The sequence below is a fragment of the Zeugodacus cucurbitae genome, chromosome 6 (genome assembly GCF_028554725.1).
Source record: "Zeugodacus cucurbitae isolate PBARC_wt_2022May chromosome 6, idZeuCucr1.2, whole genome shotgun sequence".
NCBI lineage: Eukaryota > Metazoa > Arthropoda > Insecta > Diptera > Tephritidae > Zeugodacus > Zeugodacus cucurbitae.
The window spans coordinates 56677375-56738322 of record NC_071671.1 but is presented as its reverse complement, the minus strand read 5'-3'; the positions used below and the strand labels follow the sequence as shown (position 1 = coordinate 56738322).

The window sequence follows — 60948 nt, the reverse complement described above, 5'->3', positions numbered from 1 at the left end:
AATTTTTAGCGCGAAAAAGTTTTAGTAATAGTCATTAATGCCAAAATAATTATACTAACTCATTATATTTGGTTTTTTTTTTTCAGTGTATATTAAGGAATTTTAGTACCAAAAGCGTTACGAAAGATTTGTGCACAAAATTTAGTTGCTTATTTAGTTAATTAAATGCTTTAATTATGTAATTCATATTGAAATAAAATTAAATTTGAGGTTAAGTTTGAAAAAAATTAGCATGGCGGCTTGAAAAATATTTTTTTTTTAATATTTGAAAAAAGAAAATATTAAACAGATTTTTTATTTTTCAGCATCTGCTTGTTGCAATTTTTGTAATGTATTCGATATTTTAGTGTATGTTCGAATTTTTTCGTGTAATTCGGTTAGAAATCAATTAAGTTTTTTACAGATATGTCTGCCATTTTGTTATAGCAAAGTAGCGGTTGTTGCTTTTTTCATATAATAAAGCTTATATAAAGCTGCAGAGGTCAAGAACTTGTGATAACTTGCTTGTTTCTTTTATTGATTTTGGTGGTATTACAAAAAAAATGGCCGAAATGTGTCAAAAAACGATTAAATTGATGTTTATATATTTTATATTAAGGGGTTAGGTGGATTTCAGAGGCTAAAAACAAGGGTATTTTCACAAGTTTTCATCTATCATGACGTGTCCAAAAAAAGGTCTTGCGGTGGACATCATAACTCACGATTGGTTCAACTTAAAAAAATAAACCAAAAATATTTCAATAAAAAATGAATAAATCTAGTTAATGAACGAAGGAAAAAAGAAAATCTTGAAATTTTAATTTTTTTTACCAAATTATAGCCAAAAAACTCACTTTTTTGGTCCAATTTTTCGGCAAATATTGGATCGAAAAAAAAATGAACGACATTAATTAGATAATGTCAGTGCAAAAAATCGTATCCACCGATTTGAAAAATTCAGTTTTGAGATAAATGCTTTTAAAGTTTTGCATTCGGACTGACGTGGCGTGATGGGCGGAACTTCCAAAGGTTGTATCTCTAAGAATATTACTCGGATTAATTCGATATTTTTGGAGAATATTTTAAACATATTGCACTATTTACTAAGATAAATTTTTTCTTTCAAATTTTGAAACCCACCTACCCCTTAATAAAAAGGAAATTTTAGTATATCTTTAATCTCGTCACGACGTTCTGTGATAAAATAGATTATGTGCGGGAACCTGATTAATTTTAATGTCATTGTTTCGAGTTTAGAAAACAAAAGTTTATGATGATTACATTCATATGGACCTAATTAAACAGAGTAGACAAACAGTTTTGTGGTCTTCCTTACTATTACAATTTAAGAAGAATCAATAATATATAAATTTGTTGTTGTTTAAAATAGATATAAATCCTTTTTTTTTTTAATTTACGTCCCGTCGTCAGGATCGTAGAAAATATTATAATTTATTATTATTTTTTATTCTAACTAATACAAATACACGACCAAATATTATGTTGAAAGGACCACATTTCTATATCCCTCTGCACTTTATACAAACTCATTTTAGACTATAAAAAAAAAATTCTTGTTCGTCAACCACTTCACACAATTTTGAAAACAAAATAATTTTGCGCATAAGTAATGTTATATTTACATAGGAAATAAAATATACAAACTTATACGAGGAGTTCCTGCATATTTGAATTTAATAAAACCAAAAAAAAAGAGATAACGAAATAATGTTAATAGCATTTACTTGTTCTTTGCAAACGTAAGGAAAAAGCAAGAAATGCCAATTAAGCGGTGTAGAATTTTTCGTGAAAGTGGTTTTTTTGTTTTTGTTTTGTTTTGCTATAGATTTTCGCACACAACAACAAAGCAGTTATCGAGTCAACGAGTGATATTTTTCTTTATATAATAGGTATTATTTACATACATTACGACTGGCAATTCCTGAGTTCTTTTGGTTTTTTTCTTTTTTTTTCATTTTGTTATTTAAAAGTGTCTTTATATAGTATGCAGTTTTGTTGCTTTTGTTTTTAGTTCCTTTAACTTTACTTTTTTGTGTCTTAAGTTTATGTTTCTAAAAATGGCAAAATCTTAATGCGAGTACGAAATGAGTTGAGAAGTAGGAAAGTAGAAACAAAAAATTATCTTTATAAAAGTTTAAATTAAAGAAAAGATTATTATTAAAATTATTACTTTGTTTTTAAGCGCCAAAAAATTGCTCTAAAAAGGATACTAATTAACGGTATGGCGATATTCACTGTAACTGTTGCTATGTATCAGTCTTTAGTCAGAGTCTTTTCTTGTTTGTTATTATTTTTTTTTGTTTGTGTGTAGTTGTTGTTGTTTTTGCTAACTGTGTTCGTTGTCTAACTTTAAAAGTTGTTGCAACTGCCGTAATGAGCATTTACATATATGTATGTTTGTATGTATTATGTAAATATAAATGAGCTTAGTTAAATTGCTTAATTGATGGCAGTTCAGTATGCGCTTCAATTTATTCAATTAGTGGAGATGTTCGAAAGATTTCTTTTTAAAAAAATAGTTAATTAATTTGATTTAATTTGGCAAATAGCAAATTTTTATTATATTATTTTGAAGAAAAAAACTTTTTTTATAATATTATTTGAAAAAAACTTTTAAAATATTATTTTGGAAAAAAATTTTTTTAAATATTATTTGGAAAAAAATTTAAAGTTATTTATTGTATTTAAATTGTAACTGCATTTACGTTAGACAAAAATATTTTTTTATTGAATTTTTCAGTTATTTTTTTAAATATTATTTGAAAAAAAAATTTAAATATTATTTTGAAAAAACAAAAAATAACTTTTTGAAAAATTTGTTTAAAAAAAAATTAAGTTAATTGTTGTATTTAAATTTGAACTGCATTTAAGTTAGAAAAAAATGTATATTGGATTTTTCAGTTATTTTTTCGAAATTCTTACAAATATCAGCAATACTCTCAACTGCGCGCTCTCTCGCTCTCTCCTTACGTTTACACGATAAATTTGCTTAAACAACGCGTCAAAGTCTAACAAATTAGCATCGAAAATTAAAAACAGACAATAAATTGTTACAAATCAGCTAAGACAATAAAAAATTAACAAAAAATGTTGAATAATGCTTAAGCTTTTAAATCTAAAAAATAGCAGCTGCCATAGGAAAATCTCAGGTTTGTGTACATTTCCAAAATATTTACAGCTATTTTTGTTTTTGTTTTTTCTCAACACACATACACACACAAAATTGCCCTCAGACTTCAACTTTTTCTCCTTGCTCTAGCTAAACACTAAATTCTCACACACACATACATACATATACATATAGGCAGCCACACACATTTCAAAACTTATTTCAAAATAATAATAATTTTTAAATATTCAATTAATTCGTGTTATCTCAAGCTGCTGCTGCTGCTACTCTCAATTAGTTACATACATTTGTTGCGCTCTCTCTTTCTCTCTTATGTCTAAATACACACTTTACACATGTTATTACAAATTATAGTTTTAAAATTACAAATACAACTTTTAGTGCTTTAATAGAATGCTCTGCATCAATTATAACAGCTTAATAAATTTCTCTGTTTACCATATTTTCTTTTTTTTTTTTGTTTTTTTCATATTTTCTTAATTTCTTTTTTTTTTGTTAATTAGGTATTTTAAGGTATGCTTCTTCTTCTCTTTAGGTAATTTTTCCAATATACTTTTCCAGCGCATTCAGCGTTTTGCAATGCTTTACAGCAGAAAAGTACACAGAAAGGGAGGTGTAGAGAAGGTGAATTTTGCGCTTGTTGCTGCCACAACAAAAAAATGCATGTGACGCTTTGCGGCAGCCTTCCGCAATTTCAAATAGTACAATTTATATCCGTTAGTTTCATGCCATAAATGGCTGCACACTACTACAACTACAACTACAATCAGTTCTTCACTTTATCCTCGACCGTTATGTTGGCCAGCGTCTTTTTTATGCGCAACGCCGTAAGACGCGCAACAGGATTCGGATACCAGCACTCTTTCATCACTTTCGCCATGCCGTGCAGCACATCGGAGGCATGCCAACGATTCGGTATATTCGGACGCATTTTATCAATGCAAACCACCTGCAAAACGAATTATATTAAATTGTTGCTGTCCTCTACTCAATGTACTCACCTTCTTCATCTCCTCAATACTAGGATCAGGTTGTACAACATCGAAATATGGCAATTGATATTCATCGTATATCATGCCGATGTTGCAACGACGCGCTATCTCCCACAATATCAAACCGAACGCATACACATCGGCACGCTTATACGAATCGAAATGCTGTGCATTCATGCTCTCGTCCAGCACTTCGGGTGCCATATAACGTTTGGTGCCCACACGATGTGTCGATGGTATATCGACGGAATCATTCTTCTCCACATGACGCACCGCCAAACCAAGATCACCTATCGCACAGCTGAGATTGGATTTGACGAGTATATTTTTGGATTTGAGGTCACGATGTGCGATCGCTGGCTTGCCACGTGTACCCACAATATCCATGTGTAAATGTGCCAGACCGATGGCAATGGAGAGCGCCATATTGAGCATAGTTTTCGTATCCACGGTATGCGTGGTGAGGTAATCGAATAATGAACCATTCTCATGGTAGTCAGTGACCAACCAAAGTTGGGTCCAAGTGCCATTATCTGTGGGGCACAGTAATAAGAATTTTTGTATAAAATGTACAGATAAGTACTAGGGTGCCATTTTTAGGGCATTGAAAATGTTTGAAATGGGGATACGCTAAGGTTGTATGGCTGTTCCCCAGAAGGGTATGGGGATGAAACTGAATGGGTCAACTGATAGTATAATACATGAATTTAGAACAATTTCAAAGTAATAAGAATTGCGGTATCAATGTATGCTTAAGTACTAGGGTACCTCATATAAGCCATGAAAATAAGGTTGGAAAATGAATGAACGATGAGCAATTTGGAAATGAGGATGTAAATGAAATGGTTGATTGAGAGCAAGATGGTTGCATTTAGAACTATTTCAAAGTAATCAAAATATCGATACAAATATTAGGGTGCCCCATATAGGACATGGAAATGAGGTTAGGAAATATAAAAATAAAAAATTAAAAGGGGCATGCAAATGAAAGGGGTGACTGACTGACATGATGGATGGATTTAGAAGAAATTTTACCCACAATCCAACAAACGTCTTACCCTTATTATCGGCCGCTATGAAACCTAGTATATTTTCGTGACGCAACATCACAGTCTGATAGATTTCAGCCTCCCTAAACCAAGAGCACTCCTCGCGACTGGAGAAGATCTTTACGGCGACATTTTCGCCACGCCAGCGACCACGCCATACTTCACCGAAGCGTCCTTTGCCAATTACATGACAGAGTTGTATTTGGCGTGCAATTGAACGCTGCACCAACAGTGGCAAACCGGCTGTGCGACGTTGTAAGTAGTTAAAAGAAATTAATACACATTTTCTCTTAGAATAATATTTCATTTACTCACCTGAACCGGAACCCGATGTTGTCATCTCGATAATGTCTTGTATGGTGTTGCCATTGAGTATGGGATCGCACACCGAATCATCTGGCGGGAAGGTACGTCCATTACTATTGCGTTTGCGACGCTGCCAGAAGCACAACGACAACAGTACCGATAAGCAGATGAAGAGCGTGGCGCCGAAAATGATGACGACCAAAACCCAAGCGTTTAGCGGCTCTTCAGGCAAGAATTCTGTATTGTGCGCATATATATTTGTGTAGATATATAGCGTTGGAAGAATAAATTCGTGAATACACAATTTTTTTTTTTAAAGAAAAAACACTTTTCAAAGCACCATTTTAAGTTTTTAGAATTTTGTAAGCACATTATTTCCGAAATTTGTATTAAAGAGCCGTGCAAAGCGATAAATGTAAGATGCGTGCATGAGGAAAACTAACTTTCTTGCGTTTAATTTATTTAAATACATATGTACACAGTTATATACAAGCGGGTTAGATGAGTGAAGGTTAGAACACCAAATAATAAGAATAAAATGCATGCGATTGGGTGCACGTGATTATTTACATATAAAACGGTTACATAATATACAGTATGCGTTTCAACAAAAAGTGCAATCGTGCAGAAATCATTATAAAATACTATGTTTTACCTTTTTTTGTCTAAAATACGTAGCTTCCTTTAATATATGCCAATTTACATACCATTGTTTACCTTGAGGAGCGTCAAAAATTCAACTTTCTATATAGTTTACCGTTATCAATAAAAACCGTGCTGTTAGCATTAATAAGTTTGAGCCAATAAAATTATTATAAAGGCTAGTTTAGAAAATTTTGAGTTATATGTACTATATGTACCTATAGTTATCAGAATATAAGTTTCTTCAGCTAGTTATTTAAGTATTGTCCTTCATTCACCCTCTCTCTCTTTCACACTCTCAGTTCCACTCTGCCATGATCGTGGTTACTTTCAATCGCAAAATGGTTGTATCTCATTGAGGATACTGTAATATAACTAAATACAGAAGCACATGCGTATTTTGGTTGCGACAAAATAATGATCAATGATAAATCTAGAACATTGGAGTCAAGAATTCGATATGTGATGGATAGATTTCATATTCGTCTTTTCGATAGCCTACCAGCTTCCATAAGAAAAATATTCAAGGAGATCGAAGACTATTTAGTTTTTGAGCGATTGAAGTGATTCTATAATCGAAATGAACGATAGTTCTTGAAAACATAAATATATGATCCCAACTACAAATCATATGCCAATTTATTGTTCCACCAAAATTTTAATCTAACACTGATTTATTGAAGGGTGAAAGCATGTGAGAGAAATGGAACCTGTTTTTTTAAGTTCGAAATGTAGGATCTTGTCTTGCCACCTTTTTTTATTGCTTTATATTGTGGAAAGCCTCTAACTTTATAAGCAATGTGGTATCGAAATTCCAGGTTATTATCTTGAAATCATAGATTTTGTAGATCACAAAAAATATAGATACCTTCGATAAGCTCTTTATTTGAACAAATCATTAATCACTTTTCAAATCATAATGACAAAATGTTTTCTTCAAATATAGTAAGTGATTGAAATATATTTTAAACATGGTAAATAATATAGAAAGTTCGTATCCTATTCAAATATCAATATATATTCTAAATAGCGATCTTACCTCTCTTTGAAACATGGAAAAGAACATCTAGCTGACATAATTATTAGGATCTCCTATATGACATAAGAAAGTTAAGGTTGTAGAGAGTTGGCTAGTTGATGAAACAAATATCTCAAGTGATCAATATGCGTGAACCAAAACATTCCAGACCCCTAAGTTCAAAACACAGATATATTGACGTGTAAGTGTCTACAATAAAAACGATCGAATATATTTGAAGAAAATAACTAAAACAATTTCATCATGAAATTATTATAATTTTCGAAATCAAAAAAATTATATCCTTGGTTGCCTAATTCTCTTTTTAAAAGTAGAAAGTCGGGACCAAATTCAACGCTATCTTATGAAATTAAGTTAGGTTGGTCTGATAGGCCTACAGGTCACGCATAGCGATACCAGAATGGAGTGCCTTCACGTATTCCCTGAGTAATCGTCATCGTTTTTTTTTTTCATTTTAATACGAGGCTTCAATAATGATATCTCCTCTAACTTATCGAATAGTAGGGCCACTAAACACCTGAAACGCTGTCTCGCTAACGCAGGGCAAACGTACAAGACAGTGTCTTCATACAGACAGTGTCGACATCACTCTGGGCAATCCCGTTATGGCCTGACATATTCCTGACGACACTCTCCACTGCTGCTCTGCTGTTCAAAACACTTTTGGCCGATATTCGAACTTTAGAGTATTGGGTTTGTGCGTCGAAGGCTAACTCTGCTGCTTTCCCAATAGCAAAGACCTCTGTTTGAAATGTTTCGGCAATTGGAATGGTTTTTTAAATTCCGGGCTGTATATCACTGCACCTACGTCTTATGTAATTAAAAGACTTTCTTTTTGGTCAACAGCTCAATCAGTACAAGTCCCTAGCTTTGATTTCTTTAGTAAAGCCTTTTTTAATCAGGTCCCAAATTCTAATGGCTTAGAATTTTCCATATATTCCAAAATATATGTGCTTTAACTTGACTATTCAGATGCTTAAATAGTCTCTAAGAGATCTTGAATTAAGATTAAAATTGACACAAATTTCTAACAACCTCAAGGTATTCTGTCTTAAAAAATATGATATAATTAAGATATCAAAAATAAGATTACCAAGATCACAAATAATGACTTCTGAAGAAAAATTAGTTTAAGTTATTAATCGAAATTAAAGGCTTTCTAAGCAGATGGTTGTTGAGTGATGAAAAATAAGTTGATCAGAATAGATATTTTCATAGAATGTTGTTTGTGAGGACAATTTAAGAGTTGAATGTATTGTTTTGAGTTGCAGAAATAAGGTTTGCGTTTTACAGGATCGTAGATTAAATAGTAGATTCGATATGAGATTTCCAAAAATGTCAATTTTTTCGTTTAAAAAATAACGATTCCCAAAAAGTATGCTATTTTAGTCTAGACCACAAGCAGTGTATCAGAGAAGTCCTCATAATCATGGTTAAACCAGGAAAGGTAAGAAATAATGAGAACTTCGAAAAAGGAGGTCTCAAAAGCAGTTTTTTGTAACTTTTCATTTAAAAAATGAGATAGAGTGCTAAAAGTTAAACAGTTTTGAAGACATTTAACATAATTGAAGACTTCTTCAGTTCTTTCCAAAACAAGAACAGCAAACTTAGGCACAAAAGTTGAACTTTATACTTAGCTATGTGTGCTATTATTGATAATCCGCATATAAACAGCCTTAACTTAATTATCAGTTGCCAGGAATTTTGTTACCTGCAGTCATTGCCCTTAGTGCGAATGTTGTCGAGTGCAAACCGTTTAACGCAAGTTACTTACGTCAAAGGTTTGAGTGATGGTAGTTAAAATAACAGTAGTCAACAAAATGGCAGAGATGAACATACCACAATCCGGCAGATCAGCACCACAGGCTGTGTATTATGAATCACAGCGAGAGGAATGTGAAAAACAAAAATCGAAAAAAATATGAAATCTGAATAATAGGATGACATTTTGATTGAACGTACAATGACTTTGAACTTGGCCACTTGGTATTTTTTTTTTTTATTTTTTTTTTTTTGCAGCCAAACGGTGTGCGCATTTTGGCCTAAGGAATGCAAAAGTTTAAAAATAATAACAATCATGTGGATATATGTATATATATACAAATCGAGGTAACGGAATGACGCACCAGGGCAACGTAAGTAAAAAACGAAATATGAGACGTTACAAACAGACAGGTACACATGCGGATAAGCATCTTTCGAGGAGTGCCTGCTTGAGGGCAAGTAATTAAGACATACACACACACACACACAGGTGGTATGCAGTTGCGGCGACGAGGGGAGAATGAGTGCGCATGGTGGTTGACACTTTTATTGTTTCCAAAACAGCCAGACGATGGCGACGACGACGACCCCCAGTGGTATGAGCAAATGCAATGGTTGACCCCCTCGGCTTACCACCCACACGAGCTGTCTCATTGACGCTTGCGCTCCAGACAGCCTTGTAGACGGTTCTAAAAAACAAAGAGTAGAAAAAAGATTTGTAAATAAAGGGGTTGCCGACGCCTGCGACAACAACACTTGAGTAGGCCTAGCGCGCCAAAGATGTCTGCTCCACTTGCTGAAGTTGTTCAACAACAACGACAGCAAGACAAAAACAGTAATGGCGACATGACGATTCATGCTTTTAAGCCGACAACATAGACGTTGCATTACAACAACAACATGCATATATTTTTCTTTGCTCTTCATTAAATAAAGCCATGTCTGACTTCTTTATCCGTCAAGCCGTGCTGTCGACGCTTGTGCCTGCCTGCTAAGCGGTGGCGTATAAAAATGCTGACGAACTGTCTGTCTGTCTGCTGAAGGTATGCAGCAAGAGTGTTTGTAGCCAAAGTGTAGAGTGGTTGTTGCTACACACCAGGCACCAAAGAAATGCATAACTCATAGGCGCAAAGCAAAGTTCATTAGAACTTTAAAAAGGCGAGAAATGCAACAACAAACACACACACGCTTAACAAACAACAACAACAAACCAGAGATTGCATACAAATTGAAAAGGCGCCAGTGCGATTTCTAAAGAAACAGAAACAGAAACAGCTGAGCGCAATGCACTAAAGCGACTCATACACACATCCATACACACTGAAACACTTGTTGTGGGCGTTTGGTTGGGTGGCTCACAGTGACGCACAGCTAGTGCAGCATATAGTTGGTTGTGTGTATGTATGCGGTACTACACGACCGACCTATCCGTCGTCGTCGTCGTTATCTGAATGAAACGTTGCATGAATGAATGAATGAAGAAGAAATGAAAAGTCGCAGCGAAGAGTTGGAAGTAAATAAAGGCGCGCACATACTATATAATTAATAGTGGGTGGGTGGGCGCGTCAACATCACACACCCTAGTAATGCAATGAAGTTGCAGCGATGAAGCCAAATAAGTCCAGGTGGAATCAATTAATGCGTGTTTGCTTGTATGGGATTTAGCAAACGAGCAAAAATGTTGAAGAGCTCAAAAATTAAAAAAAAATATATATATATATCTATGTAATACCCTGGAGTATACATGGAGGCAAGAAAACATATTTGAGGTTAGGAACTCAGACTCAGCGGAGAATTTTGTTTCAGAAAATTAATTAATAAAACTAAAAATTAGAATAAATTTAAAATTTTTCTACCTAACCTAAAAATCTAGTCCAGCCAAATAATATTAGCAGTATGTAGTATATATAATCAGTATTATGTCAAAATAGCATAAGTCGACTTAAGTGAAAGTTGACAATTTAGATTTATTGAATAAATTACTTCGAGTCTCGAAGTGGTGTTTCCAATTAGATGCCAACTGGCTTCCAGTAACCATAAAATATAGTTAAATCTTATGAAAAGGAGCATGTCTATTGTAATCTGATAAAGGAGCTTAAGTTTAATTAAATTAATGCTGATAATTTGATATTCTTGAAGAAGTTAGTGCGAGTCTCGAAGTTGTGTTTTATCTATATAATGTCTTCGATGCTTAGAATTTTTAATAACGGTAAAATCTAGTTAAATCATACGATAATATCTCTTCTTAACCTCAAAATAATCATTTTGGCTTAAATCGACTTAAGCTGCTTTAAGAAATTTCCGAAAATAAATGCATTCAAAATATTGACAGTTATTTGTTTACTGTTATTAGCCATAAAAAAGCACAATTTAAAGCTTTGAAAGAAGAAGAAGAGTATCACCAATAGAATATTGAAACAGCTTAAGCAACTTAATTTACAGCTGACAATTAAGGTTTTTTGAATAAATTATTTGAATCTTAAAGCTGTTTCTTAACATAAAGTACAGTTAAAGTGTCTCAATAATTCAAATAACGCTAAAATATAACTGAAACGTATGCTAATATTTCTGCTAAAGCTTAAAAGCTTAAACTCCCTTATGCTGCTTTATCAAATTTCCAAAAATTGCTGATTTTAAAATATTTATAATAATTTTTAACTGTTATTAGCCATAAAAAAGCACAATTTAAAGCTTTGAAAACTAAAAAGAGTATCAGCGGTAAATTATTAAAATAGCTTAAGTCGATATAATCGAGTCTTATCAGTTTCAAGACAAGTAGGTATTTTTGGACAAATTATTCGAGTCTCTAAGCGGCTTTTTTTGACTTTAATACAGTTTTCCATTATTATAAATTCAAATAACAAATAATATATTGTTAAAACTTGTGCGTATATCTTTACTTAAATCAAAAATAAACACGTCAACTTAAATGGAGTTATGTCACTTTAACAAATTACTAAGAATAAAAAAATGTAGATATTTATCATAATATTTATTACTGTTATTAACAATAAAACCGCTTATAAAACACGTAAATTAGAACCCCAGTAATATATGAAAATTAAAAGAAAAGTATATTTGAAGTACTATACTAAAATAACTTAAGTCAATTTAAGTGAAAATTGACAATTGGAGTTTTTTGAATAAATTAGGCGAGTCTCAAAAATTATTTTAACTTAAAAACAAATTTAGGATACCCAGAATCTGAGAAAACGATCAAATATAGTTAAAGGTTATGCGTATATCTTAGCTTAAACTCAAAATAATTACTTTAACTCAAATGGACTTACGCCACTTTAACAAATTACTAAAAATATATCAAATTAGAAAAAAACACAACAATTTTATTATCGTTATTAGCCATAAAATCGCTTATAAAATGCATAATTGAAAGCTTACCAAACTTTAATAAATTAAAAAATAACAAAAAATCTAAATAAATACAATAAAATCGCATAATCATATTTAAACAAAGAAATCCTCTAGTTTTCCACGAAACAACAAAAAAAGAACAAAAACAAACACACACTTACTTATCACAACATTTAAACGCACACAACAGTGCGAATAAATTATAAAACTATTTTATAATGGCCACTCAGATTGCAGAAAAGAAAACTACAAAAAAAACGCAACAACAAATAATATTTAAAGCAAAAATATTATTATGAATTCTTCACAACACGCCCAACAATTGGCACTACTGATAAGCGCCCGATCAGCCTTAGGGGGACTTTCATTGTTATCAACCGCCACTTGGACGTCACAAATAACAAAACTGCAGTGCGTTTACATGTATGTATGTATACTCGAACACTTATCACTTCAAAAATAGTACTATTATAGTAGAGAAGAACAAAAACAAAAACAAAAACAAGAAGACAGTATACTGGAGCTTGTGAGTGTAGTGAATTTGTTGATAGTGGTGTTGGTACAGTCGTCTCAACGAGGCAGATTAAGCAACTAAGAATTTTTACTAAGAGTTTGAGGCGAAGTTATTTCGAAACTCTATATAAATAAATATAAATTGCTGAAAGACAACTATTTTGAGTACGCGTGTGTGTGTGTGAGAGAAATATTTATTTATTTACAAATTGTTATTGATTTAGAATTTTTTTTAAACTAGACAAGTGACACTTTAGTGACGCTAATCACCAGACGATGAGCATTAAACCCGGCCACACAAAACAAACAAACAATATAAATATAGAAATAAAGAGCGCGGAAAACTTTGAATAGCTGCATTAGATTATTATATTAAATGCATTTAGTGGGGGAATAAAAATAATATAAAAATTGAAAAAAAAAAATGAAAAAAAAAATGAAAAAAAAAATAAATTTTTTTTCACACTTATTACACTATCAAGCATTTATTACAATAACCATTCGAAGAAAAACATTACTAAAAACACCTGATAATATTTGTCGACACGTTTTCTTTGTAAGTTCCAATGCAATAACAAAACCTATAATGAATAAACAAATTATTTGTAAACAGTTCCGACAGCTGTGTTTGACTTTTGATTTCATCTCATTTACTAATCTCCACAGATCTTAATCATGAAATCACGAATTTATGTCATTTATTGCGGATTTTAGACGGAGATTAGAAACTTCACCAGCAGACTGTACCTTTTTCGGCATTCTTATCGCATATAAGATTCGCACATGCTTTTACTGTTGCTTAGTTCAGCTGAACTATGCTCGAATTATGCAAATGTGTCTCTGTTAATAGACGCATTGTTGGTTTTAAAATAGATACTTTCCGGAAATAATTTCATTCCAGCACAAAGCTTGGTCTTGAGTTGTCGATCTTGAACTTTTTTGGAACACAAATTTAACATTTTACAAAAATAAAGATTTCTACATATATTGAAATGTCAATTTAGACTTTAAAAGGTTATATTTTCGGAATCTAAACTTCCAATACTGAAATACTATATACAGTAGCGGACAGTGAAATCCCGACAACCATTTTATTTGTATTTAACGGGCGATTGTGACCGAACAGTGTATTTTACTGCCGAAAGGCTTATTCTATCATATAAATACGTGTTCGGTACACGTTTTAAAGCAACTTTTAGTTTATTTTTTAAGAGTTTAATAATTTATTTTGTGCTTGTGCTTCGCTAAAAATTAAATATGCCGAATTTCAAAAAAAAATGTCCGAAATGCAAAAAAGTAATATTTTGATTTTGGATAAATAAAAACTGACAATTCGTGAAATAAGTGATAGAGTTGGCTTCAGTAAGTCCTCCGTCGGAGAATTCCTTAAAAAAAATCGATAGAACCAGGTCTCTTAAGAAAAAAACTGACTCTGGAGCAAGGATGAAGACAAATTCAAAGGAAAATCGAGTGATGGGACGTATTTGTTTGAGGAATCGCTTCAAAACTGCTGAGGATGTTAAAGTGAAGTTATTTCAAGATGTCGGTACAGAAATTTGCGCAAGAACCGATCGTTGAAGGCTTCAAGATGTTGATTTGAACGCTCTTCGGTCCGCCAAAAAACGACTTTGGACCTCAAAAATGCATCAAAACCGTATACGATGGGCAAAAGATCATGAAAATTGGAGTCATTTTCATTGGCGAAATGTTATCTTCTCGGATGAATCAAAATTTAACCCTTCTTGTAGCGACGGCATGTCGTACATAAGGCGGAGAACTTGTGACTGGTTCAAGGACGAATGTCTTCAATGAATCGTTAAGCAGGGAGGCAGCCGAATGGTCTGGGGATGCTTTTTTTAGCATAGCCTTCCACAACTAGTCCTAATAGATGGAACCGTCATCGGGTTTAAGTACCAAGAGATACTTGAGACGAATTTACTGCCCTCAATAGAGGACCATTTTTCATAAGCGGATGTCCTATTATTTTTCAGGATGACTCTGCGCCATGCCAGTGTGCCAAAATTGTAAGTATGAATTTTTTTGTACATCTAGAGGTTATTGCTATTATTTCAATTACAAATTTTATAATTGTCCTTTCATTTTTCTTTCATGTGAAGAATTATTTATCAAAAATCGGGGTTTCGACTTTATAGTGTTCAGGTAATAGTCCGGATTTCAATCAACTTGAGAACTTTTGGTTTATAATGAAAACTCAGATATCACAGAAGAGACCAAAAACGATAGAAAAATTGCATAGAATTCTCTAAGATATGTGGTATAACGGTATCGCAGCAGGAACATTACAAAATCTGATAAATTCAATGGAAGAGCGGATAAAATCCGTTATAAAAATCAAAGGAGGTTCGACAAAATACTAATTATAATGTTTTTGTATCAATTAATGTTCCCTTTAAATAATACTAAAAAAATATTTCTTTAGTGTAAAGAACAAAAAAGATAACACTGTTTATATTGTTAGCTACCAAAATGATAAAATATCTAAAATGAATTAAAATAAATGGAAGAATAAGTGCAATCAACAACACTGACTTTGTTTACACTTAATACTCAATTATTCTACATATATTATTGTTTTAAAGTAAAAAGTTTAAACATTTGACTAAAATAATATGAAATAACTATGATTTTTTAGTTGTCCGGATTTCACTGTCCCCTACTGTATATAGGATTGATTTTTAGACCTATAATCACGAACATTAAAAGACAGAAAGAGCATGTAATAAAAACATCATTATGTTAGAGGAATTACTGGTGACTACAATGAAAGAATATATTTATTCTATCAACAGAAAGTCTGATCCAAGATCTCTTCTTAAAAACCACATATGACAAAGATGTTTTGGAATACAATTTGTACTAAAGAGACGAAACATCTGAGACTTTAGAAACATTCATCCATCAATTAGAAAACCCGGGGTCTAAAGGCCGAGTCAAAAAGCATGAACTCATAATACAATAATCGTGCTTTTAGATGACCTTTACCATTTAAGAAACCATATCAAAATAATTTTCATATAACTTTCTTTTACAACTATTTCGAAGTATATATTACATAAACTAGAGTAATACGACTCCAAAAAGTGCTTAATCATTAAAAATATCATCAGTGAACTAAATCAATAAATGGGAAATATAGTAACACAAATATAAATAACAAATAAGGCAACGATGTAACACCAAATATCAAATAAAAGAAACAAACAACTCAACATGATTTGTATGTATTGAAATAACACAAATTACAAAAATATGGAACTAAACACGAAGAAAAAGGAATAAGGCAATGGAGAAGAAAGGAAACAATGAAAAAGTATGAAGTATTTGAGAAATATTTTTAGGAGAGTTTGAGAATTTAAGGGGAAAACTAAATTTATTTGGTGAAATAGTCATGCAAATGCATGAAAACAAATAAGCTGATAATAAAAGGTAGAATTGGAGAAATGTAGAAAGGAAAGTATGAAGTTTTTGTATGCGTGAGTATACACAATTAAGGTTTCAAATCCTTTGAATATCTGACGCCATGTACCACATCAAACCGTTATACACTTTGTTTTCCCCTTTTTTATGCATAAATTAGACCACAAATATGACGATTTGAGCGTGAGAAACGGCGAATATAATAAACCAACGAAAATTATACAACAATAAACTGGTACGAGAAGGAAATACAAAGGACAAGAATGACGCCTGACAGCAAATAATAGAAAATTATAAATACGAAAAAAAAACAGCTAGACGGAAATCACCCTAAATGATAATTAATATTATGTAAGGAACAAAATGGTGTGGTAGTCAAACGATGACTCAAGTTATACTGCATGACGAGGATGAACAAAAAAGTGGCGTGTTGGCAGTCAAGAACAATGTCGATATTGTGTTGAAAGTGAAATTGACCATACATTTCAAGCAAATTATGGTATGACTTAACGTTTGACCACCTGATGAATGACACATTGTAATGTGTTGATGGCAGACTGGGATTGTAGACAATTATCGCAAGGTAAAGCAAGCAAGCTGATAACCTTTTTTCTTCAATGTTTCGTAATTTAATAAAATCTATTTAGTTTTTCTATAATTTCTTAAGCTTTCAAATAAGTGAAAGCTTTCAAAATTTATACTATACTTTATAATATTATTAAAAAAATGTCCAGATTCCACGGTTCAGCTTTTACGGTTTTTTATAATTCCATAAGCTTTCAACTAAGTGAAAGCACACAAAGTTTCACTTTCATATTTTTGAAAAATATCCTGCTTCCAAATAAATGAAAGCTCACAACCATTAAACTTTAGTTTTATTATAATTCATTGAGCTTTCAACTACTTGAAAGCTCTCCAAGCTGAAATTTAAGCTTCCCATAATTTCCAAAGCTTTGGACTAAATGAAAGCTCACAACACGTTATATTTTTTACTCACTGTTTTGTATACAAATAAAATCCGAAAAAAGCTCTCATTTACGCTTTTGCAAATTTCTAAGCTTTCACATAAAAGTGAAAGCTCGGAGTGAGCTTAAAAATTTAAACGAAATATTACACATCAGTTTTGAAAATATATAATACCATTTACATATCTAGTTGACCAATAAACTACCAAGGATAAACCAATTGGTATGATAGTAACACAAAGATAAAATAAATAAATCTTAAAATATATGTAGTATGAAATAAACGACACAAAAAAATGCAAAAAAAAAATAACAATAACCAAACATCGAAACTTGTAAAAGCACAACTGAAAGCTCATTAGGCACAACTTTCATTACTTAGGCAACGAAACGGTATGTCATGTCTCGCATACACAAACATCAACTGTTTCTTTTCGAAACAACTTTGTTAACTCAGTATATTTAAATGTAGTGTTTAAGCTTCCACCGTAGCTTTCACAATATATCGTTTTTTATTGAAAATTAAAGCTCTTCAGTGACTCTGAACCAAAATAATAAATTTGAAATCCACTTAAATAACCAAAAAAGTAGAAAGACATGTGATTTAAAACACTCAGATAGACAGTATACCAGCTTAGAAGGTATGTTGGAAGTAAATTACGTAAAATTGTGTAATAACAACGCTGACAAATATGAGGCTAGTCAAGAATGGATGATAATGGTATGTTGATATGATGATTCCGAGTAGTACAGGATTACAAAAAACAATTTACGCCGACGAAACACCAAGCGAACACATGGGACGAGGACCACAACGACGCGTTGCACGTATGAAAAACGAAGTATGCAAGATTGTTTTCACATTCACTTTGTTTAAAACTATGCAGTTTTTCGGCCACAAAATGAACTTTTAATTTCATTTGTAGAGGTTTGTATGTGTCATTGGAAGTGATTTGTGATTTGTAGTGTATATGTATGCGACTAAACAAAGGATACAGGGTTGCTGAAATATGGACGTAGTTACATAAATGATGGACAAAGTGTATGTTTGACCTTAACGAATAGTATATTATATGTATGTATGTATTTACTAAAAAAATTTCCAACTAAATTTTCGATGATTTTTATGATTTAATCTAATGCCAATTACTCAAATACGCAAAAACATACATACACATGGATGAGAAATTTGGAACTATATTATGGATATACGCATTTAATGTGGAATGTGTAGCATATATGTAAGTATTGATGAAAATATTTTTCACGTCACAAAATTGCCTGAATTACACTGATGTTTACTGTTGTATGATACGCAAACGTTGCTATATACTCTGTGATATGTTGTTTGCACGCTCACCTGCAGACGGCAGAATAACGGTGAAATTGCGCTCCGTATTGCAAAAATCATGCTGGCAACACTGTGTCGCGTATGTGGGGGCAATCTCATGACACCACGCTGGATCATTAGGCGGTAGATTGTTCTCAGAGCCCATACATCTAAAGCATACAGTGTATATTTGCGGGCAGCAGCGCGTGTTTTTTTTTTTTTTTTTTGGTTAATAGCAGTGATGGTAGTGGTGTTGGTGTTTTACAGGGTGATCAGGGTGGTTGGTGATTGGCGTTGGTAGTTGCAGGCCATTGACGTAAGGCATCCATAGGCGTTGGTAATAGCATTATTAACGTTGCAATGTGGGCGTGGGCGGTGAGGCAAGTGTACATGTGTGCAAAGGTGGCAGTTTCAAAATTAATATAAACGTGCAATTTTTTAAATTATTATTTTTATTTTTTTCAATAATTTTATTTTTATTTTTGAGTAACGCTAAATGTTGCTGTTTGATTATTTTCGTATTTAGTGGGTTAAGCCAGCATAAATGGGTAGGTCGTTGATGGGAAATATGTAGGTACTTTAGGGCGCGTATTATAGCATAAAAAATAATAAAAAATATCTAAACTAAAAATCAAAAAATTTATTACAGCAACAACAACTACTGCAGCAGCAAAAGTAAGCAAGTGGTTGCTTTGGAATGAGTATTGGAGCACCACTAACCACTTTTCTATTAGGACTACAGCTATTCTAACTTGCACTTCTTACACATATGCATGTTCGCACGCCACTGCTATGCATTTCACTTTCCCATTTGCTACATACATACATACAAGCGCTGACGTCAACGTTGATTTCAATTTGCGCACAACAAAATGCCGGTAAATAATATATGTATGTATGACGGTATGTAAATACGAAGAACTATGTTGTAAAAGGCGACAAGAAATAACACCGTCCATACAAAAGTGCAAGCAATCGCACAGCGGAAGGCATTAAAATCAATATATGTAATAGAAATGTATGTATTGCAAGCACAAAGCCTACCCCAATGTTGAAAATGTTACGCATACGCAATGTACACCAGAACGGAGTATGGACGGCGTTGGCGCAGTAGAGACGGAACAAGTAGAGGAAAATGGCTACAACAACGCTTGCAGCCACAATTACTACACAAACACACAGGTAACATAAATAGTATATATATATTTATATAGAGACGAGACCGCCGACAGCCTTGGAGACAGCAAAGGCACAGTGCCAAGACCAGGACTGTCTAGTGGCTGGCTGGCTGACTGGCAAACCGACAAGCGCTAAACGAGAAACGAGGGTGATTTGACCGCAACAGCTTGCAACAACAGCAAAAACAGCACAGAAGACAACAACAAAAAACCGCATCAAAAACAACAACAACAACATAGCTACTACAACAATGTTGAAAGGCATTGCGGGCGCATAGAAAACATAAATATTTGAGAAAAAAGTAACATTTTTTGTTGTTGTTAAAATGTTGTTGTTGTTCTTGCTTACGATGACCATGCTGGTTATTTGCTTTCTCGTACCGTTGTTATTGTTGTTGTTGCTCGCGTACACTTGCGAGCAGCTCAAATACTCATCGCGTTTAGATAGTCTGAAGTGGCTGTCGTTGCTTTGTAACAACGGCATTTACCGATTATCAAGCCTGCACTTTGCATTTTCAGATTGCAGAGATAACGGCACAAGCCGTTCGGGTTTTAGGATTTTCGCATTTTCGCATTTAACGGAACTTATATGGTTTATATGACTTTAGTAAATTAATCCAAGTTCCATGCGAACTGTATTAAGAAAAGCTCATTTAGTTTATTTTAACACTTTTAGTTGAGCACACACATTACACACACGCCAAGCAATAAATTGAAAAATTTTGCAAATAAATCCTCGTAATTTTACATTATTTTTAGCACTGATATCATGGATTAGAGCATGGGGTTCGAAAGATATATTAACTCTTGTAAAAAAAGTGATTGAAAAAGGATTAAAATTTTGAAAATAATTCCGAGTAATTTTCCATTATTTTTAGCACTGATATCATATATTAGAAAAACTTTAATTAAAAATATAAGATAACCGAATAATGAGGTAGTATCTGCTTTTGAGAAATAAGATCAAAAAACTCTGACACCACACTTTCAAAGATTAAATTAATCATTAAAAATGAAAGTGGACCATGAACGCACAAGTGAAAGCTCACTTTTAGTAGTTTTTTATGATGCATATCAGCAGCTTTGAGCTAACACATTCTTCAGATTTGAGGTAATACATTTAAATTAGTAGGTTTGGTGAAAGCTTTGAGAAAAAAGACGAGTTCTTTCTATTGACTCACACTATAAATTAATGTGTTTTACTTGTATTAATCTTTTTTTTAATTCTGAGCAGAATCATTTAAGTGAAAGCTTTAATAAAAGTTTAAGTGAAAGCTCCGAATTTTGTTACAATTATATGTATTTTTTAGACATGCGTATGCTAGCATTTGGCTATCAAACAAGATTTTTTTTCATTCTGAGCAGAAGAAAATAAGTGAAAGCTTAAGTAAAAGCTCTGAACTTTTTTATATATATTCCCTAGACATGTGAAAGCTCATATATGCTTTTGAATATCAATTAACTCTACAACTATAATATAAAAAGTCATTCCGCACTCAATAGTGAAAGCTCGATTGTAAGCACTAAAGCTTTCTGCATTCGTATGTAACGAATAAAATGTATAATTTTCATTTTTAGCACCTCACACTGTTTCTGGATGACAGAAAACCATTTTATAATTTTTTGGAAATAATTATGGAATTCTCATACCATAGAGAAAGCTTCAGTGAAAGCTCGAAAGCTTTTTCTGCATACATATCTTGCGAATAAGAGCATAATTTTCATTTAGAAGCTTAAGCTTTGAGAAAATAAAAATTGTATTTTCTCATTCAAAAGAAACAGAAATATGTATGTATATAAAGAAAATTTGAAAAGAAAATTATCTTTTTTTTTGTCAAATAATGGACTTCACAAAATAGTGAAAGCTCAGGTATAAGCTTAAATGAAAGCTCAATAGCTTTTTTTCCGTGTTTTTCATTAGTTTTCGTTTTTAAGTTTCGTTGTTAACATAAGTAGGAACAAATTTGAAAGAAAAAATGTATGAAAAATTTTACAATATTTTGTAGTTAAATTTTTAGAAGAAAACTCTCTTATGTACTTACTTTGTTTAAATAAAATTAAAATTACTGCAAAAAAATATATCTGTATAACAAATAATTTTTATCTAATTTGCCTACAAATTGTTTTTAAATATATATAACTATAATTCGATATCATTTGTTGTTTGTAACGCATAATTAAAACCACAACCAGTTATAATAAATGAATATATACTACTTAAATAGGTTATATATATGCAAAGAGCAATGCTACACAGAGCTAATCGGTTATAGCCAATGCAACCCATATTAGAGGTAGAGCACAAAGGGATGCAGTAAAAGTTAAAAAAATATTTTCTATTGATGTATTGATCAATATGCAGGCATAACATATTTACATATTGCATAAATGCATTGGTTATATATTGTATTTGTATGTAAGAATATTTGAGATGACGGTACATGCTAGAACTGCATTAGCATTGCCAAACTACAGTGCGAGAATTAATTAGAAGAATTCTTTTAAAAATTGTGTATCGCACAAAAGTGGAGTGTGTGTTTGTGTATTTGTCTTTGAGCAGGTGTTAAAAAAATAATAATAATATAATTAAAAGTGTCTATAATACAAAGAAACCGTTAGCACAAACCCCAAAAAAAATATAAAAAATATTTGAAAAATATTCAAAAAATATTTAAAAATTATTTGAAAAATATTTAAAAAAAATATTTGAAAAATATTTAAAAGAATATTTGAAAAATATTTAAAAGAATATTTGAAAAATATTTAAAATTATTTGAAAAATATTTAAAAAAATATTTGAAAAATATTTAAAAGAATATTTGAAAAATATTTAAAATTATTTGAAAATTATTTAAAATATTTGAATAAATATTTAAAAAATATTTAAAAAATATGTAAAAATTGTTTCAAAAATGTTTAAAAATATTTGAAAAAATATTTTTAAAAAAATATTTAAAAATTATTTGAAAGATAATTAAAAAATATTTGAGTAAATATTTAAAAAATATTTAAAATGTTTGAAAAATATTTGAAAAATACGTAAAAATTATTTTAAAAATATTTCAAAGATATTTAAAAAAAATATTTTAATAAATATTTAAAATGTTTGAAAATATTAAAAAAATATGTTAAAATAATTTTAAAAATATTTAAAAAATATTTGAAAAATATTTAAAATGTTTGAAAAATATTAAAAAATATGTAAAAATTATTTTAAAAATATTTCAAAAATATTTAAAAAATATGTAAAAATTATTTTAAAAAATATGTAAAAATTATTTTAAAAATATTTGAAAAATATTTTCGAAATATTAAAAAAATATTTTAAAAATATTCGAAAAATATTTGAAAAATATTCAAAAAATACTTAGAAAATATATTTTTAAAACATATTTCAAAAATATTAAAAAACATTTAAAATATTTATAAAAAAAATTTAAAAATATTGAATAAATATATTTTAAAAATTATTTGAAAAATATTTAAAGATATTTGAAAAATATTTAAAAAATATTTTAAAATTATCTGAAAAATATTTAAAAAAATATAAAAATAAATGTATCCATAAGTGTGCTTTTGCGTGTGTTTGTGTGTGTGTGTAGTAGTAGTAGTAGTAATAGTGGGTGCAAATAAAAAAGTGGACTAGCCAGTATAAAGTAACTGTAAATGCGAAATAAACCAGATTTTGGATAGATTTCGAATCAATTATATAATTGAGCATTTTCCAAAGTAGAAATTAAATAAAAATAGCGGTAATAAGTGGCAGAAGTGCGTGTGTGTGTACTTGTGTGCACGTATGTGGTGGCTGCGCGTGTGCTTTGTAAATACAGTGCAAAAAATAAACAAAATATTCAAAAATAATTTTAAAATATTAAAAAAAAATATTTAAATATAAAAAAAAAAATACAAAAAACTATAAAATAAGCAATAAAACCACTGTTGCTAAAGTAGAACCCCACAAAATAGATAATATTACTAAATTAAAAAAATTTAAAAAAAATTATAAGTTGCAAGGTAAGTGACAGTGTAGTAAATGAAAGTGTTTAATATATTTTTAATAAAAAAGTGTATAATTTGCATTCCGTTACAAAAAAAAAATACGCATTACTTTAGTTTAAATACTTCGATAAAAACAAACGTTAAGTAGTAGTAAATATATATAGCAGCGCATTAACTAATAAAGTGTAGAGTAAGTAAGTAAGTAATTAAGTACTAGTAATGTGTGGTATAAGTGATTTGGCCTTGTCGTACCTGTGCCAAAACTCAATTTCAATAGTTCATCTTTATTGCAGAAGTCTTCACTACAACATTTAACTACATAGACGTTCTTTTTCTCGCGGCTAGTCAGGCATTCGAGCGGTTCACGCTGCAGATCATACTTCTTTTCTAGGCACCTATGTGCAACAGCGTACAAAATACAAACAACAACACAGTTTTTGTTTTTGTTGTCATTATTAACAGTATTGTTGTTGTATTTTTTTTTGTGAAATGTAAAATATTATACGAAAATAAAAAGAAATTAGTGCTAGTAAACAAAGAGTTTTTTAAAAACAATTTCAATTCAATTTTTTTTTTAGAATTTTAGTAGAGAAAATTTGAAAATTTCGAGCAGTGAGCATTTTAGGTTAGTTCAAACTTTTCATAAACAGTAAAAAAAACTAAACAAAAGCAAAATTTTAAAATAAAACAATAATTTTTTCAAATTAATTTAGTTGCTGGTTTAGTATTTGAGTGAACGCAAAAACAGTAAAGGTTTTCAAACAATAACTTTTTTTTAGAGAACTAGAAACGATGCTCAACGCAGCAGCGTAGAATTAGTAGGCGCTTGGGCGGGCAAAATAACTTTCGTAAAACGGGACATAACAAATGTTGCTTGCTGTTGGTGGTGGGTGGGGAGGTGTTGAAATGTACATCACAAAACAGGCATGAATTGAAAATTAGCAGCGGCAGCCAGTGAAATTGTAAACATTTCAATTAGAAAATTTATATTTCAAGTGTGTGACGAGCAGCAGTTGGACCCTGATTATGATTAGACCTTAAAAATTGTATATTATCACTTTTTTCTATATTACTAACCTACAAAGCTTCTAAAATGCATATTTATTTATGATTTTGTGTTTACTCTTTAATATTTGAGAGTAATTTTCGAAAAAATTACGTTTTGTACGAAATTAGAAACATAACCTAAAAAAATATTATTATTAAAAACTTTTTTTTATGAATTTATATATGATTTTATGTTTACTTCTTAACATATGAGTGTAATTTCCGAAAAAAAAATGTCGTTTTAGGTGATTTTCAAAAACATAACCTCAAAACTAATTACTAATAAAATACATTTTTTATAGATTTTTTTTTATATTTTTCTGTTTACCTTTTAATAACATGAAGTAATCCGAAAAAAAAATCTGTATTGAAGGAGATCAAAAACATAGCCTCAAAATTTACGGCTAATACAACTATTTTTTGATTCAAAAACTGTATAATTTGATGTAGAAAATACAAAAATGTACCCCGAAAACAAGATCTATTTCAAAAAAAACCTATAAAAAATGCAACATTAAAAAAAATAAATTAAAAATAAATAAATTAAAATTTTTGGTGTTAACCCTAACCTAAAATTTTTATAAATATTAAGTAATCATTCTATATAGCTATTATTTATAATAAACTCCTCAACTAAAACTGCTGCTCTCGCGCTCACACACTGTAAAAAACGTTGGAAACAAATTTTATTTTGGACTCTCAACACAGTTGCGCACCTTCAAAAGCCTGCTGCGAATTGTTGGGATAATATTTGATAATGGGACGCAAGTCGCGATTGCAAAAATCGTATGCATTACAACAGCCATGCCCACCGCTAGGAGCAGCTGGGCGCGCTGTAGGCCCACCACGTCTGCCGTCATTGCACCAAATGAAACGACCAGGCGGAAAACTCTGAGACATATTGAGACATCTGCACATGAGCGCGCCGAAAATTAAAACGAAAGAGATATTAAGGTGCGACGATATAAGAAAAAAAAAGATTTATAAAAAGATTACGCCAATCAGTAAGATTTAAAAAATAAAAAAATATTTAAAAAAATTTAAAAATAAAAAAAAAAATATTTTTTTTAATTAAAAATATATATATAAAAATAAATAATAATTTCTTGTTTCAAAATTCATAGTATTCATTTACTATATACTCAATTTTTTAAGTGTTTTTGTGTTGGAAAAACGTCAAAATTTACCTGTAACTAAATATGATTTTGTCCTCATCCTTCACCACCGATGTAAAGCAATAGCCATCCGTTTCGCATATGAAATTTGTGTCCTTACAAATGTCACAATGGCATTTCAGCGGCCCTGTAGTGTATGAAAAGTGGGGGTAAAGGTTAGATGGCGCATTGATTATGAAGTAGTTATATGCATATATGTATGTATACAAAACAATATTCTACATGGAAATAAGCATATTATAAACACAAAAACAATAAAAACAAAAAAAAAACATTTTGTGATTTCAGCAGACGACTAGACGTTTGTATTATAAAATTGTGTTACAAAAAAAATGAGATCGACTCACAATTTGTATAGCGCGTATAGAGCACATGCATACAAACAGACATGTTTTTATATTTCAGTGTGAATGTTATATGCATGTATGTAGGAATGTATGTATGTATTGAGATATGCTTGTAAACAAATGCAATGACGTATTCGCATGTTAAACAGCTGTTACTAGCACTGCACTTGCTGCTGCTAACACACTAGCTGTTGGTGTTGGTGGATAAGTGAGGGCGAAGTACAGTGATTTCCGGAAAAATAAAAATAATTTCAGACAAGAATATCAATACATATTATTAAATGTATTTGTATATGTATATGTATTTCTAAATGAGCTGCCTTGTCAATTGTAAAGATAAAGTTACGAGTTTTTGAAGCATACAATTTTGCTTTACAAATGGAATATTATGGATTTGCAGAATTCGAAAATTGTTAAGAAACAGTAATTAAAGCTTTTTCAGAATTACATAATACAATGTAACATAATATAATTTCGAGATTAATGTGAGTCACATTTTAGGTTTATATTGACGAACAGTACTCGGATTGGAAGTACTTTCAAGTTTATATTGATAACATAATATTGCTATGGTTGTTGTTGAATTGGTAGATCATATTCCCCAAACTATTTTATGATTTGAGCTGGATAAAAATTAAAGAAGACCAAATATTTAGATATATTATTGTTGTTATTGTACTTGTAAATAATATTCCCCAAAACATTTTGAGGAAAGTTGCATAGTAGACAATCCTTGGCTGGATAAAAATCAAATTAGACTCGACTATTGTTGGAACAGATGCCGACAGATGCCGAAATATACTCGTAATCTTTCGTATACCCCGTTACTAAGCTCGGATCTCATACATCATCGCAATGTCTTCAATCAATCTTCGAATAACAACTAAAATCTCAGCAACAATCACCCAAACTAGTTTTTGAATATTTTATGCCTTTTCAACAACAACAAAATCCTAAGCAATACATACATATATATTTAGACATATTTACAATCGATAAGCGATTTCAAATGTTATTGTAGCATTGCTTCAAGTCCATACTATTTATTTGATAAATTAAAGCAGCAATTTTAACGATAACAAAGAAAATGTAAAATTTTCCTGTATTTGCATAAGTATTTATACTATATACTATATACAGGGGAAACATCTGTTTTTAATTGCTTTGGAATTTTGATTTTTCAATAAAACTATGCAAATGTGTGAATACTGCTCAACACTCAACAGCACGCTATATACCATTATCTGTTTGCACGTCGTTTGTTTGCTTGCCACTGAGTTGTTGATTTCCATAGGAGTTTTTATATGAAAAAGTTGCAACAACGTCGACAGCAGCACCAGTAGATGCAAACGCACAGCAACTAGCCTTAGTAACTATCACTGTCAACTACATTATTTATTTTTGTTGTTGTTGTTGTTTTCAATGTTTTCATAACTCGAAAAAAATATTAACGAATCAGCAAATAATAAACGAGATTTAATTGAAATGAAAACAATTACAACAACTATAACATACATACACATGTACACAAACAAGTGTAAGGAGTGGAGACAAAGCAACGAAACGAATAATAAATTTATGTGCATACAGATACAAGTGTATATATATAGTATATAAGCAAGTAGTGCTGTTGTATTTATGTAGATTTTGCAGTTGTATGCCTGCAAGTAAGACTATACACTTGATTGTGTGCTTAAAATTCAAAATAAACAAAAACAAGCACAGCAGAACTTAAGCGAACTAATGAAAGCACGATTGATACGGCTCATATGCATTTACATACAATTATATGTGTTTACATATGTATTACATGCATACATACATACATGCGTATGCATTTGCACTTGCATTTTTATTTACAATTATTTTTTTTTTTTTTAACGCTGGAACAACATGTAAAAGCCATAATTCATGCGTCTTCTGTGGCTTCTTTCCATAGCTTGTTTTTATAGTTTAAAAATATGCAACAGCACAGGTACACAAATAAATAATTAGGTAACGCTCGAATTCGCTCGAAGACATTGTAAGCTAAATCCACTTACCGAGTGTGAATTTTGTGTTTTAATTGCAAAATAAGCAATAATAAACGCTCAAGTGTAAGTTTTCTTTGGTAAATAACAAAGGAAAACAAAACAAAACAAAAAACTACAAAGCGGGTATAAAAACAAACGGCATAAATTTATATAAACACAATTAGAAAGAATTATATATAAATTAAAAAAAAAAAATAAAATTAAAAAGCAGTTAACTGCACATATCGTGTAGCTCATTGCACTCAGCTGCTTGTTGAACCATTAGCACAATAATGCATATAGTTTTTCTAGTATTCACCGCCTTAAGTGCACTATTTTATCGACGAGTACGGGCTGCAGCATGGTAGAGCGAGCGAGCCCTAAGGCAAACGCTGTGACGTGCACGAAAATGCTAATATATATTGTATGTAATTTAGATAAACATGAGACGCTTTTCCAAAATATCCGTACAATGTATAAATACAACTTTTCTTACAAGCTTTCCTGTAATTAGTGAGGTACGAGTTGTGGCCGGTAATGTATGCAATGTACTGGCGCTTCATACAAATGAATATGTGCATATACATATGTATGTTTGAATTTGTTACAGGTTTTATTTTGTTATTATTAGCTTCATATTGCATGTGTGCACAAATATAAGCTGGCAACTGATTTTGACTGTTCCTTATTTATCGGGTGAAGTTGTAAGTTATCTTAAGGCAGTTATTACTGCAACGTATGCTGGTGAGCAGAAATTATTTGCAGTTTAATGCAGAGTAAAAATTACTTTATCGGGCATTAAAAATAGAATTTGCTTCACTGACTTTTTTTTAGAGCTCAAAGAAAATATATTGGGAAACGTTTATAAGACCGAATATAATATGTTATAGCGGCTTAAAACATTCTCCAAATAATTTGCAAAATTGACAGTCCTTCTCCGAAGAAAAATCCCTGATCGTTCCGGTTACGAAGAACCGACTGTCGTGGGAACGGCAGAAATAATGTTCTTACTGATTTCGTCTAAATATATGTTTAGCACTATAGAAAGGACAATAAATTGCAGGCAAACTAGTCACTTTTAAAAAATATGTTGTCAAGTTTTTAAACTAACACTGAAGTCACTATGTATTTAAATTATTGAAAACTCGCGGTAACACTTGCTACACAAAATAATAATTATAAAATCCTTTAAATAAAAAATTTTGATTCCAACATTTGCTTACTCTCTCTCTTGTTACTGTTACTGTGGTGTCCACTAAGCTGGTGCAACAACGGCGTTGATACGGTGGTCTGTTGCGGCACTAACGCTATTGGCAACGTATCATCGTGCTTCAAATTATTGTTGCCCATATTCCTTCCACCAGTTGATGCCGCAGCCGTTGATGATGAAGGCGCTGTAGCCACTATCGCATTCTCTTGATGGCGGTCAGTTGCTTTTCGTGCACTTCCATTAGCAGCGTTATTATTTATATTACTGTTGTGAGACATCCACTTGTTTGCCGCGTTGTCCGCATATGGTGAATTGCGTGTGGTATTAAACACTATTTCGATGGGTGTGGCTAAAAGGAAGGCTTTGTAAATTCTAGTGTGGATTGGATCAATGCTGTACCTACCATCTGCTGGCCTTATTTGTAGCAAAAATAACATTGTTAATGAAACCGTTATAAACGATATTGGCCACAAAATTGGTGGCTTTTTTCGTTGCTGCGCTGGTGGTGTCGCTGCTAAAACCAAAGTGGCTAGTGTCAGTTGTATTTGATGCCTTCGTCGACGCAATTCCGACATTGTACGTGTATATATTTATTCCTTTTTGCACGCTAATGGTTTAAAAAAATGTATTTTGTAATATCCTTAGTGATTATTTAACAGTGTGGTGTCTCACAATAAAATTTCACTTTATCAATTTTGTAGTCTTTGTTAATTTTTAATGGACCGTTTTTGTAGCACTTGCTTCTTACAATGGTTGCGGGTACAACTAAAGATCTTGTTGGATTCGATACTGCTTTTAAAGAACTGTTGTTGACATGTGTTAGCAATGAGCAGTTGGAGTAAGCAGCGCTCCACCAAAAAGGGAGGCGGCTCAAAAAATGGCAACGAGTAGGTTAATTGCATTTAGACAATTTCAAGTGATTCACAAATTTTGCTTTTCTCACACATCAATTTTCATTAATAAATCAACAATTGTATACCGATGCAATGGATGGAGGTGAAAAAATTATTACTCGTGTATTCCGATTCCTTACACTTTGACCGATTATTATTATTGCAATATTTTTTCGTTCTCCAATGCTTTATCACACTTTACACTTTTCACATTCACAGCAAAAACGATTGCTGCCTACCTTCTACTTCTAATTAGAAAAAAAATTTTGGTCGCCACTGCGCCAATTATGTCTTGCAATATAAATTTGTCACGTGATTTTCACTTATTGAATATAATTAAAACATTCAACACCAACTGCGGAGGCATTCTGTTTTTTCCAATAAGAAATTTGTATAAATTTTTAGCATGTTTACGCGAAATTTACGGAAACCGTTTGCGCGAAAATCGCCAAACGACGGAATCACTGCCGCAGCCGAAACAAACTCGAGATAGAAATGGCATTGCCACACCAAAATTAATTGCAGCAGTTTTTGTATCTTTAAAATTAATTTTTATTAAATTATCTAATGAAAGCAATAGCATGATAGTTCGTTTACAATTTGCTTGAAATATATTTTAAAAGGATGTTATAAGTCGGAATCAGTATAAATAATTATAATTTTTATATAACTTTCAGGAATATTATTAAATGGCAGCATTAGAAATAAACTGACGTTTCCTTTTGTGCAAAAATTTTATGAGTGCTGCCACACTGTAGTTCCACAAAATTTGTATTATCAAAAATTATTATCGGAAAATAACATTTATAAACTTATGAAAAACTAAGATTTTTTTAAATTTTTTAAAACTTTTAAACTTATATTATGCATTGAGCAACCATAAAATAGTATTGGGAACCTTGCGGAAGTGACACTGTAGAGATGTTTTATATAGGGTACAAGGGTTAACATTGGTTATGATATAGGAAGTTGGGAGATAATCGTAATTCTTTCCGTTCAATATTTTTTTTACAATTGTCAGAATAGTTATATACATCCGTTAAAACTATCTGAACGAAGTACTGAATTGCACGAAGAATTGCAAAAGACGAAAAATTCAATAACATAATAATACGACATAATTAAGCAAATCCTGGGGCAGAATACTTTCATAACAGAATGAACATTAGAAGGTGACACCAACTGATTTCAGACGAATTGTGGTGGTTTGACACTTACTCAAGAAGCGAAGTAACGCAAAATAAGAGGATATTTTTGTTTTCGTAGCAGAAGACAAAATTAGTTGCAGTTCTTGAACAAATAAATATCCGTCTCCGTTTCAGTTACGTAGTCTCGACTGTTGTGGAAACGGACGCTATCACTTTAGTATTCTCCTTTTGTATTTTTAACATTTTGTTTTTCATTTATAAAGAAATTCATAAAGGGTACAGGATATATAAACACATTAATATGCTTGGTTGAGATAAAAAAGGATTAGTGTAATATTCAACAAATTTATTATTTCATTTGAAACATACTAAAGCACATAGCCATTATCAGACCAAAAACACTTCGTTACAACAATGTTTCCACTTATGAATCCCCCCGTGAAGTTACCCAGTTTTGTTTTATTGCCAAAGCAAGCTCAGTAGAGATAGTGGTGGCATGCCGGGTTCAGCGCCCTTTCGGAAACCTTGAATAGAGGCGATATAAAATTGCAATTATTGATCTTTTTATGCGGTAACCAAAAATCTTAGCTTACCCAAGTATAGCACCATTGGGATGAAGCCCCAGTGAAATGTGGTCTTTGCAACATCGTAAACTACTTCTAAACGTTCTTTTACGCCAGGTGATAACGCCATAATGCTATGTTTAAGTTAAATGCAGCCGAAACTTTGTGAAAATAAAATACGCTTAATAATTTATGTGCGCAAGAAAATTTTACACAACACGAGTTTTAAATAAATTTGACAAGAACTTAACAGCTGTGAGCTCACGCGAAGTTGTATTCGGTTTAGAATGGCGTTGCCAATTGCATGAACAGTAGAATAAATCTAGCATGAAATTCCATCGGAAATTAGTGTAATTTATGCAGTATGTTTCAGTTTAAAACAAAACCGTCTTTAAATAAATAAATTGGCTTAACTCAGTTATATGAATTTAGCTGATATTCAATCGAATGTGGCTTATTACAAAAATAATACTTAAAAGATTTTTATTTAACAAAGTACTTTTGGAGTATATTTTTGTGATATACAGCAACCCTGCCTTGAGTCGTTTCTTTTCTCTAGAAGATTTTCTGTGAGTTGCACGCGAATAGATTTTGCTGAACTCTACGATTGTCTTTTTGCACTTTTAATTTAAATATATAATCTGTGGAAGAATAGCGCCAGTTGCAGTGCAAAAACGCATCCCAGCAATAGAATAACAAAAATATTAACAACGTAAGTGCAATGGGAAAATTGTGTAATTAACATTGTGCGCTACCACATTCAAGCTCATAACCCACCTGCAGAGTAGTTTCTAAAAAAATTTCTTTGTTATGTAAGTGAATTAATGTAGGAAATATGCGAAGAAGAACAAATGTGGGCTATAAAAGTGGTGTGAAGTGTGAAGTCTGCGCAGAATATTGAATGTGAATCAGCTCGGCGCCGCATTGCAGACAAAACGTATTGATTTAGTGTGAAACGTTTATGCGGTCATATTTTTTGATTTTTGTGAGCAAAGGGTCAATCAGGACGTTACATTCTAAATTAACCGGACATTTGCTTATATAAAATGAAATTATCTCAATTCTTTTTCAAGCAATAATTTAACTATACTTATCACTTGCATTTCAGATATTTGTTTTAATTTTGGCAATCCGTGCGGAGTAATATTCTTTAATATAAATTTCTTTGAAAAATGAGAACTTCAATTGTGGCACAATATGCGCTTCGTATGAGTTTTGGACAGGTAAGTGTTTTCAATAATCAAATTTTTATGAAGAGGGAGATGCGAGCACAAATTGACAAAGGCGGTAGACATTTCAAATGTGGTCGCATTACCCTCATAAATATATAATAAAACTATAAGATATTTTAGTCTAGTAAACAAATTATAACTGCGATATATATAGACGTAACTGAATAATTTTATAAACCGTTTACCACCAGCAGGTTGAATTGTGCTCGACTTCTCTTCCCATTAATAACATTTTTTATCTAAAACACAATCATAAAAAATCATTTTTCATTAAGGTTTAAAAACAGCTTTACAACTACTCCGCAACACAACACTCACATACTTACTCATGGAACAGAGCACATTTCAACCTGGTGATATCTGCCTGGAATGTCAGCTGAATGGCCTAAGCCATAAGTTGCGTTCATTTTATATTGATATAGATGAACAAATAGTTAAATGTGAAAGTTCAACCTGTCTGTATCCATATGAAAATGATTTTTCTGAATCAGAAGATGAAAATAAGACTGAAGAAGCGCAAATTTGCGCTGCCAAAATAAATTCTCTACCTGATCTTGATGTAAGCACTTTTGATAATGAATGCGATGATGCAGACAGTGTACGTTTTGTAGAAGCATTGCTTGGCAAAAGCAACAATAACGAAGTGGTGAAAACAGATCTGATACAGAACACCAAGCAATGCCTATCTGAAAGCTTGGACCATGCAATCACATTGGAGAAAAATACAGGAAGCACTTTAACATTGGTTGATTCTCTGCAAAGAAATGATACAGTGCAAACAGAAGGTGTTAGTTTTATTGATGCATTATTTAATAATTGTGAAAATGAAACAAAGGAATTCTGTGATTTAAACACTTTAAAAGTTGAACCAACTCTTCCAGCAACAGCACAAACCTTTGATATGCCTATAATAACTTTTGACTTTAGCAATACTCCTGCTATAGTCGAGCAAATGAGCCTGACTGAAGTGAAAAAAGAAAATAAACCACAGATCGAAATTCAATGCATACAGACAGTTAATGCAGATTTTGCAAGTGCTACGCATGAAGATAATATAACGTGTATGCCAAAAGTCTCAATAAAATCATTGGAATTAATTAAGACGGAGTATGTTAAAGAGGAACCAGCTGTGCAACCCACACCAAAACTGCCTTCCGAGCAAAAAGACAACGCTAACTCGAATGGTGGCGATAACAAAGTGCGCATTTCTCGTTATTTTGATACTTTGCGTTTTAAACAGGGTATGTTACAAAAGACATTTACTAAACCAACTGCAACTAAAGGCAAGAAGCGCACCAATAAACAACAACAACAAATACCTAAGGCGGAAAACACTGCTGGGAGCAGTTTGGTAAATGTGCTGGCTGTGCTGAGGAATAAAACACAGAACTGAATGGGCGACAATTTGGTGACAGCTACAGTATACATCGCTTTAATGGCAGAAGAATTATAAAGATTGTGAGTTGTAGTTGAGTAGGTCAGTAAAAAGTGACAAAAGTGCTGTGTATTTGTATCCTACTGCTTTATGGGACGTCAACAGTTTATCAAACAGTGATAAATCTCAATAACTCATGTGAAATCTTAGAAGCAAGTGAATTATTAAATAATATTAGTTCTTATAATAATATATAATACAATAAGAAGTGTACCAACTAGCAAGCCATACTTCATTCAGAAGTTTAAAAATATAAGTTTTTTATACTATATATAGGCATTTCATTTAATTCCCAAGTCTAATGAAGTCCAGCTGGCACGCTTCCGTTTCGTGATCTTTAAGACAATTCTTTTCTTTTCTATTTTTAATAATTAATGATAATGAAGAAGGAGAATGCGAATGCGAAACGAAAAAAACTCGCTTTGACGTAGCGCGTTTTATTTATTTTGGTTAATCACAAAGCATCGCCATCGCACTGAAACTGGAAATCTGCATATTTATTTATATACAAATACAATTATGTTTATACCCATTGACGCACTTTACATTTAAAATATGTCAACGTGTCAGTGTAATAAATGCAGTACAAGCAAATACAATTATTGTATTTATTTAAGTGCTTTAATTTATCAGACGGAGCATATATCAATTAATGTATTTTCCCCCAAACATCATGTCCTTGAACTTTAAATGTTATACGCATCAGACTGAAAGTCACTGCAATCTTTTACTTTCAAAATAGAATTTTTGAGCGATTTGTAACCCTCAATATTTTCTAAATGACATTTGCACACATTTCGAATATTCTACAAGCCAATAATAATATGGTGCGATTACGTTCTATTTACGGAATCGATGCCACTGTAATAGCAGTAGTTTAGTATATGTACTTGGAAACTGCGAAAGATTGGAATTTACAATTATGCAAAAATAAATATAAACGCTTATCAACTCATGTGATTGATGCCAGCGCCAACCGTAAACGGCAAATTATGTACGTCACAAGCTTGTGTTTGAGATTATTACCATTTTGACGCGTCGTTAATTCAACCAGATGATAACCCAAAAGTTCCTTTGCTTTTGTTAATGTTAAGTTTCATTTTTTTTGCACTCATTCACACCTTTTTTATTTGTATGATGGTATATTTTACACAATTAGTTGATCAATGTGGTTCATTATTATTATTTTTTTTAAATAAATTTTTAACTCACAAACCAGCACATTTTTTATTTTATAAAATATTGTATAATTTTATAGATATAGATTACGTGAAGTTCAAAGGGTATCAGTTAGTTGCAAGGTTCTGGAAGAGATTGCTTTAGAAAGTGTAAATTGTGCACTGGAATAAAATTGTGCATCTGTAGACATATATTTTCGTCTTCCGCAAAATATTTTAACTGTTTTTTTTATAAAAAAAAAAGTGGTGAACACCATTTTCCATATCAAGGTGAATGAGCACTATCTTCCATATGAAGGTGACAAATGCGTAGATTAGTACGTTTCTAAAGCGTTTAGAAAATGCGCATTTAGCGCGCATAATATATATTTCCTTCATGGTATTTGCATTCGGCTTTACTAAAAATAGACCACTAGCCTAGATAAGACTTTTTCTTTTCATTTCTAAATTCTTAGTAAATAATAATGTGCGCGAATAACGTGACTTTTGCTCCAACACATTTATCATTCATTAAAAGCGCAAATTATTTGCCACCAAGTCATACAATAAATTATAGTAAGTATTTATTTGCTTGCTTGCTAGTAATGTTGTGGAAAAAAAGCGAAAACAATACAACTGCTCCAGGTATCATATTTGTTTACATAAACTGGCACGCGCGCTTAGAAATGACCAGCAGCGTATAAAATTGCAAAAAGAAAGATAACAACGACGTCAGTGACTAAATAACATCATGACAACAAGTGACGAATCCCTCCCGGCTGAGGTAGTAGAATTTATTGGTTCAAGTATTTGTTTACATAAACACGGTACACGTTGTTGTTGTTGCTGATGGCACTGCGTATAGACAGTATCAGTTCATTGAACGGCGCTTGCTAAACAAATTCGCGTGTTTATGAGGTCTTTGCTTGGTGACAAATTAAATTGTTTTGCTTTGTTTTGACTGCCTTAGTAATTGTTTAATTGGCGGGGATACATTGTATGTATATTATTATTATGTACGTAGTAATTTCGCGATTAGCAAACACACTTCCTTTGATACATTGACACTACGCGCTATGCGGCGTAAATTCTTAAATTTTTTTATGTCGAATAGTTTCTAATTTGTTTGTTTTGTTATGTTGTGGTTCATAGTATTTTTTTATCAGCCTTTACTGGGCATAATGCCAATTTCTGCGCTGCCTTCATTTATTTTTATATATACAAATTGTATTGCTAAAATTAACCGAAACACTTGTCGAGCGTTGCCAATCAAAAGTGGCCTTGTCGGTATGTTCCACACATTTTCCTCTATTTGTTTACAATCGAAAAAAATGTGAAAATATGAAATGCGCATGTGGAATTAATTTCCAATATCGGAAATTCCTGCACAAAGTATGCGATAATAATTATTAGCTTGCAATCACATTTGTTATCAATTAGCCACATATTTCCTAGTATTTAGCGCGTTAGCTATTTTTGTTTATCTTATCGCAATTAACGTATTTTATAATATTATTGAGTATGTTATTTAATAGCTGTAAGTAATTGAGTGAGTTATCATTTGTAGCAACAATAATTGAACCTTTGTCTCTTTTTTTTGTTTTGCAGGCTTCAGCACAGTCGTCGAGCAGTGTCTTCACCGCCGCCACTCCTGAACGCGTCGTGCCCCGTTCCGCTACAATGATGGCCGTCTTTGGTATTGCAATCTCCTCATTCAGCTTGAAACAGATGTTGGCCAGCAGTGGAGCTAACAAATCCACAGATGCAGCACTAACATTGCGCAAACTTTAAATAAAAATACGCATAAAATGGCACTTCGTTTAAAAATCATTATCAATTTGAGGCAGAAGCAGAAACAGAAAGCGACGCAAGCGTGGGGGGAGGAGAAAATTTTGTATATGTAATTGACTGATATAGGAAAGTAAATCGAAAACAAAGCAGTACAAAATGCACTTGGACTAGGAAGGCGGCGACAAATGTTATAAGTGTTGCGTGGAGACAGACAAATTTCAACTAATACAGAGAAATTGGATTGTATTAAGCACAAAACTGTTGAGAGAAAATAATATGTGGCGAGCATACGCAGGGAAATCAACTCAAGGCCAGACTGCAAAGCAACGTTAAACAAAATGAAAATGTAAAATCCAGCAAAACAACAAAAACAAAACAATATTAAAGCATTTTGTGTTGTGTTGTAATTATAAATTTTGGCGTGAAAGCGTTTTAAGTATTGCAATGAATCGTAAAGCAAGTTGTTGTTGGTTACAAATTTAATATTTGTGGTCATAGCAAATGGATTGCATGAGAGAGTAGCTTTAACGAACCTTACATAACGTTTATATAACCCAAACGTTGAACTAATTTCCATTCTTTCAACTATGCAACTATGATTAATTTTTGAATTATAGTCGTTTAGTCTGCATCGTTTTCATCAACTATGTCAACAACGCCTACTCTTAGTTTTTAACTCATTTAGTTTATAGTTGTATATAATTTGAAAATAGTATTTTCGTTAACATACTATTCATACATATATAATTTTAAAATATTTAGCTCTAAGTGACATCTTTGACCTGATTGACAAACACAATTTAAACTTAAAAGAAATTGCTTAAATGCATTATATGGCACATACTTATATAATGGCGTATTGCAAGCACTCTCCGTGAATATTTATTGCAAAGTACAATTAAATTGTAAACCAACAACTACCAACTGTTGCTTTGGAATAATAACTTTTGCGCTTGTTACATGGTTTCAAAAATTTATAATGCAACACAACAAAATACGCTTTTGAAAAGGAAAAAAAACGAAGTGGAAATGACTTGCAAGTGATCTTTAAAAGATTTGTAGAATTAACTGCACAGTTAGTTGTGCAATCTAGTAATATATATTTGGAAATATTTGTTAAAATTAAAATGTGTCCGTAATCACAAACTGAATTTACTTGCTTCCAAATATGTATGCTGTTGGACGCACTTTAAAATTAATGTGATACTAATGCAATCGTCTTGCGTCACGCATAGCAAAATGAATAATAATTTTATGTAATAAAAAAAAAATTTAGCATATGTGTGTGTAACAACTATATTTTGTAAATTTATTTATTTTGTTTCGTTAGAGTTACACCTCAACACATACGTACGTACAGACGTAGTTATACATATATTTTTTGCGTTTTTTATTTTATTAAATTTATTTTGCACTTATACAATGTATGCATGTGTAATGATTATAATTTCCAAATATTTAATAATAAATATTTTTGAGAAAAAAAAAATAGCAAAATTCACAACACAGAATTTTGTATGTAAATGTACGCGACGTAGGGCGGGCGTATTATATTTAACACTTGCAATTAAGCTGTAGTTAAATTGATGATCATACTTAAACGAAATACATAATATACTTATTTTTGTTGAAAAATATTAAATTGGCTTGTGTTTTATTTGGTGTCGACTTCACTAGGTGTTTAGCTCTGCGACTACTTGGTGAGATAGGAAATTTCGATTGTAAACTAAAACTATTCCTTAAGACAACGAGAAGGTTATGGTTAATTATTACAGAAACAACAATAATGGTTTACTGGAGCCAGCGCTACTACAAAAGGAGACCCTAAGTACATAAGCGAACGAGCAGATTATCTTATATACGAACTACGTCTGTCACCTCAGCAATATTCTCTAAAACTTTTTCTAAGCATTTTTCAGGACAACAATATTATTGACTTGGATTTTCGTATACTAACCACAACATTAGCAGATTATAGTCGTAATATCGTCGACTGACCACAGCAGTCAGTAAATTATAGTCGTAATATGGCCGACACAAAAACACTCGCGGGCGATTCCAAACCTTATTTCTCTCAAGTTTTAGTGATACGATTTACTCACACACTTATATATGTATAAAATATTAAGAATTTTAATTTTCGAGTTTAAATTCACTTTTTCACTTTATTTAAAAAAATTAAAACATCCGTTTCCTATCGTATAATGCGAACAGCTGTTTTTATAATAGAATCCAATTCAAATTTAGCAAGTCCACGAACCAATCGTTTGTTTATTTTCAACTATTTTTCATCCACTCGCAATGACATTTCTGATTTTCTTGCTGTTGTGGAATCATACAAAGTCCACATAGGTGAGTGCCATATTAAAAATTTTGTGAATTCTTTGTATAATTTAACGATAACAAACAGTTTCTGAACAGTATTTCAAATACATATATTATAGAAAAATTATTTTAAATATAGAATATAAATTTACAACAACATATTTGTTTAATAAACAAGTTTTTTTAGTAGCGTTAACAAATTACAACCGATTTGCGTTATGTGGCAGCATTATTCTTTTGTTCTATACAGTAGTTCTGAAGTTCGCCGACAAGTTGAGGAAAATATCAAAAATATTGCAGGAAAACTTAAATTTTTACTGTATAGCACAAATTTAGACAAAATTCTTGCAGCGCACACAGAGGACAAATGTTTGAAATAAAGGCATAAAGGTGAAAGGAGGTGGAAAATCTTGTGAGCCGTGTAAAAAACGCTCATTTGCATAGCTAGATATTGTTGACGACGTTTTGCGACACTGACGTTAGCGTTGTGACAGCAGTGTGAGCGACTGCAAAACCAGATCAACGGCGATATCGGCGACGTTGACAGCACATCAACGTTGTGCGTAAAACAAACAAAACCATGGGGATCAACGTCAGCAGACAAGCTAATCTCTCCGAGAATGAATTATTACAGCGTTTTGTTGGACGTACACATATTGCAGCAGACGTTGAGGAGTTTTGGAATGCAATACTAAACTATCATATAACAATACCGGAAGATAGGTAAGTGTGCGATTAACAAAAAGCTGACGTGTGCACCCCACCCATGTATGTAGGCAGGCGCTCAAACAACATTTGTTTATTTTACAGTCAAGAGCAGTTGAATTTGGATTCACGTTTGGAAACGCTATGTCAATCATTCATAAGTAACAATTTGAAGACGGGAAATTTGGGTTCATTAATAACTGTGTTTCTGCACAAAGCATCTGAATTGCTATCGTTATCCGACAAAGACAGCACGGTGCACATATGGCAAACATTCAATGCGCTCTTCATAATACGTTCGTTAATTAAGTATATAATTGAGACCGGTTCAGAGTTTCAGTTATTACAACATTTTGAAGCAATACCAAGTGCTGAGCTGTTGCGTGCTGAGGAAGAAGCTGCTGCGACAGGTGCGCATGGCGAAAATACTACAATTGCTGTAGAGGCTACTGAAGTGGATCATACTGCTAACTTGCTGATTAGAGCAGCTGTGGTCGTGGATGGTGCAAAATTTGAAACCTTCATTGATGCGCTGGTCAATTTGATTGTGGTGATTCCAGTCAAGTGAGTGTTAATAATGCGCTGTATTAAGGAAGTGATAAATTGAAATTTGTTTTACTAATTTTTGCAGGGAATTCACATATCACTTGCATTTGGAGTCGGTGAATACGTTCATCACTTTGCTCTCCGTACACCTGTTCACCGAACAACCCACAGAGAAATCAATCATTTTTAGGTAAATTGCATTTTCAAGTGTTAAAAGTATATATAGCGATGTCTTTTTTTAATTTTCCAGAACTATATACAAATGTCAGCATGCAAATGTGCTCGTATCTGCGCTACTACACTTTGTGGCACGCATGGTGGAGGTGCCACACACAATGTTTGGTTCGTCGACGTCCGGCTCCTTTGTGTTTGGCATCGCCGAGTCTCTCCTCTCCATTTTCACATTTCGCAAACAACAGGATGTTTTGAAAGCCACAAGCGCTTCAGGTGCTGAGCTCTCACAACAATTTCGTGATCATTATCCACTCGCCAATCAAAGTCTTCTGCTCATACTCATCATGACGAATCACTGCACCACTAAGGATAATCCGTATCGTGTCAGCTTATTTGGCTGTGCCGATTCGAAAGACTCACCCAAAGATGGCGCTTCCTTTCAGATCGATTTCAATTCGGTTTACGAGACACTCTGCCGCATTGTGACCATCGATCAGGCAACATTGTTGCTTTATCTCTTGCTACATCGAAATGAACGTTTCTATCGTTTTGTAATGGCACAAAATGATCTAGAGAATTTGGTTATACCCATTTTGCAGACGCTCTACCATGCGCCGGATAGTACTTCGCATCACATCTACATGTCGCTCATCGTTTTGCTAATGCTCAGCGAGGATGATGGCTTCAACAAGAATGTGCATAATATAGTGAGTTACCAATATTTATATGTATATTCTTTCTACTATTATTTATTTTTTTTTTCTCTCTTCTTAGATGCTTAAAAATATCCATTGGTACACCGAACGTACCATTTCGGAAATATCACTTGGCGGCCTTCTCATCTTGGTTGTCATACGCACCATACAGTACAATATGTTGAAAATGCGCGATAAATATTTGCACACCAATTGTTTGGCTGCGCTAGCGAATATGTCGGCACAATTTCGTGCATTACACCCATATGTAGCGCAACGACTGATATCACTCTTCGAGACGCTAGCGCGCAAGCATACACGACTCGATGCACAGCTGAGGGAGCCCGTTAATAATGCGGTTTCCGTTAATGTGACAACAACACCTGAAGATATGCTACAAGATCTCGCCGTGCTGGAGGAGGTGCTGCGCATGGTTTTGGAAATTCTCAACTCGTGTCTCTCCAATCAGTTGGTCTACTGTCCAAATCTAGTATATACATTGCTTTATAAGCGCAATGTGTTCGAATGTTTTCGCAGTCATCATGCGTTTCAGGATATAATACAAAACATCGATATGGTATGTAGGCAGTAATAACAACAAAAACACAACAATTTAACATTAAAATCAAAATTTCAGGTTGTCGGCTTCTTTTCATCACGTCTGCAGCGCGTGCAAGAGCAGCGTGGTGAATTAGGTGTCAATGAGGTGTTTGAGGTTATATCGAAGGGCGCTAGCCAGTGGTCTAGCGATCGCTTGCGTGTAAGTTGATCACTAATTTCATACAAAATTATATAAATTCTAAACTCTTACAAACACTTTGCAGAAATTCCCCGATTTGAAATTCAAATATGTTGAAGAAGATGCGCCTGAAGAGTTTTTCATTCCATACGTTTGGACCTTAGTGTGCAAATACGGTTGCGTGCACTTTAGCTCGGAGAGTATTAAAGGTGTGACCACAGAAATACAATGCTAATACGATACATCGACGTTAGTTGAATGGCACATTTAGCAGCTACAACACATACTACAACAACACACTGACTGTTGGAAGCGTACTTGCAGTGTTGAGTTGCAATTGCTAGCAATGCTATGGCTGTTGCTGCTAGTTTGACGAGCAGAGCGCTGCTTCTAACAGCTGCGTCTAGTGTAATTTAGCATAAGACTATTACATAAATATTTTTTTTTTTTGTTTTTGTTTTAGCTACTTAAGTTCCCCACCACCATCATCACTGCAAATATACACACAGACACATATGTACATATATACATATGTAAATTTGGTATGGCAAAAGCGTGGCAAACAAGCAAAATACATTCTGTTTATGTAGAAAGGGAATTACAGTTACTTTTAAGTAATTAAATATTTATACGTAAATGTTGCTGTTTATTTTTATTGTGTTAAAGCTTTAATCACAATTTGCAATTTCTCTCCTCTTTTAATATGTATATTCCTAAACAAAATGAAATGCAATGAACTCTGCTGCAATCTAGCCAAGAATCTGCAATTTCTATTGTATCTATACGAAAATTACTATTTATACATGAAAGTAAGCTTCTTAGCGCGTTATACACACTTTGGTGAATTCATTTGCGAACTCTTACGAAACTTTTAAATTGAAGCTAAACCACTAACGGCAAAATGTAATTAATCAAAAATAGCAAATTTTGAAGCGAATGCAGTTAAGCAAATTTTGTGTGGAAATGAGCAATACAAATTGAAAAAATATAATAAAAATAATAAATAAAATAAAAAATAAAATAAAAATAATAAATAAAATAAAAATAAAAAATAAAATAAAAATAAATTATAAAATAACAATAAAAAATAAAATAAAAACAAAAAATAAAATAAAAATAAAAATAAATATGAGTTCTCATAGAATTTCTACGCAAGTTACAAATCTGCGGTCAACTAAATTAAATTAAAAATTCAAAACAAAAAAAAAGAATAATTTAATGATAAAAAAAATAAAGTAAAAATTCAATATAAAAAAAATAATAATTTAATAATAAAAAATACTTAATAGCGATGTGTATTTTACGATTTTTGCAAACTGCGTTCAAACAAAAAAAATTAAATAATTAATATAAAAAGAATAAAATCTACTAAATTATAGCAAATATAAATGGCATATGTATACATTGAAACTTGATATTTACATTCTATGTATGTTAAAGATTATAGATTATATATATATATACTATATACAAACACACACACACACACACATAATGTAATAAATATTTATGTATATTTAAAGCAGTCAAATGTTGGAAAAATAAATTTACACTATTTTACTAGCAGTGCTAGTAAGTAATTGTCTGTGTACACGTGTAACCAAAAATCTAAAAAAAAAACTAAAAAAATCTAAAATATTAAAAAATACTGTATTTTGTGTTGTTTGCTATTTGTTAACACGGACGGACATATGGCAATTTATTGTAAAGAAAATAATTGATTTAAACTAAAATGTAATACAAACACACACACATACATACACATATATATATAAATAATATAATAATTAAATTTAATTAAATAATAAATTAAATGGTAATAAAACAGATGCTATATACAAATGGAAATTGTTGGTTTTATTATAAGAAAAAGCTGTTCACACGAAAATCGAGGTATGTAACAGAAAAGGTTCAGAAATGTTTATCTGGACTAGAATTCTCAAATTGGCAGAATTATATCAAAAGTATGTATATGAGGAATGTTTATACGCGCTACAACAACAACATAATCAAAATGGTGCCGTTATGCGAATAAAATTATCATACACTGTGCATAAAATGTTGTGAGGGTATTAAAAGCTTAAAAAGTGGATCCATTGCCTGATTAAGAGGTGAGATTTTTAAAGCTTTAAGCTCATTTTTTTATACAAACATGCGAAGTATGGTCCAAAGTATATACATATGTATATAGAATAAGAGCTTTTAGCATCCTAAGCGCAAACCAGTGTTGTGAAGGAGCTTGCGAAGCTTTTTGCAACAAAGTCCTTATACAAAAATTAGGTGAAAAGCACCATTTAAAAATAATAATCTCATTATATGCTTTAGTTTCAGTGATTAAATGAGAAAAGTTGGTTAAATAGTATTAGCATCGCGATTATTGAGGGCTAAGGGCGCAGGTGATCAATTTTAGTGGGTATCTGACAGATCCCAAAGCATGATGAAGTATTTATATTATATTTATATGCCAGTACGACACCTGTAGAACACCTTATCAAATATTTCAACATATGTTAGGTTGTTATCAGTAGCTCCATGTAAAAATAATAATGTAAAATAATAATCTTAATTATATGCTTTAGTTTCAACGTATGTTAGGTTGTTATCAGTAGCCACAGTGGTTTTGACAGTCAATAGTCGCACCTTACATGATTGTTTCACACAACAAAAACATGATAAATTGATGTTGAGTAGTAGAATCTCAAGATAGTATTATAAATTTTGTTATCACAATCACGAGGGTCGCTTGATACTAACATATGCCAAAGAGTGCCTAAATATGTAAATTTGCCTCGTAATGCAACACTGCTATGTATGGCGTATTAAGTCAAGCGGGTAATGGGTCTGTGATTTGACCACCATGATCATGTAATTTAATACCGTTAGACAATTTTTATAGGTTATGTCCATGTAATAAACTATATAACTACTAAAAATAAATTGGCAAGTAAATTTCGTCTTTTTATTATCGATGTCAGGCTTGTTTTGCTGGAAAAAGTGGACAGGGTTTATAAAAGACGAAGTCTCGAGGATCGTTTGTCCAAAAATCTGTTCGAATATACAGTGCTTTTCGTTTAATTGACCCTATGGTTAATTGGTTTCCCTATTTTAATTGAAACGTGTTATCGGGCATTTAGGCGTAGTCGCCGCAAACTTGTAAAATCAAAAGTCAGTTGTTATAACTCACCCAGCGTTATCGGCTGTGCTTGCATAGCAAGTAATAAAATAAACGGAAGTTAAAAATTAAAATACATTTTTGATTAATTTATATGCCATCAAATATAATTTTCCTTTTAAATTTCCCCGATTAATTTCACCAAATAATATTGTTGAAAAAACTAATCTTCTAATCAACACTGTATAATTTGTATACTCTCGCAACACAGTTGCTAAAGATTGTATTATAGTTTTGTTCACATAACGGTTGTTTGCAACACCCAAAACTAAACGAGTTAGATATAGGGTTATATATGCCAAAGTGATCAGGGTGAAGAGTGGAGTTCAAATCCGAATGTCTGTCTGTCCGTCCGTCCGTCTGTGCAAGCTGTAACTTGAGTAAAAATTAAGATATCTTGATGAAACATGGCACACTTATTTCTTGGCACCATAGGAAGCAAAATCGGACCACTGCCACGCCCACAAAATGGCGAAAACCGAAAACACATAAAGTGCCATAAGTAAGCCATAAATAAAGCTATGGAAATAAAATTTGGTATGAAGGATCGTAGTATCGAAGGCCATATTTGGATGCAATTTTTTTGGGGAAGTGGGCGTGGCCCCGCCCCCTACTAAGTTTTTTGTACATATCTCGCAAACCAATAGAGCTATATAAACCGAACTTTCTGCAGTCGTTTTTTTAGTCACTTCTTAATACAGTCAAAAAATGAAAGAAATCGGATAATAACCACGCCCACCTCCCATTCAAAGGTTAGATTGAAAATTACTAAAAGTGGGTTAACTCACTAACGAAAAACGTCAGAAACACTAAATTTCACATAAGAAATGGCAGATGGAAGCTACACTCAGACTTTTTTACAAAATGGAAAATGGGCGTGGCGTCGCCCACTTATGGGTCAAAAATCTATCTCAGGAACTACTCGACCGATTTCAATGAAACTTGGTTCATAATAGTTTCCTTACATCCCAAAGATATGTTGTCAAAATAGGCGAAATCGGTTCACAACCACGCCTACTTCCTATATACCAGAACTTTGAAGACGATCTGAATCGTTAACTTTACAATATATAATGTAAGTACTAGTGAAGATATCGGTGCAGAACTTTGCACAAATACTATGTTTATAGTGTGGCAGTCCCATTCTAAAAATCGCCGAAATCGGACCATAGGTTGTTAAGGCCCCATATATCGAACATGAGGACCTCGGTGCTTCTAATCTAATATTATGGTTTCCAACTTTCAATGGACTTTATACAATATATATGACGAATATGTGGGTTAAATTGTATATTATATAATATAAATAAAGTTAAATAAATAATTTACGAGAGAATAAAATGTTCGGTTACACCCGAACTTAGCCCTTTCTTACTTGTTTATTTTTATTAAGACAATTTGGAGTTTTGATATTATTTTTCAAAACTTCCCTGTCTCTTGCTCATTATAAATTTCGCCAAAGTTGAACCTAAGTAACCGTAAAGAACCGCATTTTTCGTTAAGGTTGTCAACTAGACATCAACAGTAGAAACTGATCAACAAATTCCATCTAACAGATTCGCAGATTTCTAAACCCATAGACCACTGTTTCTACATCTTTAAAGTCCACTTCCATTACAGTAACTCAATAGAGTACCCGCATATTCGGTAATTTCCAACATCAACACTAACTAGTCGTAGGTAACAGTTTCCTTTGTATTGCAACCAATTTGTTTTTCATTTTATTTATTTTATTTTTACAACATAAAAAAACAAAGCGCCGGTTGTTGTTGCAACTTGAATAATGTGTGCAATGAACGTGTCAAATTTGCCTTGTTGCCATTGCCCATTGTTGACATGCAAAAAGCGTTGCTCATGCGCATAATTGCCATTTCTCATTTTTTATTACACACATTATTGGTTTATTACATTGCAAGTATACTTGTAGTATACATTATGTATTTATTTGCACACTTCGAAACCGCAACAAAGGAAAGGAGAGTGCTATCGACGTCGGTTCAACGAGAGGTCAATGGCCCTTTGGTCACTGTGTCTTTTTCACCTCATAGTTACAACTAGACAGACATTCGCTGCACCTACCTACAACGAGAGAATATTGTATAGTGAGGATCAAAAATATCCGAAACATAATCCGGAACAGAGAGCTTTGGTTTAATGGATTTGAGTAGTTCGCTTTACCTATGCTGGTTTAATCTTCAAGCCAATGTTCCTCAACGCTTAGATAACTTGCCTAGCTTAGTAATTCAAATACCAAACCCCTTTTTCGAAAAAAAGGAATTACGATAACTAACTGTGGAACCAATGGAATCGTTGGGTACTCCAAGGCTGATCAATTTGCAAGCAGAGGTATTCTCGACTCTTTATTAAAAGACTAAGAGTCTCAATCCCATCGATCCCTTGGTGTCTTATGTTGAACGGCCAGGTGTCACGAAAGTTCGAAGAGAACTGTCCAATTATTAGCACCTGCGCGGTTCAAAGATTATTCTATTACGATGTAAGTCGCAAGAGGTTTATTGAGCTTCTTATCTTCATCAAAGTCGATTGATACGCAAGCGTTTAACCTCAAATGTTTGCAAGATTCCAACTCTTAGGGTTGTCGGAAAGATCATGCTTTTGGACCTTCTCCTTGACTATTCCTTTTTTGCGAAACTGAATTAAAAAAATTGCTTCTCTCACATTCAGCTATTGAAGTGGACCTTTTCGAATTTACAGAAGTTAAAAAGTTCCCGATTGGAACTTATTTACCTGTCCTAACCTATTCTATGCATGACTGACTATTTTAGTCATCTTTGAAAAAGTTAAGGTATTCTGGGAAATTAAAGACCAAAGAGATTTGGCTGTTTTGGTTGAGTTATAAGATCGCTTATTGAATAGGGGACCTGGAGGATTCCTCTTTATATATCTGTTACTCCAGGAAAGTGTCTCAAAGCTAATGCTTACGAAGTGATCTGTAAATTGGGAACAAATCGCGAAATTTGGAATTAATAATGCTTAATAAACTTTGTTTTAGTCTGAGAGGGGTGTTAAGCACTATATAATTCTGTACATCTAAAAAATATGATCCATAATGGTTCACATTCAACAATGCTTCACTGTATTGCTATTTTCGGCGTTGATATCATTTGGTCACATCCAAACATTGCATACATTTATGCAAAATAATCTTTAGTCTGCTTCAAAAATATTATTTTTTTGCTGCTGTTGTTGGGCCCAATATATTTAATTCAATTAATATTTGTATGCGAAAATACAAAAATTGCAATATTTATGAGGTGATGCTGCCAATAAAGACGACGATGACGTCTGTGGTGTTTATGGATGTGAGCATAGTAACCAACAACCAAGGCTTGAGATTTCTTGTTTTCGAATGAGTGTATATAGATTACTTACTTATAAAGCGAGCCTGGGTAAAGACATATTAGCATCTTCAAATACTACAATTCTTCAAGTGGATATGCAAATTGTGCGTAAATATTCAGGTGAAAATTTTCGTGGAAAAGAGCTTAAAGTGTCAAAAAACCCATTAAACATTTCTACATCTACATATATCAATACATATATATTTGCCTATATCCACGAGTCAACCCATTCATTGGACGTGTGGCATGATCGGTTTCGAGTAATTTCTTCGGTTTGCATTGTTGTTGTCTACCGCACTTTGATGTTACTTGAGGTTTATGTAGACTAGAGAGGTGAATATATAAGTATATGTATATTTGTATATGCGATTCACGATAATTACCACGAAAGAGTGCACCAATCTGGCTGCATGCCCAGTGCACTCTTTTGCATACATACATATGTACATACATACAAAAGTACCTCAGTGGTACTACGGACCTACTCGGGTACTCTTTTTCATATCTACTTACATATAAATATGTATTAGTTAGTATGAATTTACTAAGAAATATGCAAATGCATTCAATTTGTGGGCAAACAACGTTCATACGTAGGTACGTATATAAGTACATATGTATGAATATGCGGGTTAAAGCCATTGCACTCTCTAATTGCATTTCACATACATGCAACTATGTATGTGTGAGTGTATTTATTTATAGCAAACTTATTGCACTATTAAGTAAACAATAGAAAATTTGTGCCAGAGGTCTTTAAACTCTGTACAACCTGTGGGTGGGTGGAATGACATCGCCGAAGGCTTCAATCGGTGGTTTTTCTCAGCGCAACAAAATGTGACAATATTTATTTAGAATCGATTATACACGGGTAGCTTGATAAATCAGTGTGTTTTTAGAATTTTTCACGTATTAGTCAAGTAAATCTCGATTACAACGAAAGCATAGTCGAAGCAAAAATACTGATAAATGTACATTGGGTGGTCAACATTCATTGTTTTATTGTATATACATATGTACAGTAACAGTGATTCCCTGAAAACTATATTATTTATATATTGCCAATGTTCTTAAGACATCTGTATTACCGTTAGGGACATCCCATAATTCCTAGAGAGATAGGTGCCAGATCAACTGTCAAAATAAACATACGTGGACATTTATAATCAGTAACTACACCGGAGGGCTTCTAAAAAAAAATTACCATGTGTATTTCATGAAGAACTAAGAAATAAGTTAAATAAAGGGCATTATTTTTGAAGTCTGAAGATTAAGCCAATCTAACGAACATTGCGATAAAATGTATCAATTTTTAAAAATTTAGTAAATTTAGTTCTTTGGAAATTATACTGAAGGCAATTTAGTCTAAAAAAAATCGTGTTATAAAAAACTATCTAGTCTAAAATGTTGAATATTATATCACGAAATATATTAATGAGGTTTTGGAAATAATTTTTAAGGTCATAGAATCAATTCTTCTTAAGGGGAGGGGTAAGGTTTGTTTCGTTGAAAAAAGACCTTTTTCATGAATTTTTTTAGAAAAATTACTGCTGTTGGTTTATTTTACTTATTATTATATGAAAGTACAACATTTGAAGGATACTTAAAAAAAGTTTTATCGAAAAATAGCGAGGAATAACGGATTTATCGTCGATCTCTGCAGGCACCTCGAAAAAAAGTGTTTGTGCGGTGACCAGCCTACAGCATCACTGGATCATCCGAAACCAAAAAATCAAAATGCTTTCTTTAGTTTATTAGTTTATCTTTCAATTGACGTCGAGTTTTTTTTAATCTTTCAATTTTTCAATTTTTGGTACAATTTTCAAGCCAAAATGACGATTTTAGACGAAAAAATAGACCTATTTGTTATTGTAAAATTGTTAGTAATTAAAATTTTTGGAAACTCGACGTCATTCGAGAGCTATATATATGTAGAATATTTGTTCAAAATTTCAAACCGATCGATGCAGTAGTTTTTTCTGCAGGCTGGTCACCGACTTTAAAAATGACATATTTGGGAAAATCGATTCAAAGTTTTGTACACTCAGCGCAGGTAGCTGGAGGTACCGTTATTCAACCTGCTGTAACTTCGTTAGTTTTTCTCCGAATGACCTAAAATTTTAACACAATATTCTTGAGATGTTGATGGTTCAGGAAAAAAATAAAAAAAAAAATAATGAAATAAATAGAAAAAAGTTGTCAAAGCTTACCCCCCCCCCCCCCTTAATTCACGTCATTTTTCAATTGAGAGATGATTCGGCCTATTATATTAAATGTATCCACTATATTTTATGTAGCGGACAAAAAAAAAACGGGACACTTCTTTGCAGTGACTTTAAATCGCTGCAGTATTAACAAATCAAACTCTTATATACAAGAAACTATATATTATACTAAGTACATTATTCAGATACAAGAAAAGGTACACGTCATAGGAAATAAAATGGAAAGTGCAAAAATGCCAAAATTTAGTGAAATTGATAAAACATCAATTTTGGCTTTGCGATCTCAGAACTAAAGTATACGCAAAATTACTGACTACTATCAGTGTTTTCCTTCAAAAATATCCAAAGATAAATATCGGTAAAAATGCGACAAAAATACATCCAGTGGGGTAAATTTGACAAAAATTTGACCGAAGACTATTGGAGAAAAGTCATATTTTCAGATAAACCCAAAATTAACCACTTCGGTTCGGTTTTCAAGAAAATCAAAAAATCACACATTTCTTTTTTTTGTCCGCTACTGTATATGATGTTGTCTTTCAACGAAAGCCAATAGTAAGGACTCGTTTGATCACATTATTCCTGTACATAAAAGTATAGGACTCGATGCAATAAAGTCCTCGATGAATAAGGACTCAAATTTTCATAAAATAGATTCCAAGATTTATTTTTATGAATAAGGAAATTAAAAAGTTGTAGAAATAAAGGTTTTATTATACAATTTTTATATATAATTGTATTTAATTATATATTAAGGTTCTATCGAGCGTACTGTGTGAAAGACTAAAGCCCACCGTCAACAAACTGATTGGACCTTATCAGTGTGGCTTTAGACCTGGAAAATCAACAACTAACCAGATATTCACCATCCGAAAATTCTTGGAGAAGACACGTGAAAAGAGGATCGACACACACCATCTCTTTGTCGACTTTAAAGCTGCTTTCGACAGCACGAAAAGGAGCTGCCTTTATGCCGCGATGTCTGAATTTGGTATCCCCGCAAAAGTAATACGGCTGTGTAAGCTGACGTTGAGCAACACCAAAAGCTCCGTCAGGATCGGGAAGGACCTCTCCGAGTCGTTCGATACCAAACGAGGTTTCAGACAAGGTGACTCACTATCGTGCGACTTCTTTAACTTGATGTTGGAAAAAATAATACAAGCTGCAGAGATAAACAGAGAAGGTACAATTTTGTATAAGAGTGTACAGCTACTGGCGTACGCCGATGATAGATTAGAAACAACAACCGCGCCGTTAGTTCTGCTTTTTCCCGCCTGGATAAGGAAGCGAAGCGAATGGGTCTGGTGGTGAACGAGGACAAGACGAAGTATCTCCTGTCATCAAACAAACAGGCAGCGCATTCGCGTCTTGGCCCCCACGTCACTGTTGACAGTCATAACTTCGAAGTCGTAGATCATTTCGTATACCTGGGAACCAGCATTAACACCGATAATAATGTCAGCCTTGAAATCCAACGCAGAATCACTCTTGCCAACAGGTGCTACTAAGAACTGAGTAGGCAATTGAAAAGTAAAGTCATCTACCGACGAACAAAAACTAAACTCTACAAGTCCCTCATCATTCCCGTCCAACTTTATGGTGCAGAAGCGTGGACGGTGTCAACATCCGATGAGACGGCATTAGGAGTTTTCGAGAGAAAGGTTTTGTGGAAGATTTATGGTCCCTTAAACATTGGCAACGGCGAATACCGCAGAAGAAGAAATGATGAGCTGTATGTGTTGTTCGACGACATAGACATTGTCCAACGAATAAAAAGACAGCGGCTACGCTGGCTGGGTCATGTTGTTCGAATGGACGAAAGTGTCCCAGCTCTCAAAGTTTTCGATGCATTACCCGCTGGTGGAATCCGAGGAAGAGGTAGACCTCCATCCCGATGGAAGGACCAGGTGGAGAAGGACCTGTCTTCACTTAGTATTACCAATTGGCGCCAAACTGCCAAAAGGAGAGATGCCTGGCGCGCTATTGTGGACTCGGCTATAACCGCGTAAGCGGTGTCTACGCCAGTCAAGAAGAAAATATTTAATTAATATTTTCTGAACTTAGGTGAATAATTTTTTAGTTTTTTTTTATAGTCGGAGGATCTGTGTTAAATAATACTGCTAACTCATAGGAGTTAAATGCCTATTATCATATTTCTCTCGAGTATTTTTTTTCTAAGCATTCAATAGTAAAGTGAACCTAACCTCAATGTATCCATTTGTAATCTAAATCGAGTTCAGATCCAATGTTTGATTATAAAAACATAAAAAAATATCAAATCAGATAATAAAATCAGGGGGAATTCGAAGCTCCCATAAGTCTGTAAACAAAAGTTTATAGATATGTATGTACTACATTTCTAACAATTTCTCTTTCAATATTATGAAATATCGGTCATTGACCTGAGATCACCCGCTGACAAGCATCCGATGTACTTTTCTATAATTTTCTGCAAATTAATCAAATTAAATATTAATCATATATGATTTTATATCAAAAGGTATGCTTTTTTTCATTGAAGAGCAATAAAAAGTGAATGCACAGAAATTTGCATGCTGTGCGCCATTACAAAATTAGCCTTCTTTCATTGAGCATGCGTGAGCGATTGAGTGTGTATGTGTTTGTGTGCAGATTGGCATCGATCAAGTTAATTGTTTGTTGGCGCTGTTAAATGGCAATTTATGTTGGCTTTTGTGTATGGTCCACTGCTAATGTCACGCACAACAAGCGGAGCATCCATTGGAGTCGTGGTTGCTGATGGCAGAAAGCCACCAACATATATGTACATATGTATGTATATTCACATCAAGCTGCTTGTTTACGTGTTGTGCGCAGATAAGCGTTAGCTATAAATTGACACCGTTTTTTCGTTTGTATTGTTGTTGTTGTGCTTGGCGTGATGCTTTGTGGGTTGATTGTATGAAATTAATTTGTTATTTATCGACTTCTTTGTTATTTTTTTATCTTTCTTGCCGCCAGCATATTTTGCAAATCGCGGCTTTTAGCATATGCATAAATACCAACATGCATATATACATATTTATATTTGAAGAAAATGTTGTTGTTTTTTTTATGTGCATATGTTTTGGCCCTCTTTCTCATTTGTTGACGCCTTCGCAGACTCACGTCATCAACGGTTTTGTGGTTCGCCTAGACCCAACTTTTGAGCAATGCAGCCAGGCAGACATAGACACCTTCATTGATTAGATTAGACTACATACAAACATACATATGTACATACATTATCACTCATACATATCCATGTATATTAATAAAATCGCGTTATTTCCAAGCTGTTTTTTGCTCAAAAAATGTGCCATTCAAACATAATTATGCATTTGCATTTGCATATGTATCTCTGTATGTATCGTTTGTCTGTTTGTTTATTTGCTTTCAATTTGTCATTAATAAATCTGTGCTAATTATGTTTATTTACGATGTGTTTGTTATTGCTTTCTCGTACGCGCGACACTTAAAAAATTGCCACCAATTATAACCACACACACACACACATACACGCGCATACATATTTATAAGGAAATTTGCATATTTGTTTATGTGTAGCATAACTAGTTGTCTAAAATTTTTTTTTGTATTTTTTTTACCGTCAACTATCGCAAATATTGAATTTTGTGGAATCTTCGCGATAAGTTTGCGAAACGCTGTTTGTCAATGTGGAGGAAGTTATTTGCTGTCATTTATTGTTTGTACACAAATATTTCCTAATTTAGTAAACAAAATAACTGCTTTTGTTGTGATCTTTAAATACTCAACATCTTATTGTTTTTTTTTTGTCGACGATAGATTTAAATGATAGCAGTTATTTTTAGAGTTTTAAGTAAAGATGGAGGTGCAAAATGATAATAGTAGTTCTTTTCTGTCATAAAAATAAATATCAATCGACTCAAATCAGTAATTTGCTGGTCTTATAGAAGATTAGTGATGAATTTCGCATTTTTGATTCAATTAATTTGTGATTACTTTGCTCTGTGATGACCTCAATGATTGTACTTAGCTAAATTTGTATAAATTTGGTTATTTCGCTGTGAATGGTGGGATCACGCATCTAGATGTTTTTTGCAAATTTTTTAATTTCTAGAACATATCTTCTTGGAATAAATTTTATTTAAATTTAAATTTTAAATACTGAAGTACCATTACAAATTTTGTAAAAAGAAGAAAATAACAATAGTAACATATAGTTCCATCACATGAGTGAGATATAAAGGGTTTTTCAATAAGAGCGCTACAAAAACGGTTTGGGATATCAATGATTTTATTTCAATGAAGGTATAGTATATGGAGGTCGATTTCTTGTGCATGGCTACCACGGGAACGTAGAAGACCAGACACTGAACCCAATTCTCGATCGTTTTTAAGCATAAATCGGCCGAAACTGCTGCAATTTCACGTTTGATATTCGTACGAAGTTCATCAATCGTCGCTGACTTGTTGGCATGGACTATAGACTTGACGTAGCCTCATAGGAAATAGTCTAACGGCTTCAAATTGCACGACCGAGGCGGACAATTGACTTGCTCATTTCGTGAGATAACGCTTTAACCAAATATTGTTTTCAATAAATCGATTGTGACATTCGCTGTGTGGCGCCGTCATTCACACCACAATTGTACAAGTCCATATCATTCAATTCAGGCCAAAAATATTCAGTTGTCATTGAGCGACGCCGCTAGCCTTTAAAGGTGCAATTTTTTAAGGTGCAATGGTGACTCATAGACTCTGACCCATAATGCATATTTTGCTTATTGACGAAGCCATTCAGTCGGAAATGATCCTCATCGCTACGTAGGACGCTTAAAGTTGAGGCCACTGACTCTGAATTTCGGTAGTAAATTTTAATAATTTTGACATGCTGTTGGATCGTATATCTCTCCATGATGAAATGGCAAACTTGTCTGAAAAGAAATGTCAAAATAGCGGGAAAAATGGCGTCGTTTGGCATCGGTCGAGTTTTCTAGCGTCCCTTTTGAAAAACCCTTTACAAAGTCTAAATTATAATTATAATTTACATAGGACTAAATTAAAGTGAAGATGATTAGACTGAAGCAATATCAATAGTGCGATGACAAAAAATGCAATTTCAAAATTAGAAGCTGGCACCAATATCCTGTTCTTGGTCTATAGTCTATTGTAAAAATCCATGTTTTATATGTGATTATAAAGAGTTATCAAAATTCGTCTGTAGAATGTATTTTAAATGATCTTTTTATGAGCTTCAACCAACTCTCGTTTCTTTTTAATATTAGATTTATATAACACTATACGACAAAATCGACTTTTTTCTGGCTGTTGGACCAAATTAATTCTTTCCATGAGAATGAGTCATAATTAAAAAAGTTGTATTCCCCGATGGTCCAAGTTAGTCTCCACAATCGAAATATTTGGATACAGAATTAAAAAAAACGACTTTTTAAAAATATTAATTACAGGATATAGCTACTAAATAATCCAAAATATGAATATACAGGCAGTTTATGCATATGAAATATCGGATTGAAAGTGAATTTGCATGAATTTCACTCGGAAGTGAATTACAGAATCTGCCTGATAATCTAAATTTTTATCTTAATTCAATGATGTATAAAATTTTTCAATCAAGCTTATGTTCCTCTTAAGGCCTAGACATCCACTGTAGTCTAATAAACGTTAACCATCACCCATTGAATAGCAAAGACAAAGCGAATGATGGGACTCAAACGCTGTTTGGGACATGGACAATCTTTGAAAGCAAGTCATAGTTCATTATTATAGTTGAAGTCATGTAGGTTTTTTTGAATGAGAATCTAGGTTTTTTTAAAGAGATTTTATCTGCCAACACACTGGATTCAGCCTAATCCAATTAATATGTCTTAAGGATAACGAAATGTTGGAGCACTACCCCGATTACACAGTTTACAGCCCGCTGAGATGAAATAACTTCCAGGTATTCAAAGATTTCTTCCTAAACAAATAACCCCTACTGAAATTTAAATTTGAAAATTGTTCAAATCAATTCATTTCCTTTAATGATTAATCTCTTAACGCATAAAATCCGCGATATGCCAGGTCCCGCCAAACTATGACAGTATATATCTGATAACATCATATATTATTAACTTGGGAATGGTTACAATGCGTCACTATAATATAGGCAAAATAGATCGATCATAGTGCATTTCTTTAAAAATATTCACCACTGCGTCATTGGCTAGAGAAATGATGTAATAATTCCACTAGAAATACCATAATATTCGTAAACTTCATTCCCGTTATATATACATATTTTATATATCAGCTGGTGTATCAAATATATTTTTTGAGTTTGTTGCTTAAGTCTTTTGTTTTCATGCTACGATACAAGCAATCTGAAGTTGTAAAAAAATGAGGAATATTTTAAAAACATGTTTGAGGAAACTACGACAATACGATCACTCTTTTCTTCAAAAGACCTTTTAGCAGAAATTCAGCCACGAAGGCAGACACTTCAAAAGTGATGAGAATCTACTTTTCGAATTCTTAATCTGCTGAACGCTTTCTGCTGCTTCCAGAAATGTTTTATGTAGCACTGAGTATTAAATAAAGATTAAAAAAAAAAATATTTTGTGTATTTTATATTTTATAAAAATATATATATTTTATTTTTTTGTTTTTGTATAAAATCGTGTATACAAAATGTTAAATATTACAAAATATAATATTTTCGAATATATATACATATAACAAATACAATAAATAATATAAGTGCATTAAAGCAATTCGAAAATAAAATAGAAATTTTCTGTGGCTGTCACTTTTGAAAACAAAAAATTAAAAAAAAAAAACTAACTTAAAAGCTATAAACCAAAATTTTATCACAAAAACATTGAAATTTCATGAAATTTCACTTTGAAGCCAATGGAAGATGTGCGTTGGTGCATTGAATTTGCGTTTTGTATGCATAAAAAGTAAAAAATTAAAAATAATATTGTAAAATATACTTAAAGCTAAAGAAATATGTAAATAAATGCCATGAACACGGTTTGGAATGGAAGCGCGCCATAAACGATTATTTAAGCTTGCGCTGGACAAATATGTATATAACGGTTTATTCAAGATGACGATGCGTTGGGATGTGATGCTTGTGGAGCCTGCAATTGGCAATTTCTGGGCGTATGAGGAACATTACTACACTTAAGCGGCACTTATACGAGTACACCGCACACACATATTTACATGCCCTCACACGTGGCCATGCACGCCTCATAGCTGGAGAAGTTGTTCTCGTTGCCATCGCAGCCGCCGAATTTGAACTCCACACAAGTCCTGCGGCTGGGATCATAGCTGAAGCGTGGGATGAGCGCGCGACAGACGCCCTTGCGTATTGGCATGCGACAGAAGGTTTCCGGTGCTGTGCGCCCCGAAACGGGCACATCGTCCAGTGAGACAGCGTCAAAGAAATCACCGACATCATCATACAGATCCATGGGGCGCGCCTCCACCGAGGGTGTGTGGCCGCTGAGCAGCAGCAGTAGTGAGAGCAGATAGGCAAAGCCGAAGGCTTTTCGCAGCAGGTGGCTGTTGTTGTTTTGCTGCATTGTTGTAGATTTTTTTCTTCACTTATTAAGTCTTTATATTAGAAATAATTGCACTTTTTCTTAAATGTTTAGAAATATTTTCACTCAAAAAATTGTATTGAAAATAATTATTTTTGAACTTTTTTTATCGCAGAAACTCTTGAATTTGTTTTTGCTTTCTTCTTCGCTAAGTCACTTTATGGTTGATGTTTGCAATCAAACTGAACTCGTTGCGGTTATGCTACGCGATTTTATATGAGACTGCGCTGTGTGGCCTAGAGTCGATGCCGGCAGTTAGCGAATTCCACAAAAGCCAACATTACCACCAACACAGCCGCAACAATTGGCAACAACAACACACCTCGCTATGTGTGTGTTTGTTGCCAGCAACGATCGTCACAACAACATTTAACGAGTAAGCTGTTACTCTCCCAGTGGGTTGCACTCTCTTACGGCCGCTTCGGCGCACAACGCCTACTGGCTTTCTCTTTGCTCTTGAAACAGCTCGCTATTGTTGTTGTTGTTGTAGTTGTAGTTTAAGTTGCAATTGTCGCGGGTAATTCCCATGCAAACAAATATCGAAGAATGTGTAAAAATAAAAAATAGAAAACATTTCTGCGTATTTTTTGCGCCATCTGTCAAATATATATTTACATATATGTGTATCAGCCGCTGGGCACGCTTCACGCACTTCTACTTAGCCGCGGTTCGACAGGTGGTGCGCTGTGTTGGTTTATTTTTAGCACCTGTTTGCATAGTGACGACGCATGCGTCACGTTGTGCACACATATTGGTGAAATACAAGTGCCATCAAGTCTATTTGTATTCGCAAAACAACAGCAAAAAATTGATGACGTCAAAATAATTAACACATTGGCTCATCGAGTAAGTTGTGGTTTCCCACAAAAAAAATATAAATAAATACCCAAAAAATATGTGCGTGTTTATATAGGGTATTTCTCTTGGCTCTTAATTTCAAAAAAAAAAAAAAAATATTATCTGTCAGTCAGCCGGTTGATAATGGTCATTATGAAGCCACCATTCATTGGTGGAATCCAAGTGCTATAAAATTGCAAACTAATAATGTCATAATACCATTTAAACAACACAAGTGGGTAGAAATTCTTAAATAATTCGAAGGACAAAATTATACAAAATTTTTACTAAGTAATTTCTGATATACTTTTTGTGCTCAAATATCGTGTTTAATAGTATTTGTAAAGTCGAGAGTAGATAAAATGAAGCGTCTAAAAATTATAATATATGGAATCAAAGTCTCTAAAGTCTTTGGTGCAGCGTGTTTTTATACTCTCGCAACAAAGTTGCTAAAGAGTATAATAGTTTTGTTCACATAATGGTTGTTTATATCACTCAGAAATAAAAGATGTAGATATGGGGTTATGTATGTATATATAAATGATCAGGATGACGATAACTTAAGTAAAATTTGAGATATCTTAATGAAACTTGGTACACATATGCCTCGGCATCCTGAGGAGGTTCGTATTGAAAATGAGCGAAATCGGTCCACTGCCACGCCCACAAAATGGCGTAAATCGAAAACCTATAAGGTGTCATAACTAAGCCATAAATAATGTTATGAATGTAAAATTTGGAACAGAGGATCACATTATGGAGGGGGATATTTGGATGTAATTTTTTTGCGGAAATGGGCATGGGCCCGCTCATAAATAGGTTTTTTTGTATATAACTCGCAAACCAATAAAC

At 32.7% G+C, this 60948-nt stretch overlaps 5 protein-coding genes across 9 annotated transcripts; 2 read left to right on the top strand and 3 right to left on the bottom strand.

Annotated features, from left to right (window-relative positions):
• Positions 1 to 1473: 1473 nt before the first annotated feature.
• LOC105214956 (TGF-beta receptor type-1) lies at positions 1474 to 31132 on the bottom strand. Of its 5 annotated transcripts, none has more exons than XM_054234371.1 (8): positions 30181 to 31132; positions 29522 to 30115; positions 25952 to 26066; positions 25481 to 25674; positions 5487 to 5714; positions 5181 to 5414; positions 4132 to 4655; positions 1474 to 4079 (listed from the first exon to the last, which is right to left on the bottom strand). In XM_054234371.1, exons 2-8 carry the CDS (start codon positions 30081 to 30083, stop codon positions 3897 to 3899), a joined length of 2040 nt encoding a protein of 679 aa, XP_054090346.1. In that variant the 5' UTR covers positions 30084 to 30115; positions 30181 to 31132; the 3' UTR covers positions 1474 to 3896. The 5 variants fall into 5 exon arrangements, with proteins under 5 accessions (XP_054090346.1, XP_054090347.1, XP_054090350.1 ...); XM_054234372.1 differs by having other exon boundaries at positions 30641 to 31132; XM_054234375.1 differs by having other exon boundaries at positions 29522 to 29857; positions 29912 to 31123.
• Positions 31133 to 31880: 748 nt separating this feature from the next.
• LOC105214955 (mitochondrial import receptor subunit TOM7 homolog) lies at positions 31881 to 32402 on the bottom strand. Its single transcript, XM_011188669.3, has 2 exons — positions 32143 to 32402; positions 31881 to 32073 (listed from the first exon to the last, which is right to left on the bottom strand). Exons 1-2 carry the CDS (start codon positions 32240 to 32242, stop codon positions 32009 to 32011), a joined length of 165 nt encoding a protein of 54 aa, XP_011186971.1. The 5' UTR covers positions 32243 to 32402; the 3' UTR covers positions 31881 to 32008.
• Positions 32403 to 32640: 238 nt separating this feature from the next.
• On the top strand, positions 32641 to 36377 carry LOC105214954 (uncharacterized). The gene is made up of 3 exons (XM_029042108.2): positions 32641 to 32824; positions 33221 to 33335; positions 33620 to 36377. The coding sequence occupies exon 3, from the start codon at positions 33673 to 33675 to the stop codon at positions 34735 to 34737; it is 1065 nt and encodes a 354-aa protein (XP_028897941.1). The 5' UTR covers positions 32641 to 32824; positions 33221 to 33335; positions 33620 to 33672; the 3' UTR covers positions 34738 to 36377.
• Positions 36378 to 40285: 3908 nt separating this feature from the next.
• On the top strand, positions 40286 to 43908 carry LOC105214953 (dymeclin). Its single transcript, XM_011188665.3, has 7 exons — positions 40286 to 40775; positions 40863 to 41321; positions 41389 to 41493; positions 41554 to 42184; positions 42252 to 42749; positions 42810 to 42932; positions 42997 to 43908. Exons 1-7 carry the CDS (start codon positions 40633 to 40635, stop codon positions 43144 to 43146), a joined length of 2109 nt encoding a protein of 702 aa, XP_011186967.2. The 5' UTR covers positions 40286 to 40632; the 3' UTR covers positions 43147 to 43908.
• Positions 43909 to 58541: 14633 nt separating this feature from the next.
• Positions 58542 to 59461, bottom strand: LOC105214957 (kunitz-type serine protease inhibitor textilinin-3). Its single transcript, XM_011188673.3, has one exon. It carries the CDS (start codon positions 59239 to 59241, stop codon positions 58876 to 58878), a length of 366 nt encoding a protein of 121 aa, XP_011186975.3. The 5' UTR covers positions 59242 to 59461; the 3' UTR covers positions 58542 to 58875.
• Between the last annotated feature and the right edge of the window lie 1487 nt (positions 59462 to 60948).

Bases quoted from the DNA above. Each gene is read 5' to 3' on its own strand.
- LOC105214956 (XM_054234371.1), bottom strand. From the start codon at position 30,083: ATGTCGGAATTGCGTCGACGAAGGCATCAAATACAACTGACACTAGCC. The intron at 5,715-25,480 runs GTGCGCAACTGT...CGCACAATACAG, and splicing joins TTCGCAGCAGGCTTTTGAAG to AATTCTTGCCTGAAGAGCCG. The intron at 4,656-5,180 runs GTAAGACGTTTG...TGTGCCCCACAG, and splicing joins CATAGCGGCCGATAATAAGG to ATAATGGCACTTGGACCCAA.
- LOC105214955 (XM_011188669.3), bottom strand. From the start codon at position 32,242: ATGGCGTTATCACCTGGCGTAAAAGAACGTTTAGAAGTAGTTTACGAT. The intron at 32,074-32,142 runs GTAAGCTAAGAT...CCTCTATTCAAG, and splicing joins CCCAATGGTGCTATACTTGG to GTTTCCGAAAGGGCGCTGAA.
- LOC105214954 (XM_029042108.2), top strand. From the start codon at position 33,673: ATGGAACAGAGCACATTTCAACCTGGTGATATCTGCCTGGAATGTCAG.
- LOC105214953 (XM_011188665.3), top strand. From the start codon at position 40,633: ATGGGGATCAACGTCAGCAGACAAGCTAATCTCTCCGAGAATGAATTA. The intron at 41,322-41,388 runs GTGAGTGTTAAT...TAATTTTTGCAG, and splicing joins ATTGTGGTGATTCCAGTCAA to GGAATTCACATATCACTTGC. The intron at 42,750-42,809 runs GTATGTAGGCAG...TCAAAATTTCAG, and splicing joins TAATACAAAACATCGATATG to GTTGTCGGCTTCTTTTCATC.
- LOC105214957 (XM_011188673.3), bottom strand. From the start codon at position 59,241: ATGCAGCAAAACAACAACAGCCACCTGCTGCGAAAAGCCTTCGGCTTT.